Raw genomic sequence first — 72,089 nt, 5'->3', positions numbered from 1 at the left:
AAATAGCAAGGTGGTTGAATTTGAGAAAATCCTTGATCCTTTTAAAGAAACCTCTAGAAGAGGAAGGGTCATGAAAAACATCGAAATTTCACTAAGAACAAAATCCTTCTCCATCTCAAATCAGCGCCAAGGAAGGAGGTTACACATTGTTAGGGATTTTTTCAAAATTCTAAAATCCTTCTCCCTACCTCATTAGCACTCAAGGGTGGATTCCAAGGAATTTGTTCAAATTTCAAAAATCCTTCCCCAAGGAAAATGTGCACCCAAGGGCATGGATTTGCTATCTCCAAGGTATTTTCCTCCAAGTAAAAAATCTTGAGCCATGTCTAGTGTGCACCCATGTTGAAGTGAACATGAAAAAAATGGTAGAGTCTTAGAAAATTCCATGAGAACCCCTCAAATGTGCCCAAGGTAGGAAGTGTGTGATAAGCATAAAAAATAGCCAAGCCTTAATCAAAAGGACATGGAAGAATGTAAAAATGGTTAAGAATAATCCCTTCACATGCGCTAGAGCATTCATAAGCACTAATTCTCTACACCAAAGGATTTTCCTTCTCACTCATAAATCCTTTGTTTATGTCAAGGATTTGTCAACCAAGGGTTACATGCCTAAAATGCACCCAAGGACATGGATTCCCTATGTGCCATGATTGTTTAATTCAAGTGCGCTCTAGAGCGCTAGTTCACTTACTCAAAGGAATTTATTGGAAAATGAAAAATCCTTTGCTACACCTCATGTGTGCTCAAGGAAGAAATTCCAAGTAATGGATGAAATCAAATGTGGCCATGGAAGAGAGGTGAGAATAAAGATAAAAGCAAAGTTCCCAAGGAGATATTTTATTGAAATGTGGTGTCTTGACAAGTTGGGAGGATGAAAGACATTGGTACAAGAAATATCAAGGAAGAAGATATCCATTGTAAGGAATTACAAGGACAAAATGAGAAATCTAGTTAATGGCATTCAAATTCCAAAATTCTAGATTTAGACAATCCGATTCAAGGCATTCAAGGTTCAAGACCTCAAAGATCAAAGTTGAAGCACAAATGTAGAAGGAAGAATGTAACATCTTGAGTTTCCTCTAGAAATCCAAGACTATAGTCAGGCAATTTTGTGTGAAGAGTTCCAAGATGATAGAATCAACGACGAGGGAGTCTAATCCATTTTAAGGTGAATTATAAAGCAAGTACACAGAAGGAAGAAAATAATCAAGGAGAGAGAGATTCAGAAGAGTTAAGGTTAAGACCTTGGTCACAAAAATGATGCAATTAGAAAATAATAAATATTGCCCATGATGAGTTGCCAAAATTATATGGCACCCAACATGCTAACATGACGCCTAATCATCTTCACTGGCCAATCGAAGGTATTCAAGTTGGCATGTCTAGATTCGCTCTTTAGAAAAAGGAATAAAGCATAGGTTGTTCAAGAAAAAAGGGATTTGATAATGAGTATGAGTCTTCCCTCATAAATGGTTGATTTGACCCGCTCTCCTAGTAATGGGTGACCTCTCTTCTCATTGGTTCACGTATACCCTCTACTTTATTACACGGAAGCTATTGTTAGTGAACCCCTAATTAGGGCTTCATCTTGTAATCTTGACCTTTGATTTCAAATCAATCTAACTCATTCATTTGTAGAAAAAGCTCTATAAAGGCTATGACTTCTCATGTAATTCATAGACATATATTTAGCTCAAAGTTAGCTTGTTAGAAGTAAAGAGATCTTGCTCCTTATAGTAGTCGCATAGAAGGAGAATACATTGTTATAAGACTTGGAGAAATAGAAAAATACATTTCATAGAAGATGCGATAGAATCATGTTTATTTCAACTTGTTGCATGATGTTCTTCCAATTTCTCAATTCCTAGATTAAGTGTTTTCATTTCAATGAAGTATCTAATGGTGTTCAATGAATTTCAATGGCCCATACTTTTGGCATCTTGTTGATTATAAGCTATATGGATGCTTAACCTTTGATTATTAAATGCATATTGTTCATTATGATGGTGTACATTATAATATTAAGTAAAACTTGGTAATCTTAGAATTCATCCACTAGAGAACTGTCTATTGATATCATTGTCTTTAGGAATAAAAAATAAGACAAATATCTTTTACCCTTCCTTACTTTCAATGTGTTTTAGTTGTGTCATTCAAGGAAGAAGCATTACAGATTGCAATATTCGATGAACTTCCAACCAGCATTGCAGAAGAGGTGAATTGCGATTCAAACTTAAGTACCTTTTTGTTACCAGCATATCACAATGATCATTGAACTTATCCAAACCTCAAGAGCTAACGGAAAAGAACCTTGGAGTCACATTTATGATTTTCTGCAATGTCAGCATACATGAATTTTGCTCAAGAGAGAATAAGATACCTTGGTATTTTATTCTATACTAGTGTTGCTCACAATACACCCATCAGCAAGCCCCTACCAAAATGAGCTAAGAATCAGTTATCGTTGTCATTAAAATAATACTCTTAGGCAGTTCATGCAACCTGAATGCCTCCTAGAAAAATGGATCAGCTACTAATGTGCTCCAAATTCTGTATATATGGAAAAGAAATGTGCAAATTTAATTAGTCCATCTGCAACCAAAAATAACATTACCGTCATTTACCTATTGCCTATGCTAAATCAATGGATATGATATCCCACTCCTGATTGAAAATAGGTGATGGTTGCAGTAGCACTACAAGAAAAACATTTTCTTCATCGCTCTGTTGAAAAGTTGTACATTCTCTAATGTACATGAGTACATCATTCTCCAGGAAATTCCAAGACAGCTTTCCCATGATTGGCCTAATGTCCTATAAAGACTATCTATGTACAAAATTGGACTACCTACTAGTTTATACCTGTCATCATTCATGATCCCATCTAATATGTTACTAGCAAATGTGTTTTTAGCATATTCCATGACAATAAAAACCTTTCAATAACTTGAAATAAAAGAAACAGAATAGAAAGTGCACATTCTAGAAAGAGCGTCAACAACTAAATTATTTTCAACTTTCATACATCCAATATTAAAATCATAGGCTTGGAGCAAGTCTGCCCAAATATTGCTTGAAAATGCCAAGCATGCATCTCCTTTTCATAAGTGGAAAATCCCCTTACTGAATCTTTCAACTTTTGGCTTTCTAATGCTACGAATTTCCCCCTTTTGCATTAAAACTGCTGTCACTGCACCAACTCCCTCTCCTGAATCATCACAACCTACAATAAAGGGTTGTGCGAATCTAGAATGGCATGTATGGCACATTAGCTCATGATAAGTTTGGGCTTATCAAAAGCTTCTTGTGTTGCATGTGTCCATACAAGAGCTTCTTTCTTTGTCATTCGTTGAAAGAGCTGATAGCTGTTGAAAACTGATTCACAAACCTTCTAGAGTTGTTCCATATGCTAAAGATACCTTTCAACCATGTCAGTGGTGGGTTGTGGCAAATCTAGACTGATCTGAATCTTCTATTGAAAATACCTTGTTTACTGCAAATTGGGAAATGACTAGGGCACCGGTCAAGTCAAATAGCATGACTACAAACTCAAAAGTGTTCATAACAACATCCAAATGCCATCTTGTGCACATCCTCATTGCAAACACAGATTTGATGATAGCCTAATCTCAAATTAATCTTCAAAAGGTAGAGCACCCATGTAACTCATCAATGAGCCCATCAATCTTGGAAATGGGATGTCTATTTTTCATTTTTCTGTTAAAATTTTGTGATCTATGGACATCCTCATGACAATCCTTTTTCACTAGAAAAACTAATTATGCAAAAGGATTGGACTTAAGGCTTTGAGCTTTGTTCAAACCATGTAAGGAAATATCTTTAGAATATTGTGACCTACTCCAGCATATATTTTCTTAGCAAGGTTCTCAATATTTATTATTTATATTTAAATCTCATGAAATTTTCAAAATGCTTTTATCATTTTTTTCACCAATATAAATTATAGGCACTATGTCATTGGTAATGTCATACTAATTTTTTTAAGCATGGAACCTGCAAATTTTTGGTCATTCTACTCTAGAAGTTTTATAAATAGATTATACACCTTTTATGTTGTAAATAGATTATAGTTTTGAAGTCAACAGTTATTACTGGTTTTGAAACCTTGTGAATAAAGAACATGATTGTCACTATTGTAATTAGTGAGTATGACCGTTGCCCTTGATAACAATGAACACTAATGTCATTATTAATATTCATCATAAGTATAATAATTACTGAAAAAAGTATCAAATGACTATGCTATCCTTTGACTTGTTACTATTGTTGCCTAGAAAATGTGTGCTGTCAATTCTAATTGTCAATGGATATTGTTGTCATTATTTCATACCTAAAATGGTTATATGATTGACATAATTATTTAAGAAATTTCATCGTCACAGATCAACCGTTAATAATGTCATTTCCCTTGAGATTGGTACCGTTATTGTCTTTGGTTTAACTCCTTTTGTGAGTAGCAATCGTCATATGATTAATAATGAGTAACATTCTATCATTAGCCTGACCTATACATTCTTGATCAATATAGTGTTCAATAGTATCATTATTAGTACAGTGATCAATAAATATATGCATCCATAATGTACTCAACATTATAGGATATATTGCTGATCAACCCGATTTGAGTAAAAAAATGTTTGAATAGGACATTGCAATACCTATTTGCTTGACTTTGCCACTGTTGTAAGCTTACAATGCATTTGAAGAGGTCAGTGAGACTTTTGTTGTCAACAACTACCATTATGTCTGTGATTTATTCTTTTCCAATTGATAGTTGAAAATGGGGTTGATGAATCATTGTTACAGTTGCATTTTATTGCATTGAAGGTTCATTATCAATGTCTCCTTTGAGTGGAGCTATCAACATTATTGAAGATGTTTAGATAACAAATCTATAAAAATTAATGATTAAAATCGATAGTAAAATTCACGGTATAGTGGTGATGGCTTCAAGTATAAAATGCATCAGCAATTTCTCTCTTCTTCTTTTTATTAGACCTCATTATTCTAGATTCCCAATATTTTTTAGAGGTTCTCCAATAATATCCTAAGAATTATATAATATATTTTACCTTTTGGGATGCCGAGAAGTTCCAGAAAGAGATATTTGCTTCTATGGTTGCAACTCTATAATATGTTGGAATCCTGCACTCAATAGCAACTGTAGGGACATATCATTAAACATCAGACTACGCTTATTCAAAAGAGTTTGGACATCAACACAATAGATTGCCACTTGTTAAAAGATGATAAGATGTGCATGCTCTTATCACCAGCTAACTTGTCCCTTCCAGAATATTAATAGTTCTAGGAAAGATCACCAAGGGAACGCAGCCATTGCACTCATAAAACTCTATTTGCTTCCCATGACACTACAACATAAAAGTCATCACATACCTCATGATCATCAAAGGTAAGGTTTAGCTGTTGCATGATCCCTGCACTTGGAATGAAGAATCCATCTACAACAATGACATTGAAACCCACAAAATCCATTGCCTTCAACCCACTTTTCGGCCAACAAGCTGTCATTAATGAAATTGCGTGTTGCGTGTGCCCCACTATCAGCACTGTTGTCCCCTACCCAAATGACATTTAACTAACTATTAATAAAGGGACACCACAGTGCTCTCAATAGATCTTCAAGAGTGTTATGGATTGCTTTTCAATGAGTAGTTGTGGCCCTAGTTCTTCAGGTTGGTCATGCACCAATAGTATAGTATGCACTTAGCCCTTGCCAAGGCATCTCTTACCAAGTTCTCATGGTCCTAACAAATAAAACACAACATATTTCTCCTGAGTTCATTTCTAGCATTTAACTCATCCTCCTCTTTGAAAATGGTTGAAATGTAATATTTTGTGCCTGCAAACTTGATCCACCTTTATGAAAAATTACCTTCTAGAATTCAACAATGAGCATATTTTACTGTGCTGTAAGTGTCCTCAACACAAATGGCCAAAGTGTCAAGGCCCTCCTGATAGCTTCCTACTGCTAACAGGCAAAGGCTTTAACAAGTCCCTTAAGAGGCTCAAATAAGCCCTCTACAAAGAGGATAATCCCCTTTTTTGCAACATTTGGCCAAGCCTCTAATAAAATTCTTCCTTAATGTTTTGTTAAAAATCTTCAAATGTTTGAAACTCAATGGACGGTGATTTGCATGTAGAAACTGAAGGAAAATTAGGCATCCTAGAAAACCAAAATGAGATTATATATGTGCATTCAGTACCTATTGTTTCTTCGCAAACATATGACAATATGTTGATACAAACAAAACTCCCATGCCATAAAGAAGAATCAGGCACAGTTTATTTCCCACAATTATAATCTTAAAGAAAAGTGCTTGCAAAAGCATTTTCAGCAGCATGCAAACATTAAGATTCAACAATACAGAATCATAAGACAGAAAGAACAAGACATAAGATAGAACACAGAATTTACATGGGCAAAACCCTTCGGCAACAATATACAGTCACAATAATATCTTCAAGCTCTAAGCCTTTACATGGAGATATACATCCTGCTTGAGCTTGGAGAAAATCCAGCAGAACAACCCCTATGAAAATGAATTGTAAGTCTATACGTGCGCAAAATTTGGTCCCATTGAATATCTTTCCAACAACTTCAAAAAAAGACCAGCTAAAAACAATTAAAATTTAATCCACTTGGAACTCCTGAGGTTGAGGCACCTTAATTCCAACATTCTCCGACTTGACGAAGACCTTACAGAAGTCACTAAAAACAGCATGACTACATTGCTAAAGAGTTGCCCAATAAAGAACACATCATCACTACCATCCACGAAACCACATAGATCCCAATGACATCAGAGAACACAAGATACTACCACCACTCCATTGCACTCACGAGTTATACATAAGCATCACCAATATCAACTTCAACGCTCATAGCACCAAATAGCACCACTTGATAAGCCCATGTGATGGAAAATAGCCCCAAAACAAATGCTATTCCATCCAATCACCCATAACTCAAAGGTATACAACATCAGCAAACTCATGTCACCAACATAACCAACCCACTAAATTACAACCTCAAGCTCCATGTGCATACTAATCAATGAAGATCTAACACATACAAGAACTTCCACTGCATGGGTAAAGTTGAATCTGAAAGATCAAAGGCATGCCAAGTCTACCAATCACAATACAGAAAGAGTTACCATATAGTACCAAGGACCATCCACAAGGACCAACTCCATTTTCTCTGTCTTCACCATCCTTCAAACTATGTTGTCCTGAAACTTAAAAAACTGCAAGACTTCCACTCATCAAAGGATCAATCTTTGTCACCCGATTCCTTCATATTCACTCACACTTGCCAAGCTAAGAAATATTCATACAAGAAAAACCTAGAACCTAAAACTAAACAATCTTACATACAAGAAACATGCCAATCTTGGAACAAAGCATTGATACCAAATAAGGGAAACTGGGCATCTCAGAAAACTAATCTGAGATCAGTATGTGCATCCAGTACCTATTGAATCTTCACAAACAAATGACAATATGCTAATACAAACACATATTACTATGCCATAAAGCAGAATCAGGCATAGTTTATTTCCCGCAATTATAACCTTATTACAATAATAGATAAGACGTCTATTATTAGTTAATGGTTATCTTGTAAATATCTTTAGCTTTAGTTTGCTTTCTTTTTTTGCTTTCTCTAGAATAGAATGTTTCTATGCTTTACGATCGTTTCCTAAGGAAACATCGTCTCTTCCTTTTGTATAAATTGACCTTTCGGTCTCTGTTATTAATAAGCAAGTATTTACCAATTACCTCGTAATATGGTATCAGAGCTAAATACTTAAATGTTTTCGGAAAAATTTATAATTTCTTCTTGAAATTATTTGTTTAAATTTTTCCAAAATTATTTCTGTTAAATTCTCCAAAACCCACCTAGGGTTTTCTGCTTGGAGAAATTCCCGAATTACGGTCTACAAATTGCATGAAAATCGTGGTCGTTTTGTACCATTCTTAGCTGGTATCTAAAAATTGCGATTTTTTTTTGCCTAACATCTTCTGCAAATCGCGTTTTTTTATTGGTATTTTTTACCACGGATTGTCTGGTCCTTCAGACTCACGGCTCTGTGTTTGGTGAAAATCATGGCTTCTCTCTTCAGCAAGCTCACGTGGTATCAGTCGCAGCTCTGCGTTTTTTTTACAAACCTTTGCAAATCCGCCATCATTTGGAGGTCACGCTCTGTCTTGCAACGTCTCAGTCTCTAATCATTTGCTGGGAAGCAGATTCGACCATTTTTCATTAAGAAATCTGAAGTTTTTTCAAGCTTTTTTCAGCTAGGGCCATTTTTTTTCGAAACCCTAATTTTTGGGGTCGAAAAAAATTTTGTTTGCAAATTTTTGGTGGGTTTTCGAGAGCTCAACTGGGTTGTTGTCCGTTTTTTCTAGGTGCCTCGATTTTCGAGCCAGCAGATTCAAAAAATGACAGCAAATTCCTTCTGGGTTTTTCGAGCTCTTCTAGGTCATTCTCTAATTCTTCTGGGTCTTCCGTATTTTTGCCTCGAAGAACGTGCCTTCACAGATTTTCACAATTTTTCATTGAAAAACGTGCCATGGCATCTCTGACAAATATTTTGCTCGAGCATAATTCCAAATTCAATGGTCGCAATTATGGAACCTGGAAGCAGCGCATCATCGCAATCTTCGAATATCGAAACACTGATCAACTTGTTCTGGGTGTTACGCAGCGTCCAACTTCTTCGGGTCCTGATCAAAATACATGGGATCTGAATAATCGAGAGGCAATAATGCTTCTCAAACTATCCGTAGTTGATGACCAGCTTTCTCAGATTCCATCCGGCAAGACAGCTGCCGAAATCTGGACACATCTAAAAGGTCTTCATGAGACTTCCGACAAGAGCAAAGCCTTCTTTCTGAAAAACACACTGTTTTCTATTGTCATGGATGAGCGCACCTCGCTCCAGGCAAACCTGAATCGGATTTAGGAAATCCGCGATCAGTTACTTGCCATCAGTCGCAAGATGGAGGAAGAGGATATTGTGGTAATCACTCTTCGGAGTTTACCAAATTCCTATGAGCATTTTATCGAGACTCTCAACATCACATCTACTGGTGTTGATCTAAAGTTCACTGATCTCTGCACCCTACTACTTCAGCAAGATCGATGGAAACAACAGTTCGGTAGCAGCTCCAATTCCACCTCCACTGAGCAAGCCTTTGCTGCGAAATCCTTTCAAAAGGATAAGGGCAAGTTTCAGCAACCATCTCAGCAGAAGTCTTCTGCTCCAGCATCCGATGGTACCAAAAAGAAGAACATTCAATGCAACTATTGCCACAAGTATGGTCACATGAAGGTTGAATGTCGAAAACGCTTAGCTGCCCAGTCTAAGCAATCAGGTTTGTAACCCAAAGCGAACAGTGCAGAGCACACTGAGCAGGCGGAATCTGCCTTTTACGCCTTCATGGCTAAAAGACCCGCAGATCATGTGCAGTCATCTACCTGGTACATTGATTCAGGTGCCTCTCGACATTTCACTCACCGCAGAGACTGGTTTATTGACTACCAGCCTTATTCAGATTCTGTTATCTTTGGTGGTGGAGAAGAGTACACAGTTGTTGGTAAAGGCAACATTCAAATTCAGTCTGTTGGGAGGAAGCTCATATTCCTTGATGTGTACTACGTTCCAAGGATGGAACTAAATCTACTATCGGTCAGTCAGTTGTTGCGACATTCTCCACACTTGGCAGTCACCTTCAGTTCACATCAGTGCACCATCATTGATCGGGCGACTAAGTCTACTATTGCAATTGGTCTTGAGGATCATGGTCTTTTCAAACTTACTGATTTTGGTGATTCTCAGGACATAGCTATGGCTGCTCGGCGATCTTCCATCAGCACACTTTGGCATCAGCGATATGAGCACTTAAATGTGCATTATCTCTCACAACTTGCTCGGGATGAGCTTGTTCTTGGTTTGCCAGAGATTCAAACCCAACACCTTGGAGTTTGTGACGCATGTCAGGGTGGGAAGCAACATCGCATACCTTTCCCCAGTGGCGATTCTTGGCGAGCTTCTCAAGTACTTCAGCTTGTTCATGCTGATATCTGCGGCCCTATGGCCACTCCTTCTGTTATTGGGTACAGGTATTTTCTGTTGTTTGTAGATGATTTCAGTAGAAAAATGTGAGTGTATTTCCTTAAAAAGAAATCCGATGCATTTATTGTATTTCAAAAGTTTAAACCCTTAGTTGAAAAAAAGTTTGGGAAATCTATTATTACTCTTAGATCAGACAATGGGGGGGAATTTTGATCTAATGTTTTCTCCAGCTTCTTGGATACACATGGCATCCAACGCCAGTTCACCACACCCCACACGCCACAACAGAACAGTGTAGTTGAACGTCGGAACAGGACAATCACCGAGATGGCTCGTTCCATGCTCGAACACAGACATGTTCCGAAGCGTTTTTGGGCAGAAGCAGTTAACACTGCAGTTTATCTGTTGAACCGGTCACCCACAGTGGCGGTCAAAGGTAAAACTCCGGAAGAGGCCTGGTCAGGTCGCAAGCCCAAAATCAGTCACCTGAAGGTTTTTGGCTCTCTTGCTTTTGTTTGGATCCCTGATGCTTCACGCACCAAGTTGGATGCCAAGAGTCAGAAACTGATGCTTGTTGGATATAGCAGTCTTCACAAAGCCTACCGCCTTATTGATGTTGAGACATCTCGTCTCATATACAGCCGCGATGTAGTCTTTGATGAGCAACGAGGACCATTCATGCCTGTTTCTCCTGTTCCTGATCCAGCAGACCAGCCTATGCAGGTTCATGATTTGGGAGTTCGGCTTCCATTAGGTCCACCTGATGGGAGGGCTCCAGTAGCTCCTACAGCTCCAGTCCTACCAGTGATACCTGTACAGCCACCTCCGGCTTCTCTTGCAGGATCACCTCGTTTTGAAGATGCTTCACCTGAGTTTGATCCAGATTCTTCTGATCAGGATCCTGCTGATCAAGCATCTCCTAGTACTACTGTTGGTCATTCTCCTCTCCGGCGTAAGTGGTGGGCTAAGACACTTGCTGATCTTCATGATGATGAGCTCATTGATGGGAGAACTAATCGGAAAAAGAGCAAAACTATAGATTCTGTTAACTTTGCTCTTATAGCCAACATTCACAGTGTGTTTGAACCTCAAACATATTCCGAGGCTAAAGGAATTCCAAAGTGGGAACAGGCCATGCAATCTGAACACCAGAGCCTGCTAAAGAACAACACTTGGGTCCTTTCTGATCTTCCCCCAGGGAAGAAACTCATTAGCTGCAAATGGGTCTACAAAATCAAATACAAATCAGATGGTACTTTAGATAAGTACAAAGCTCGTTTAGTGGCAAAGGGCTTTTCTCAGCGTCAAGGCATTGATTATGAGGAGACCTTTGCTCCTACTGCAAAGATGAGCACCATCAGATTAGTCCTAGCCATGGCAGCACAGTTTGGCTGGAAGGTCCATCAGATGGACGTAAAGAGTGCTTTCCTGAATGGTGATCTCCATGAAGAGGTCTACATGACGCAGCCTCCTGGTTTCAAGGTTGCTGGTAAAGACCATCAGGTTCTCAGATTGGTAAAAGCTCTCTATGGTTTGAAGCAGGCCCCTCGGGTATGGTACATCAAGATTGATACGTACCTCAGTGATCAAGGCTTCAAGAGTTCTTCAGACTCAAATCTGTACATCAAGACTACTGACAGTGACATCATCCTTCTGGTTATCTATGTGGATGATCTGATCATCACTGGCAGTTCGGCATCTTTGATTCAGGGAATCAAACAACACTTATGCCAGTCTTTTGATATGACTGACCTTGGGCTCATGCATTATTGCTTAGGTGTTGAAGTTTGGCAACAGTCTTCTGGTATATTCATCTCTCAGTCCAAATATGCCAGGGCCTTGTTAGACAAATTCCGAATGCAGGATTGCAAACTTGTATCTACACCTATGGAGAAAGGTCTCAAGTTATCAGCCAAGTCTGATTCTCCTTTCGTTGATGATACTATGTATAGGCAACTAGTAGGCAGCCTCATCTACCTATCTGCTACTAGGCCTGATATCAGCTTCACAGTCAGCTATATTTCACGCTTTATGACAACTCCTAAGGCTGATCATTGGATGGCAGCAAAGCGTGTGCTTCGTTATGTGAAGGGCACTTCTGATTATGGACTTCTGTATTCTCAGAGTTCTAATCCTAAACTCAGTGGGTTCACAGATTCAGATTGGGCAAGCTCTGTTGATGATAAAAAGTCAACATCTGGATATGTGTTCAGTTTGGGATCCGGTGCAGTCACATGGACCAGCAAGAAGCAACAGGCAGTTTCTCTCTCTTCTACAAAGGCTGAATACAGAGGGACTGTTAAGGCAGGATGTGAAGCTGTTTGGCTTCGTCGGATGCTTGGGGATATGTAGATGTCACCAGCAGGACTGACTACTCTGTTTGTTGATAATGAAGGCGTTATCAAGTTAGCACAGAATCCAGTCTTCCATGAACGAACCAAGCATGTGGATGTTCATTGTCATTACATACGACAGCTGGTTGAAGACAGGACTATAGATCTGCAGTATGTTCCTACCACAGATCAAACTGCAGACATTCTCACCAAGCCTCTTGGTCCTGATAAGTTTGTCAAATTCAGAGGACAACTTGGTGTGTTAGATAGATTAACCATTAAGGGAGGGTATTACAATAATAGATAAGACGTCTATTATTGGTTAATGGTTATCTTGTAAATATCTTTAGCTTTAGTTTTCTTTCGTTTTTTGCTTTCTCTGGAATAGAATCTATCTATTCTTTACGATCGTTTCCTAAGGAAACATCGTCTCTTCCTTTTGTATAAATTGACCTTTCGGTCTTTGTTATTAATAAGCAATTATTTACCAATTACTTCGTAATATCAGGCATAGTTTATTTCCCACAATTATAACCTTAAAGAAAGTGCTTGCAAAAGCAATTTCAGCAACATACAAACATTTAAGATTCAACAATACATTATCATAAAACAGAGAGAAAAACGCATAAGATAGAACATAAAATGTATATGGGAAAACCTCTTTCGCCTAAAAAATCCAACACTCCAGAACCAAAGAGCCATTGAATTATTCAGCAACAATACAATTTTCAATCTCTAAGCCCATAAAGATTCACCTCTTACATCAGCTTGGAGAAAATCCGGTAGCACAACCCTTGTGAAAACGAATTCCTCTCTCTCACATACAACTCTAGCAATACTTGTATTTATAGAGCTTGCAATGCAAAAAATAGCATCTTCTCAAATGCTCCATATTCAATTTATCTCCAACATACAATTAGAAACTTCCTTTTGAATTACCCTTGAGTCTTGCATAAATATTAATTTCTATTATTAAATGTCCAAGTCCATCCATGTGAAAGATTTGGTCCCACTAAATATCTTTCAAAAATCTAAAACAAAGCACCAATTAAAAATAATTAAATTATAATCCACTTGGAAATCCTAAGGTTGAGACATATTAATTGCAACAGAAACTTCATACCACACTCCCTGTTAACAGAAACTGTAAATAAAAATATCTTCAACTATGACATCACATACTAGAATCCAAATTTGAAGGCGTAACCTTAAACAAATTACACAACACTCTTCTCTAGGTACTCAGTGTTCCTTACTCCATGCAGTGGTTCAATTAAGCTGCAGGAGATCTGCTTCAGCCATACAATCAGAATTCCACTAATAACATAATAAGAATGTCTCAGTCTATGACATCACATACTAGAATCCAAATTAACAGGGATAACCTTTGACAAGTTATACAACACTCTTCTGTAGCATATCAAACTTCTCATTCCATTCGGTGTTTTTAATTAAGAGCCTAAGGATTTGCTTTAACCATATCATAAAAATTCTGCTTCTCAAAATAATAAATTTATTAAAACCTTAAAAACATTCAAAAACAAAATATGTTATCTTACTACCCCGCTGTTTTGCATACTTATCTGAAATTTACAGTTGAAAGGAAAAGTACAGCAATAAAGTTTCATGGTGTTCCAATGTTCACCATATATTTATTTGTCAAATACTAATATCAAAACACAGACTCGAAATGCATTAATTTTTGAACTGTATACACTGGTTTTAAAATTTTAATTAATATTCAATGCTCACCTACTATTTATTTCTATAATACTGATACCAAAACATAAACTGAACAGAAACTTTAAAATGATATTTTAAATCAAAGCATGCAATTCATGTTTTCACAAATTAAGTTTTTACAATGAAACATGATAAATCCTTTCAATAGAAAGGCTAGTGATACTTTCAAACTCATACAATACAACTATCACTCTGTCATTTACCATGTAGCCAAAAAGTGAGTTGTCTTGACTGATGAAATATGTGTATAAAAGGGCCATGTCTTTGCTTGTGAATCACTCCGAGAATTATTTATATACATTATGTAAGCATCCAAACTAGATCTGCTAAGGACATTGTTCTAGATAACTTAATCCTTTTAAATAAATGGGAGGACAAACTATAAAGCTCAAACAGATTGTAAGAATTTCTTAACTTTCTCCAAAAACATTATAAAACTTCTCAAACAATACCACAACCTGCACAATTAGCGAAATTATTTCAAGGAAAGAAATCAAACAAATAGATAGAACATACAGTTTGCAATATAAAATTCTAAGTCATGGACGGTCATAGAAGAGTGAGAGAAAAGACAGAATTTAGATTTTATTGAAAAAAATGATACATGTTAACAACTTTAGTAAGTACAAAGAAGTTAGCCTATCTCAAGATCATTCTTCACAAGAAACTTTAATAACAGGATATTAAAATTCTTGATGTAAATGGTGAAAGAACACACCAGTTATCATCATGGAAGATTGTGATGCCCATTTCAGCAGCCTTCGCATGCACAATTATTAGAAGCAAGCAATTAAAATGGACCAAGTTACAAGCCTAACATAAGAAAACTTCGATAATACTTTTAAATGCTGATCTAAAATGTTTACAAATTAGGGAAAGGACATAGAATTAGTCATATTTATTGAGCTTTTAGAGTCGCAATAGCTGTGGAAAGCAAAGTATGGTTCCCCACATGAGTAAGGCCGGCAATAGTAGTGGAAATCAAAGTATGGTTTCCACACGTGAGTGAGGCCAGCTATGGCTCACTTTTACAACTTGGTAGCATCACAAGACAAGAGAACAACAAACAAATTGAGTAATTGCATTAGCGAGTACAGCAGCAATAGTATCCTTGATTGCTCTCAAGAAAACCTAAAACACAAACAAGTCAACCTATCACACCAACCAAGAAGCAATGTTGTGTTTCATAACACTTTTGGAATACCCCAAAACAGAATTTTAAGAGACCTCTATTCAGCAAATATACCTCAATAACAATAGTCAACAGAAGGCTCAGTTCCTTATGAAATATATCGACTGATTTATCCATAAAGAGGACTATACTGATTGAAGAACACAAAATGATCCAGTTTCAATTATAGTCACTAAAATCCAAAGTATGTGCTACAAAAGGCTACAAAAAATAAATACACAAATCCCATGCATTGTTTTGCAGAGAAGAATCTACAAGAGTTGATAACTTTGGATAGAAAAAACAGATCAAATTGCTACTGATCGAATGAAATATTTTTTCAGTAACAAGTTCAATAGTCTGGATGATGATTGATGAGAATAGCAGAATCTAATTGATGTGCTACAGCCTTTCCTTCTGAAATCACCAAGAACGGGGTATACAATATGGAGAGGGAAGTAACAAGTAATCAGTTGCTTCCAAGATCCTATACTTCAAGGTCAGCCAGTTTATCAAAGAGGCCTAATTTGAGAATCAAACTTGGGTTGATTCAAACATTGCTCTTAAGTAACATGCTCTAGAGTCCAAATAAATGCATAAAAAGGGATTGCTGAAGCATATGCCACCCTCATACGTGACAAAAGCAATCAAAGATCGTAATGTCTTCCTTAATTTAGAAAGACAGTATCACTTACAACTATGTACATGAAGCTTCATCTTGCTTGCCCATTCAGCTCATCAACTACCTTTGACTTTTGCAAGGGCACTGAATTCAATGAAACAGTAGCCATGTTTCGAGCAATAACTTCAGAGTTCATGTTGCCTGCAACATCCACATAATTTCTTTAGAAATCATAATAATTTCTTTAGGATCAAAAAATGCTTTGTGCTCTATGTTTTTTCACCTCAAATGAGAAGCAATCCAGCCTTGAAACCACAAAAACCATGATTTTCACTGTTAACAGTTTTGTTCACATTAAGTTAAATGGACTTCAACTTTAGTTTAACCGTTTTCTAAATAAATGCTAGAAAACCGTAGTTAATTATTCTTTTCATTTTGTTAAAGACTGATCTGTCATTTATTTTCTGAATACACATGGAAAATATAACTTGGCAAATAAATGTCTTGACATAATTTTAATCAATTCTCACAATGCTGGCATTTTGGAAACATCTGTGCTCCTTTGTCAAATAAAGATTGCAGTTTGAATAAGACTAACAAATCAGCAACAATACCAAAAAAATGATCTAGTAAAAAAAATTTTAAAAGTTGAATATAACCACATGACTTAGAACTCTTTCCACGCTGATTTTTTGCTAGTATTTTTTGATCCAAGTTATAACAGAAATATTCAAAAGATAGGCTATTAAACAACAATTGTAATAAATAAGAACTGAAAACTTTAAATTTTACGACATTTACTCACAAAGATTGAGGCATATGCTAAAATGTCTTGTATTTACTGATTTTTTTTCAGAAAAGTGTTATGCCTTAAGGTAGGTTTACCAATGATCAAGGATGTATCACAAAAAACTAGGGCAAAAATTATTTCAGCTGTTTAAGTTAACCGATAACTTTATATATCAACACATGCACATTAACAATTATGTACACATTGTGTGAATTAAAGGAAACAAATTTACATCATCCAAAGACTAATATGAAGAAACAAAATTCAATCATTTATAAAGATATCATTATTGAGATTGTTATTAGTACTGTGGTAAAATCTGTAACAACAGCTACAATAACAGCCAAGTAGGACGCTATCTGCTGTCAGATATGTTGATGCTTTAGCGTCTGGAGTAATCTTTTCATGGGTGTCTCTTCATTTCATCTGTAATCTGAAAGGTCAATCTTTGTGTTGTAACTGCCTGACCCTTCATTACCAAGACAATGAAGGATCAAGTCAAGCATAAATACATTGTGATGGATTCATAGAAGTGAGATTATTGCTTCAGCACAGTCCAGTGTTTGACAATACTGTAAATCAGATTTTCTGATCCTTCATTAATATAAAGTAATATTTCATGGGGTGGCTGGGGTTTTCCCTCGAGAAGGAGGATTTCCAAGGGTAAATAGTTGTGCCTTAGAGTTCATTAATTTATTTTCGTTGCTTATTTTCATTTCAGGGATGAAACATTGGCATGGTATCAGAGCGGGTTCATTACTTTGTTTGTGCTGCTTATTTTTGCTCCTCCAGCCTTCTTGAACACTTCTTCAGTCAACTTTAGTCCATAACATCTTCTTCAATCAACTCTAGTACATAACATCTCCAAAACCATATAATCATTCTCCTCCTGTATTTTTTTACTAAGCATTTTTCATTTCCCAGTACTTTACTTATTTAGTTTGTTTGGTAAAGCTGAATTATGTTTATGACATCTGTTGTTTATCAGTCATATATTTCAGACATGAATTGAACTAGATTAGTATACTGAAACACCTAATCTAAAGTATGACTAGTTGATTTTTAACATCCTAAACGCCAAAGAAATAAAATATCATTTACTAACTCAACTATTTACATATCATCGATAGGCCTTCAAGGGACAAACTCTTCTAAAACCTTATGTACATTCCCTAGTTTTTGTATTAACATGCATAAATGCTTATACAATAGATAGCTTTAAAATCATCATGCACTCAACTTTAAAGTCATTATGCACTCAACTGACTACATTTTATTTTATCTGTCTCAAATATGAAACATACCGTTAATGTTTCCCGGAAAAAATATCAGCTTGAACCATCGTTTCGCTTTATCATTTCATAAGTTTTTTTGATATAGTTCCCAAATTTTTTATTGACATGGGGAATACTTATACAAGATGGCCTTAAATTCATTCATGCACTCAACTGTCTACATATGTATGTCTTTAGTATGACATAACAACATTAGAGTATCCCAATTTTTCTATTATCCAGAATCCCTGTTTTGCTAGTGCAAGTTTAGACTTTACTAGAAAATCTCCATGGAAGCAACACTGTTAAGAGTTCCCTGCAACTTCTTTTAGCTAAAACACTAATTCTGCTTATTCAGGCTAAGGGTCACTTCTTTCAGCTTAAACCCTTATTTTGAATATTAAAGATTTTAGTGTACCCACCATCTCTTCTAGCTAAAGCCCTTCTTTTGTTTGTTCAAGGTTAGGGTTCTCCACCATCTGTTTTAGCTAAAGCCCTTATTTTGTTTTATTTGTTCCAGATTAGGGTTTCCCACCATTTCTTTCAGCTAAAACCCTTAGCTTGCTTTTTCTAGCTTAGTGTTTCCCAGAATCTCTTTTAGCTAAAGCCCAAAACTCTTATCTTGATTGTTCAAGTTAAGGTTTTCAGATGTAAAATTTCTTTCAAGCAAAACCATTAGAGTTCTCTACCCCCTTCTTCCTGACATATACCTAACACCTTATTTTCTTATTCAAATTTTGATTTTCCTACAGCATAAATTCCTGAAATTGGTGATAAACCCTTATTTTTACTTTTTCAATCTTAGATTCCTAAGGGTTCTCACAATTTCTTTAAGATGAAACCCTTATTTTACTTTTTCAAGCTTCGGTTTTCACCTGTAATTTTTTCTTTGAAGCGACACATTTTTTCACTTATTCAAAATATATTCCTCAGAAAAAGAAACTCTTATGAGATTCCCTTATATTGGAATAAGCTTTTACATAATTTAGATATTGTTCCTAATCAAAAATAAGATTTTGTAAATCGGATTAGAAAGCATCCAGCAGGAGTAAGAAACATGTGTAGCGTACCCACCATTTTGAATATTAAAGATTTTAGTGTACCCACCATCTCTTCTTGCTAAAGCCCTTCTTTTGTTTGTTCAAGGTTAGGGTTCTCCACCATCTGTTTTAGCTAAAACCCTTATTTTGTTTTATTTGTTCCAGATTAGGCTTTCCCACCATTTCTTTCAGCTAAAACCCTTATCTTGCTTTTTCTAGCTTAGTGTTTCTCAGCATCTCTTTTAGCTAAAGCCTAAAACCCTTATCTTGATTGTTCAAGTTAAGGTTTTCAGATGTAAAATTTCTTTCGAGCAAAACCATTAGAGTTCTCTACCCCCTTCTTCCCCACATATACCTAATACCTTATTTTCTTATTCAAATTTTGATTTTCCTACAGCATAAATTCCTGAAAATGGTGATAAACCCTTATTTTTACTTTTTCAATCTTAGATTCCTAAGGTTTCTGAGTCCTGACCATTTCTTTAAGATGAAACCCTTATTTTACGTTTTCAAGCTTCAGTTTTCACCTGTAATTTTTTCTTTGAAGCGACACATTTTTTCACTGATTCAAAATATACATTTTTTCACTTATTCAAAATATATTCCTTGGAAAAAGAAACTCTTATGAGATTCCCTTATATTGGAATAAGCTTTTACATAAAGTAGAAATTGTTACTAATCAAAAATAAGATTTTGTAAATTGGATTAGAAAGCATCCAGCAGAACTAAGAAACATGTGTAGTGTACCTACCATTTTGAATTTTAAAGATTTTAGTGTACCCACCATCTCTTCTAGCTAAAGCCCTTCTTTTGTTTGTTCAAGGTTAGGTTTCTCCACCATCTGTTTTAGCTAAAGCCCTTATTTTGTTTTATTTGTTCCAGATTAGGGTTTCCTACCATTTCTTTCAGCTAAAACCCTTATCTTGCTTTTTCTAGCTTAGTGTTTCCCAGCATCTCTTTTAGCTAAAGCCTAAAACCCTTATCTTGATTGTTCAAGTTAAGATTTTCAGATGTAAAATTTCTTTCAAGCAAAACCATTAGAGTTCTCCACCCCCTTCTTCCCCACATATACCTAATACCTTATTTTCTTATTCAAATTTTGATTTTGCTACAGCATAAATTCCTGAAAATGGTGATAAACCCTTATTTTTTCTTTTTCAATCTTAGATTCCTAAGAGTTCTCACCATTTCTTTAAGATGAAACCCTTATTTTACTTTTCCAAGCTTGGGTTTTCACCTGTAATTTTTTCTTTGAAGCGACACATTTTTTCACTTATTCAAAATATATTCCTCGGAAAAAGAAACTCTTATGAGATTCCCTTATATTGGAATAAGCTTTTACATAAAGTAGAAATTGTTACTAATCAAAAAAAAGATTTTGTAAATCGGATTAAAAAGCATCCGGCAGGAGCAAGAAACATGTGTAGTAACGGGATACTTCATTTCATGGTTTATCAGAATAGCGTGACTGTGGGAGGTGATACAGTTCCGTCCTAAGTTTTGGGCCCGGGCCATATTTACCTCCTATTATTTATGTATGCTTCTATAAAAAAGAAATTATTAACACAAAACGAACTGCAATTCAATGTATGCATTCAAACAAAAGGAGGTAAAAACAAACCTGGATTGGCAATGGCACCATTCGATTTTGCCAAGCCCCGTCGTAATTTATCGTCTCTCTCATTGGCGAGGGCAAGCGCACGAAGAAGCGCCTCGGTGGCCTCCCTTTTCAACTCTACCGCCTGCTTTGCCCTCCGCTGCGCCTCCGCAGTTGCCTCCCGCGCAACCCTATGCATAACGACGCGCGTGATCCTCGCCGCAGTCAAAACAAGATTAGCATGGAGGAACTCCTGAGGGTTCACGGCACTTACATTGTCTCCCTTAAGCTTCTTCTTGACGGGGCAATTACTGCTCGGGACAGAAAACGGTATAAGGTCTGAGTTAGGGTTGAGGCAGTGCAGACAGCGGAAGGGGTCCGCATTGGGGTTTGACACTGTGGAGTTGCGATAGCAATCTACATGGACGCTACGCGGGCAGGTGGAGCATTTCAACAGGGCGTCGGCATTGGGGCCGCAATCCTCGAGACAATAACGGCAGTACATGTCGCAGTGTGTGATGAGTACGCATGAGCTGCAAAGATGACAGTACTTCCCATCGTGCTTGAGATGGTGCACGCCCGATTTTTCCTTTTCGCAGAGACTGCAGTCCTTTGTTTTCTCCGCCATCACCATTTATATTAACATTTACACTCTAATTTTCATCCTTAGCTCCTCCTTTCGCTCACATCTCCACTCTTGGATTTCTTCTCCTCTGCTGCTACAGTTTTCTGGAACCCTTCTGCTGTGGATTTTGTTTGTTGTTTTCCTTTCCGTACCGAACGGGCTGAGATTCGAACTCGCGGCCTTGGACACCCGGGAATAGTTTTAGATTTGAAACCACAATTTCGTGCTTCCACCCGGTAGGAAAGGAAATCATTGAAATAGGCACGGAAAACAGGATTGGTTTTTAAAGCATAAGGAGCCCCGCTGTGTAATTCAGCGTCGGTCCAAATGAATTTATACCTGCATGCTTGGACGGTTAGAAGCATGGTACCTTTCAAAATATTACTATTCCTATATTAAAGATCTATGCCTTTCTTGATCCATTATATTTTTTTTTAGTAAAAAGATAGGCTGCAGAACTTTAAGTATAGGATAGTTTAGATATTTTTAAAAATGATGTGGAAGATGTGGAAGATGTCATGTTTCAAATATGAAGATAAGAGATTTCTACAGTTCATGAAATGTGGAGAAGTGTTTCTAGGATGAGATGTGTTTCTCGGATGTTAAAAAGATTTCCATCATCTATGAAGTGTGCAGAAGTGTTTTTTTCGATGGAATGTGTTTCTGGTATGTTAAAAGTTTGCAGAGAATCTCATCCAAGAAACATATTTGCACAAGTTCAATATATGTGAGCTATATATGTGCTACATGTGCATAGATCTTTTGCGATATTTATTTATTAACAATATTGTATTTTCACAATCATTACTAATGTAATTTGTTTTTGGATTCCACTGTATACATTTTCTAACATCAACTTAGAATGAGAGAATAGCCTAACAAGAGTGAAGCTAGTCTGGGATGTTAAAAATTTACTGAGAATCTCATCCAAGAAACACATTTGCACGGGTTAAATATATGTCAGCTATATATGTACTACCTATGCATAGATCTTTTAGGATATTTATTTATTAACAATATTGTATTTTCACAATCATTTCTAATGTAATTTGTTTCTGGATTCGACTGTGTACATCAACTTAAAATGAGAGAATAGCCTAACAAGAGTGAAGCTAGTAATCTTTCTCTGAATCATCAAGTGGGAGCATATTTGTAAACCCAAAGAACTTGGGGGTCTAGGGGTCAAAAACCTTCAATGGCAAAATGAAGCTTTGGGTGCAAAACTTATTTGGCGTCTCTACAAAGAATATAATCGAAAATGGGCTAAGATACTCTACAATAAATATCTCATCCCAAAGGATCCGCTTTCAATTTTTAGAATTGTCTCTCCTCCTAAAGGGTCAGAATGTTGGAACTTTATGTTAAGATGTCGTAGTCTAGTTCATAAATTTCTAACATGGGATGTAGGTTCGGGTGATGAAGCCCTGTTCTGGGAGGACTCCTGGGATGGTAAACCACCTCTCGCTATCCAACTCAATGACTCGACCCTCTAGAATAAATTAAAAACTCTCTGGGGCAATAGAGTTAAAGATTACAAAATTCTGGTAGAATCAAAAGGCTCACCAAAATGGTCTTGGAAATCGATCAAAGGGTTAGGTTTTGAAGATGATATTTTTGAAAGCTTTGATAAGCTATTGGAAGGTAGAAATATCAAACTAACAAATAGAGAGGATACCTTAATTTGGGTTGCTGCCAATGATGGACAATACTCTGTCAGTAATGGTTATAGGGCTATTGTCATAGCGAAACAACCAAAGTTTGTGGACATCCCATCACAACTATGTTGGGATCCCTCTTGTCTACCTAAAGCCGGATTTTTTCTTTGGCTAGCTATCCAAAAGAGGATCCTAACTATGGATAGACTATACATGCTTGGATTTCAGGGTCCCTTCAGGTGTACCCTTTGCCAATGTAATGCTGAAAATGCTGACCATCTTTTGTTTAAATGTTCCTTCTCTCAAAGTTGCTAGGAATAGATTAGGTGGATGCTAGGCTGGTCTACACCTCTTCCGAATTCCTTGGCTGACTTGCTTTTTGGCTGGCCCACGAATATGGTCAAGGGAGTCTATAGTAAACTTTGGAACATTTTCCCTTCCATCATTATTTGGGAAATTTGGAAGGAGAGGAATCGACATATTTTCCAAAACTTGGAACTCAATCCGACAGAACTTATTGTCAAAATTGAAGCTAGTATAGTAGAATTGGTCAACTCACACTTAAGTAATTCAAGACTAGAGGAAGGTTCCTTTTCAGATTGGGATGGCCTCATGAAGAAGTGATGGTCAAAATTGATTAACCCCCCCCCCCCCCCCCTTACCTACATTAAGAAAAGTTTAGAGGCTAGAAAAATCTGCAAATGGGAGCCTCCACCGAGTGGATGGGTTAAGCTGAATTTCGATGGAGCTGCGCGTGGTAACCCGAGTATAGCTAGGATTGGATGCATCATTAACAATGAGGCAGGAACTTGGATAGCCAAAAAAGCTATGCCTATCCAACCCACCTCAAATAATATAGCAGAATTGGAGGCTCTTCACCAAGGGATTCAGTTATGCCTTAAGCTCAATTTACCCAAAGTTATCATTGAAGGTGACTCTCAAATTATCTTAAACGCTATTAGGAAAAGATCAACCCCTAACTGGATCCTAAACTCGCATCTAGAAGATATTCTCCTTGTATTGGATAAGTTGGAAGAATATAGGATTTCTCACATTTATAGGGAAGGCAATCATTTGGTAGATCAGCGAGCTAATTTAGGAGCAGATGGAGTCAATTCCCTGCTCATCAACAAGGAATACTCAAACGAGAACTAATAGTTGTCTTAACAGAAGGGTATATTTTAAGTCTCCATAGTTAATGTATGCCAATCAATAGTTCTTAGTTGTCCCCTTCTTTAGTGACCGCACTAAAGAACCTTTTCTGTCATCTCCGCTTTACTAATTTTAATATCTTAGGTAACCTATCTTGGTATCACGAGTATATGAAGTATAGTCTGAATGATATAGGTACCCTTGTCATCATTGTTGTGTAAGTCATAGCAGGGTAAAAGCACAAACCTGTGTCACCTTTTATAAAGGAGAAGTGATATCAGAATTTAAAGTCTTCAACTTTAACGAAATAAAAGTGGCATTTGTGCTTAGAATTTGAAGATGATGTAAACTAATGAAATGTGTAAAATTGGATGAAGTTTATGTCTATAATTTTTTTTAAAAAAAATTGAGTGAAAATTTTATTTATTTTTGAATTTTTAAAGTGTATTTTTTAATTTTTTAAAAATACAAAAAATATAGAGTTTTTTTCCCGTCAAACAAATATATGCAAATCTTCATATTTTGGTTTGATTTTGGAATATGTTAGAGTTAACATGTATACTTGGTGCACCGAAAAATTAAAATTAAAATTCGGCTAATATTTTTGAAGTTATAACTGGTCAAAGTCAAAGTTATCAGAAATAGACAGTTTTTTTCTCTCGTCAAACATTTTTCATCAAATCTACATATTTTTTTTTTTAAATTACATATTCTTGAAGAAGACTCTCTCCTCTAGTGCACCATTAAAAAAAAAAAAAAAATTTAACATGATTTACTATTTTTTTCTTATTTTTGAATAGACATCTTCCTGAATCTTAAGATACCTACTTGTAATATTTTTAAATTATAACATATTATTCATAATCAAAACTTTAAAAAAATTATACAATCATAATCATGACTCCGAGAACTACTAAAGTATATTTTTAGTTTTAAAAAATACTTCAATTTAGTAGGTCAAATTGGCCTTCAAAGTGAGATGTTTACAGAAGTTCTGATTTTTGCTTATTTGGTTGCCACATAGGCTGCCACATAGACAATTACGGCCGGAATGTTTCGGCCGTAACGGTTTCGGTCGGAACAATTACGGCCGAAACCCCTAGTCGGCTTGAGAAACCGCTAGCGGTTAGTGTGACTTTTTGATATTAAAAAATATTGTTTTGTCTTTTTTAAATAATTAAATATACAGGGACAACGAAAATTGAAAGAAGATTAGCAAAAAACAATTAATTTTGAAGCAATTTTCAACAATTGTTTTGCGGATTTAATCAATATTGCAAAAGATTGAATAATTTGAAGGTGCTTTTTTTCTCTTCTAATTATTTTTATTTTTATGTATTATATATTGAACCATTAGCTGATATTTAGTAAAATCTAATTTTTTAAATTTTTTTTCTATAGGTTGAATTATTGAATGGATAGTAAAAGGAAAAGATCAAGGAAATATGATAGAAAAAGAGATGACAAAATGAAAGGCCATACAAAACATGCTCAAAACCAACCTACTGAAATTCCTGAACATGATGAGATTCATGAAGAAAATGAAAGTAATGAAGAGGAAGAAATTGGCAGTTCTATTGATAGAGACAAATTAGAAAGCATAAAAAATTTGATGGATTTGGATGAAGAACTACTTTTTAACCAAATTCCATCTAAAGATATGATAAATGATAACACTATCAAAAAGCATTGTCAGAACATGTGGGATGAATATTTCAAGGATAAAAGTATATTTGGACAGGCACAATTATTTGTCAAGTTGTTTAGGAGAAGAGATATGAGACCTGTCTTAGAGTTGTTGGGTGTTGATAACAGGAAAAGCCATGCTCATAATATTAATAAAACAATAGTTGAAAATTTGCAAAATGCTTATAACAAAATTGACAACACAACTCGAGGAGGTGATTTGAGTAATGCACGTAGAGCATTGATGACTACTATATCTAGTAGAAAATTGACACATAGAAAACAGGTACGTGCAATTTCTGATGTACTACATATATCTAGAAGAACTGTCCAAAGATACATCAAGAGGAGAAATATGCTAGATGATAACATTGAGAATAATTGGGTGACTATTTGTAGAGTTCCTCGAAAAGACAGGATTTCTGAAGAAGTAAAAAGACAAGTTATTGAATTTTGGACCACACATTCTTGTGTTTCTTCCAACAGGCGTGATACTATACAAATTAAAGATCAAGAAATAGGGGACAAAATTGAACATCCAAAACATTTCATAGATATAACTCAAAGTGAACTTTTTGAAGCATTCAAACAAGAATTTTCAAATGTCAAAATATGTCAAAGAATGTTTGAGAGTTTATGTCCTTCCTTTGTACGCATAAATAAGATGCGAGAAACTTGTTGTTGTAGAAATCATGTTGAATTTGGTCTACACTTGCAATCATTTAAAAAATTTATGGCAATACTTGATCCTAATTTGGTCATCCCTAGCAGTACAACACAATTTGTGAGGTCCATATTATGTGATAAATTAGAAGATTTAGATGAATTCAAAGTGCAATGCATCAAAAATCAGTGTGAAGTTTGTGCAGATTTACACAAATTTTCTCAAATTATGCAAGTTGAGAATATTAATGAATCCACACCAGTTTCATGGATGAGATATGAATATGAGACATACCAAAATAATAGAGGGGATGAATCTAGAAAAATTGTATTGAAGGAGAGTGAATTGCATTATGATGAGTTCATGGCCAAGTTCTGTCCATTGATATATCCACATATCCAACATTGTCATGGTGCACGATGGCAAGCTAAACAATTTCGTGATTCCAAAAATTGTTTTCCACCTGGTTGTATACTTTCAATTGTAGATTTTTCTGAGAATTATACATTTGCACCTCATACAGAGCTCCAAAGCCAATATTATCATTTTGAACAAGTTGCAATATTTGTGCAAGTGACCTATAGACATGCACAATTTGAGGTGGATCAGATAGAAATATTGGATGAAAATGAACGCATCATCATCAAAGAGGTTCATTTCTATATTAGCGATGATAAAGTTCATGACAGGAGTTATGTGGCTCATTGTTTTGCAATGTTCTCTGAAGATCTCAGAAATCGTGGAATAAATGTTTCAGAGCACTGGATTTGGTCTGATGGATGTGCAGGTTAGTATACACCAAATAATTACACATTTATTTAACTTTATTTTAACTTGTATTTATTTGGACATGTCTATTTCTATTTAATATATATACTTGGATAATTGTAGATACTTATCATGTTTCACGTTCACAGGACAATTCAAATCTGCAAAAGCATTTAATTGGTTAGCAATGCAACATGCTAGAACCAATGTTAAGTTTTTATGGAATTTCTTTGAAAGTGGACACGGAAAAGGGGAGCATGATGGAGCAGGAGCATGTATAAAACGTGCACTTCGACAACATGAACTTGCAAGTAAATATATGCATTTTTTAAATGTACATGTTTAATACTCTAATAGCATATGTTTTAAATTTTATATATACATGCATATTTTATGTACATACAGGGAATAGGATAGAGAGCGCAAATCATATTGTTGAATGGTGCAAAGTTCATTTTGCTACTCGAGATACTGAATACAATAAGCATTACTTTTGGGAGGTGAAAGGTGAACTAAATTATATTTATTTTTAATGTCTTTTTCAAATCAAGTTGAGTTTTTAATTAAATATTTATTTTGAAATATGACAATTAGTTTTTGTATTTGTAACAGATATAGATCGATCTAATCCTTACAATTGTCAAATGATTCCTGGAATTAGAAGTTTACATCAAGTGATGACTACAGGAAACCATAAACCTCCAGTACTTAAAGTAAGAGAGAAAACATGTTTTTGTGATGATTGCATTAAGGACAATGTAGTGAGTGCATGTGAAAATATTGAGAATGGATATGTTTCACATTGGGATTTGAAGGAGATAGTTAGAAAGCCTCCTTTTGAAGATGTTGACATTGACATTGACATTCATGATCCTGTATATTCAGCTAATTATGAGCGCATTTGTGATTTAGTTGTGGCAGGTTTGTGTGCATATATAAATTAATATACATGTATTTTTTTTTAAAATTAATTTATATTTCTCTTTTTATATACATGCAGGATATATTTTTGCAGTTCAAGCCTTACCAGATAATGCAGAAAATGTGGACTATTATCTTTTAAGATGCACAAAAGCAAAACGCAAGTTGCTAGAAGGAACTATAGATGCTGATGAACAGTCGTATCCAATTGGATCAGTTGTTATTGAAGGAACATATTATCAACAAACAAGGGTAATTGGTAGTGGTATTGAATTTATTGAATACAAGCCTGGAGAAAAGGTTTTACACTATAGCAACCATGTTATAGCAACCAAATTACAATTTGAAGTAGTACAAAGAAAAGGACGTCGTGGAAATCAAAAGTGGAAATTGCCTATTGAAGAACACGAAAAACTTCTAGAGATAATAAAAAGTAGAGAGGATCCTAACAATACATTGTTTGTGGAGCTCTAGTTTACCTATGTACTTATTGTGGAGCTCTGGTTGAGTTATGCCTGTATAGCTCTTATACTTTCATATTTAATATTGATAGGATATTTGTTTTATATAATTTTTTGTACATTGGATCATTTATCTTGCATATGCAAAATTAGACATGTATTGTTATTTTTATTTAAATTCGACATGGATATCTCATTTAAGACTAGGTCTCTTAGGACCTCCCCTTAAGACAACCTTTTTAGTATTTGTATGTATTTGTATGTGTACATATAATCTTTATATGTTCTTATATGATACATTCTTTATGTTTGTATTTAATTGTTATGTTAAGATTACATGTATATGTTATATGAACTATGTTACATATAATTACATGTACATTATATTTTATTAATTAAATGTTGTTAATTATAGTTAATTAAGAATGTATGTCATTAAATATAGTTAATTAAGTTATTAAATAGAGTTAATTAAGTCATTAAATAGAGTTAATTATTAAGACATTAAATATAATTAGATTAAATATAGTTAGTTATAGTTAATTAGGTTAAATATAGTTAATTATAGTTAATTAAGACATGTCATTAAATAGAGTAACTAATTAAGTCATTAAATAGAGTTAATTAGTAAGATATTAAATATAATTAGATTAAATATAGTTAATAGGATTAAATATAGTTAGTTATAGTTAATTAAGTTAAATATAGTTAATTATAGTTAATTAAGGCATGTCATTAAATATAGTTAATACATGATCTACATTAAATATAATTAGACTAAATATAGTTAATTAAGACATGTCATTAAATATATGTTATATTGTTATGTACATTGACCATTAAAATTATATAGTTAATTACACTTAGATTAAGGCATTAAGATGAATAACTATACATATACATGTAAACTTGAATATTGAAAATATGAATAACATATATAGAAACATGTGCATAACACATACATAAGTTACATAAAAGATGAAGACATCAAAAGATCAATAAAATAGACGTCTACATTAAAAGATCAATAACATACATGTGCATATATCTGGAGAATATAATGTACCCATATTAAATGTATAAAAATAGATCATGTAGATCAAATGTCTGGAAATAACATATATAAAACATCAAAATCTCCATACAAGCATGTATCTCGAAATAACATATAAAACATCATTTAGTGTCCATGATATAAACACGTATCTAGAAATAACATATAAAACATCAAAGTGTCCATATAAACCATGTATCTGAAAATAACATATAAGACATCAAAGTGTCTGGATATAAAATGTATGCATATGGAAATAACATATAAAACATCAAACCGTCCATATAAATATGTATCTAGACATAACATGTGTGTAGTAAAATAAAAGGCCAATATGATCTAATCAGCTACATCCCCCCTCCTGATCCTGGGCCTTGTCCCCAAAAGGTTCTATCAGCTGCATCTGAACCCTGTGTCAAATGATAACAAGTGAGCCATTTAATTATGTGTACAGACAAATTATATCAAGATCTACATGTATATAAATAAATAAAAAAATTTTTTAAAAAAAAAAATATATATATATATATATATATATATTGTAATGTATACCTGGGACTCACGACGTGTAGGATCTGTCGGCACAGTCTGCAGATCAACAAAACGTAACATACTATCAGTCAAACCCTATAACACATACACAAACACACACATATACATTAAACATATAGACATATTATTTACTATAATAAAAATAAATCTAAACATATAGAGATATTTACCGTAGCATTATGTAATGCTCTGCCGATCTGACTGATATCTGAATCATGTAATGAAAAAATATTATCAGCATCCAAGTCAATAGTGCGGCCCTGATCTGAAAGCATGGAAGTAAATAGACCAGGCTGTATGGTGCCACTGAGATCCTGAGTAGGGGGGGGTGTTGTAGGGTCCTGAGTAGCTGGGGCTGGTGCTGTAGCCTAGGCCTGTGTAGCAGTAGGAGTAGTAGAAGGTGCAGGAATGTCCTCCTGCCTCTGTGAATCCTCTAGGACTGCTGTACGTGACAAAATATGTCTAATCTGAGAGCTCATGTCACGAAGTGGAATCCTTGAGAGTGTAGATAATGCTCGATATGCATCTAAAAGATCAGATGCTAAATATGATGCCAAACGATGCAATGCATCCACCTCTAAGACTGCAGAAATGTCTACAGGAGAAGGTATGTCTGCAACTCCATAATCATCATCAACAGGTGTGCTAGATGATGTAGCTGTGGGAGTAGTACCTCGAGACCATAGCATATATCGACTACATCGATCAGAAGAAATATCATGTAACTGTGTGGCGACGGTGGCGATGCTCGAAAAAATCTTTGTCCTAATTGTGTCATCAGGAACACTCTCACCTGCAGTAGCCATCTGTGGACCTCTCGGCATAACCAAAAGGTTTGGACCCACCATTGCCCGTTTATTAACGGGCGCAGGAGTGTCTGCAGGTTTAAATCTATCAGAAAGTCTCCCCTGACCCTGCCCAACATGCTGTGGATAATCTGTATAGTCAACATCATAGTGTAAATGAAATTGTTTGCAGAAATATAGGGGGAACTCATCCTTCTGTGGCCATCTATGATGAGTAGCCAACCAACGAGGATACATCAATGGTGCAACGAGTGGATCAGTACACTTCGTTGCAGAGTAGCCTCTGACTTTGTGACGATGTGCATAAGATGGAAACATGGTTTTCACCATGCCGGTGGAAACCTCAGTATCAATCTGTGTGTACTTCACAGTGCCAGTGACACTGCAAGATAAAGAAGAATAAAATGTCTCAATGCTCATATCATCAAAAGGGTTGTATGATTCAACTGTCTGAATCATACGAAATAACTCCTCTCGCATCGCTATAACCTTCTCCCTATTAGGGAGGGTGGTAGAAGAGGAAAGCGAGCTATCCAAAACCTGCATAGCATGAGATAATCTCGCCACTGTATCTCTAAATAACTGCTGTCTATCATGGGTGGAGGTCGCTCTACGTGCTGTACCAGACTTAGCACTCTGACCCCCACCACGAACATTGGCATCCCCTGAGGATGCAAGAGCACGATCCGCAGAACCGGATGCCATAGTGTATATATATGAAAATAAATATGAGAATATGAATGTGAAGCTACAATCTGAGTGATAAATATCTAGAGATCTGCACATGCAATATATATACAAATATAAATATACAAGTCTATTTAAATTAAAATAATTAAAAGTTAAATTTAATTTGAAACACATGTACATATAAATACACAACATTAAATGTATGGTGCTAAATGAACAATCATGTAACATACATATGTATTTTAAAATAAATTATCTTAGAGACCATATCTAATGTACATTGTAACGTGCTCATGCAAATGTGAAAAATAAATATTCGTACATGTACATGTATGTGCAATAAAAATAAAATAAAATTTCTTGATTAAATGATAACTAAGTGCACACATGTACATAAATGCAATAAAAAAATATAATTCTTGACTAAAATCTAAATTTTGATGTAAATGCTTTGATGATTATGGCCCAGAGTGTAGATGACAGTTAGGACATAGGGATAGAAAAATTTGTTACTAGATAAGTAAATGAGTTTAGTTAGCAAATGTTAATTTACAATTTAGAACTCATGACTTAATTTACTAGTTTGAATCAGAGTTAAGAATGTTAATAAAGTAAATGGGATATAGTTTTATTAAGGTTGATAGTAAGGTCAGTCTATTATGTGCTAGTTTAAACATATGTTCATACCTATTACAACCTATAACAGACGTAATGACCTAGTAGGAGTCCCTAGGTCCCCTTAAAACATATATATGGATAAAAATACCTAGAAATGTATCATGAGGTCCTATTACGACTCCTATGTCCCCTTAAGACACACATGTATGGATAACGTATTGAAAAATGCAATTGATGTAAGTGATCTCAAGTAATGTGTTGTTTGGTAATGTAAGACTCATCATTACCTGAGAATACCTATTATGTGCTAGTAAACATATGAATACCTATTACAACCTATAACAGATGTAATGACCTAGTAGGAGTCCCTAGGTTCCCTTAACATATATATGGATAAAAATACCTAAAAATGTATCATGAGGTTGTTATGTGTCATTTTGTAATGTAAGAATCATCATTACCTAATAAGACCTATTATATCCTAATAATACATATTAAGATTTATTATAACCTATAAAACATAGTATGACCTATTACGACTCCTATGTCCCCTTAAGACACACATGTATGGATAAGGTATTGAAAAATGCAGTTGACATAAGTGATCAAGTAATGTGTTGTTTGGTAATGTAAGACTTATTATTACCTGACAATACCTATTATGTGCTCGTAAACATATGAATGTACCTATTAAAACCTATAACAGACGTAATGACCTAGTAGGAGTCCCTAGGTCCCCATAACATATATATGGATAAAAATACCTAAAAATGTATTGAGGTCGTTATGTGTCATATGGTAATGTAAGAATCATCATTACCTAATAAGACCTATTATATCCTAATAATACATATTAAGATTTATTATCTAACCTATAAAAAATAGTATGACCTATTACGACTCCTATGTCCCCTTAAGACACACATGTATGGATAACGTATTGAAAAACACAGTTGACATAAGTGATCAAGTAATGTGTTGTTTGGTAATGTAAGATTCATTATTACCTGACAATACCTATTATGTGCTAGTAAACATATGAATACCTATTACAACCTATAACAGACGTAATGACCTAGTAGGATTCCCTAGGTCCCCATAACATATATATGGATAAAAATACCTAAAAATGTATTGAGGTCGTTATGTGTCATATGGTAATGTAAGAATCATCATTACCTAATAAGACCTATTATATCCTAATAATACATATTAAGATTTATTATCTAACCTATAAAAAATAGTATGACCTATTACGACTCCTATATCCCCTTAAGACACACATGTATGGATAAGGTATTGAAAAACGAAGTTGACATAAGTGATCAAGTAATGTGTTGTTTGGTAATGTAAGACTCATTATTACCTGACAATACCTATTATGTGCTAGTAAACATATGAATACCTATTACAACCTATAACAGACGTAATGACCTAGTAGGAGCCCCTAGGTCCCCTTAACATATATATGGATAAAAATACTTAGAAATGTATCATGAGGTCGTTATGTGTCATTTGGTAATGTAAGAATCATTATTACCTAACAATAACTAGTTGTTAAAATGAACATCATCAATATCTAAGTGTGGTTCATTCGGTTAGTAGAGGGCCTATGTTATGGTTAGAATGTGGTATGGGTTATGATTGTAGTTAATATAAGGTTATGTTAGAAGGTATATTTTTGTATATTTTAACCTAATGTTTTTGTATATTTTAACCTAATATTTTTCTACACTTTTAACTAATGTTTTTCTATATTTTACTCTAATGTTTTTCCTAATATTTTTCTACACTTTTAATTAATGTTTTTCTACGTTTTTATATCATGTTTAACTACATTTTTGCTAACAAATTCATTTAAATACCATTCTTAAATAATCTAAAATAATTAAAATAATTTAAACATATTAAAATATAAATAATTTAAAGCATTCCACTCACAAAATACGTAAAAAACAACTATTTTAAGTACGATTAACATCTACTAATCAAAAAATACGTTTAAAAACTATTAAAAAATAGGGAGCGAAAAGCCACCAACCAGTTATGGCTGAAACCCTTAATCTGCTCTCCAAACATTCATAAATTGCAACAGTAACAATGATAGCCGCTAGAGGTTTGTGCGAAGTTTTATTCCCTTTTTGGGTTTCGGCCGTAACACTTTCGGTGGAACCAGTTTCGGCCGAAACGGTACATGCCACGTAGGCACGCGAAACTGCCACGTGTGTACGGCCGGATCGATTACGGCCGAAATCGTTACGGTCGAAAGTGTTCCAGCCGAAACGGTACAAGATATCACAAAAGGTGACACAGGTTTGTGCTTTTACCCAGCATGCTGGTAGATCACAATCTTGTATTATGATCTCCCCTTAAGCGAAGATTCTGTGTCAAGTACGTTGCATAGGTAAGCTTTGGCTTTTTCATTAAAAGGCTTAAGAGAGTGTATAGCTTATGATCTCGTCTAGAAGTTTCCCTTCGATTATTTATAGGTAATTTTGCCAGTTATTCTCATCCCCAATTCCCTGGTGTAATCATGGAATCCAACATTCACCTGTTTCATGCCTCTAAGAATCAGACTATGGCATTTTGTGGGTTGGTAAAACTAGAAAGGTGGAACCGTCTCTTAAATTCGGTGGATGACATGACACGCTTTGCTATTTGCAGAGCTCTGGGAGAGGGAGTGTTCGATTATCAATAGACCTAGAGGACCAATGGTGACATTATCAGGTCCTTCATTGGATGTTTGGTAAGAGCTAAAATAGAGGCGAACGACATAGTCAGTCTTTGTCGTAATCTGTTTATCCCATCATGGAGAAAGGGTCTAGAAAAAGCAGTATTCAACATAGATGACAAGTTTAGGATCCCCCTCCCCGAAAGATACATGAGTCTTCCTATAGGGCACCCAGACCTTATCACAGCTCCTCGTCGCCAGTCCCTATTTATCCGGGAAAACCTTGCCTTCTATAAAGAATGGCCTAAAATGGAGGCAAGCCTGCATTTTCTTCTACGTTGGCGAGGGATCATCATAGAGGAAAATAAAGACTGGCTCCTCAGCTACCTTCACTATTTCAACTCTTATATCAAGCCAGGGGTGTCTTTTGACAATCTGAATGATCTGGAATTCATCACTCCAAATTCAGAGAAATCAAGCAGGATGAAACACGACTACATATTTCCTCCGAATTTCCAAGTCGAGCATCCAAACGACATGGTGGATGTGATTATGGTGTTTTGGAAGGAAGGAAGGGGTTAGGCTAGATAGGTGCTAGCTTCTGGTTAATTAGTATATTTTAGAAATCCTTAATGTTAATTTTGGTAGCGATTTTGATACTACGCATAATTTAGCCTAGATGCTTGTCCTTCGGAATTAGCCTTTAGTATATAGTCTGTAAATCAACATGGTAATAGTATATATGTTGGTATGTAAGTGATGATCAACAATCTGCTGTAAACTAAAGTGACAACATACAATGAAATATATATAAAGGTTATTAGTACTAAGCATTGTGTATTTCGTACTCTGCTATGTTCTATACTCTCATATGAGTTGACTAAAATTCTACTCCTTTCTTCGGAGAAGGCTTGTGTTTAAAGTTTACATGTGTGGTCGCTCTAAGCCCAATTTACTCTGGTTCATTTTGCTATTACTTTTACAACACCTGTATATGAGAGATCTCTAAGATTAGAATTAAGCATATGAAATTCTCAGACTTTTTAAAATTCACAAGTAACTGATATAGATAAAGTGTTAGCATGCGGAAACTACAAAAAGGATATAATTAATCTAGCGGTGGTTCAAGCTAGAAATGTCTCAGCACAGGTAATTGATAATTACATTGCTTTCATGGATACCCAACAACTCCCAATTTTAGTAAATTTCTAAAGTTAAGCAAATTGGGTGAAATTTCTGTGATTGGTAATCTATACAATCCAGGTTTAATTGGGATAAGACACCTTTACCCTAATTAAGACTAATGAAATAAAAGCGGATGGATTTAGCATGGTTGTTTCATCTGATAATCCTGTTTCTCCATCTTTATGAATACTGATTCCATCAGTTACTTTCGGATGATATCATCAAAGAGGTTCGTTGTCTCTATTCTGATTAAATTATGATTTGCAATTATGGGATAAGTTATGTTTGAAAAGTGGAATCTCGGCTCAGGTCTCCTTTCCCCCTCTTCACGTTGCTTAATCATAAGGAGGATATCCTATTATATAAATGGCGTTATTTTATTTTTAGATTACAACATTATGGTCATTTTGTATGTCGCTAAGTTAATACCTAACTAATAGTATAGAGCGCTGCACTTCTGGCTCCTTTTTTTCTTGAGTTTCCTTATTAGTTAGCTTGTGTTTTATACTTGTTATTTAGCTAATTTGGTTGCTAGGTGTTTAGCCCTCTTCTGATATGTTACTAACCTTAGCTTGAAGTATACAGTATTTTTGATAGTTGAATGCAGGCAGGAAATATGGGAGATTGTAAACCTTTTATGATTCGCCATCCTAGCATCATTGGACAGAGACAAAGGAATTTTGTAAAGTGTAAATTACCAAGGATATAACCCAGGTATAAATGTAATAGTAGGTAATCTATTTCACCGGGGTATGCCCCTTTAAAGTTGTAATAATATAGGACAAATTGTCCCTGGCAAGATTGGAGGTTTTCTTCTCCATTCTTTCCTACCAGTGCCCGTTTGAACGGAGATATGCTGGTGTAATGCCTTTATTTTATAATATAGATCAAGGCTTTGGCCGTTTACCGATAAAAAAAAAAAAAAAAAAACAAACAATTATTTTAGAAGTTATTTTTTATTTTCAATGAGTAAAGAAAGCATTAATTAAAAGCATATTAAAAATATATTAAAATTAACTAAAATGATGTGTATATGAATTAAATGATAGTAAAAATAGTAATTATATATTGTGATAGTAAGATTATCTTACTCTTAGAAAATTAAATCATAGAGTATTTACCTATAATTTTTAAATGGATATAATAGTTAAAAATTAAATAATTAAACAAAATATTAATATTTCTTAATTAAAAGTAATATAACATATGAAAAAGTAGAGAAAGGTTAGCAATGGTGGCTAAGTGGGAATGTAGGCTATTGGCTTTGGATTATTCAAGTACTCAAACGGAGGAAAATGATAGGGATGCTACTAGAAGTTTACAAGCAAGAGAGGGGGAATGGAGCAAGGTTTAGTAGGTGTGTGTGAGGAATCAACTATGGGATCATGAAAATGAAAATAATGATTCTAAACATGTTTGAATGACCTCTCCAAGGAAAGCAAGGATAGAGAGGGAAACTATGTTTCAAACAGGCAAGCCTTTGGAGGCTTTAGAATGAGGAGTGAATAAGGAGGTGGGAGAGGAAGATGGATTTATATCTCATATTTTAAATATATGTGGGTTTGAACCTTTAAATGATTCCAAGTGGTCGAATAGACTAGAAAAGCATGTAAAGGAAAGAGAATCAAAGATAGAGGAGGCACAAGGTATGCCACAAGACCCTTTAAATCTTTTTGGTCTTAATGTATACAATAGTCAAAGACAATATCCTTTTAATTATCAAACTTAGAAATGCAATAGCCCTCCTCCTTAGTGGCCAAATTGCCAATTTCCTTCTCCCTAGTGACAATATGCCTCGAGGAATTAGAAACAACAATCCCACGACAAATTAGAACAATAGAAACAAAATTAATGGTAGCCACCCCACATGATCTGGCAATAGAATTCCCAATGGAGAGGTTACCAACAATGATAATCTCAAGAAGCCTAGACTCAATGAGCTAATTAACCCGGCTATGGTGGCTATTTCTGATAATGCAAGAGAAACGAGCATGAATCTGTTGAACAATGCCCGCAATAGCATGATCGACAACTTCAGATCAATTAAATGGCTTTTCCATGAGCTTGAGGATGTCAGAGATAGGGTTTCCCAAATGGAAAAAATCAAGAGCAAGACAGGTGCTGAAAGCCAAGGCGACCGGAATAGCTGGGAGACTCTGATGGAGAGGAGAGTAAAAAATATTGAGAACTACAATCACAACCTGGCAAGTCAAATGATCTCCCTCCTCGTTTCGATCAACGACAACATCCTCTCTCTCTTGGAAAATCTCAAAGACAGGAACCAGATGGAGGAAGATGATAAACAGAATAGAGACAAAGATAGGCTGGATGTGGATAAAGCCAAGGACAGCACTATGGAGCAGGATTTGACGAACGCCCAGGATCATAAGGCAGAAGAGCAACAAGAGTGCGCCGAAGCTGCCCAGACCATGCTTGAGATGGAGAAGTAGTCTGCTAGGTTGGGTCTCTATCCTTTGGTTTTTGTTTCTCCTGGCTTTGGCTTTTTGTCTGGTCTTTGTTTTTCTGGTTGGTTCTCTGGCCTTTTTAGTGGGCAGTTGTTTCGGGCTGGGCCTTTGGGCTTATTTTCAGCCGTAAGGCTTATGTTTTGGCTGGGCGTTTTTCCGCTTATTTTCAGCCTTTCTTGTTGTTAAACTTATGGGTTTCAGGACCCCTTAAAACCTGTTTACCTTATCAAAAACAATGATAATCTCAACCATAAGAATTCCTGCAACCACCACCTAAACCTCAATAGCTATCATTATTGTCACCTCTTGTAGTAAATATTAATCCTCCTGCAACCACCACCTAAACCTCAATAGCTAGCATTAATGTTGACTTCTCAGTCACAACCCAACCCTAATAACAAGCAAAAATAGGAGCAATATTTACATACTTAGTAGATCCAAACTAATATCCTGCCTATGCATTAGATATAAATGATATACACCTATGGTCTGGAACAAAGCTACCAACCCTATCATCTCTAGTCATAACATAGTTAAAATCTAATGAAATGTGATAATAACCTTACTCTCCTATTCAATAGGATTTACCTAAAGTAATGGACCAACCAAAGCCAATAAAACCTCCATTTCCTCAAAGATTACAGTTTAAAAAAATTAACCCCATGGAAGAAATAGGTTTGATATTCTAGACCAACTTAAGAATATCTATGTGAAGATCACATTATTCTAAGCCATAAAATGTTTAATTATATATGAAAAGGCCATTAAATGATACTACCTTGAGAAACTAGGTAGGAAGAAGCAAGACCCAAAAACTGTTCATGACCTAGGATAACTAGTAGCCATTTTACTAGGAAAGTTGGTCATTCCAAATTGTATTGATCCTAATAGTCCTATAGTAGATGTAATCCCTGTAAAAAATACTCTAATTGATCTATGGGTATCCATTAATTTCATGACCAAGGATATTATACAAATAGTGAGAATTCACAATCCAAGATCTTCTCCAACTTTCTTGTAGGTTGTTGGAAGTTCTACTATCAAGCGTAATGGGATAATAGAATATAATTATGAATCCAGATTCTTGGGAGTATCTTGAAGAATTCATGATCCTTTCTCCAAAATATACATTAGGAGGATATCCTATAATACGTGGGAAGCCATGATTGACTATAAAAAATGCTTATATAGGATGCCAATATGGGGATTTGACAATATTTGATGGTTTAGTTGCAAAGAAATTGGCCCTAGCCTAACCTAGGGGAAGAAGAAGAATAGGTTATTTAGTTGTTCAACTTATGACGCTTCAAAGAGATATTGTGGTGAAGATTTGGGAAGAATGTGAGTTACTTGCAAACATTTTGCAAAATAACTATCAAGTTAGAGAAAGACCTTCTATATGTTCATCATCCTAGTCACGCTTATTGTAGACACTAATTTGTACTCTAAGATATTCAATGATCCTATAGTCACACAATTGTACCATAGGTTACTTCCCTGTGAGATACATATTCCATGCCTAATTAAAGCCTCAATGACAGACCTCACAAAGCAAATAGAATATGCCCTAGGAAATTGTCTCAGTATAAACAATAAACTCACTCAACTATAGAAAACATAGCTAACTAAACTATTATAGGATCTTATGCAAGTATTTGCATGGGATTATGGATATATGAAAGGGTTAGATCCAAAAAAAATTACCTCTAGGATATCAAGGAGGTTAGTATGTTAAAAAGACAACCTCGGTGAAGAGCTAATCCAACACTTATGGAGATAGTTAAAGTTGGGTTGCAAAAGCTATTATGTGTAGGTTTCATATACCCTATATCAATTAGTCAATGTGTTTGCCCCTTATTCGTAGTTCCTAAGAAGGGAGGCAAGTAGAGAGTCTATGTGGACTATAGAGAGCTCAATAATGCACTAAAGATAGGTTATTTTCTATTTCCCTTCATTGATTAGGTGTTGAATTCATTAGCAGGAAAGAAATGTTTTTCATTCCTATATGGATACAATGGATATAATCAGATAAGTATTACTTATAAATATCAAGAGAAAAATACATTTACCTATCCTTGGGGAATATATGCATTTCATGTCTTGTCATCTGGGTTATGTCATGCACCTGTCACTTTCCAACGAGTGGTATTCAATGTTTTTCTAATCTGTCTAATGATTGTATAGAAATATACATGTATGATTTCACCATCTATGGTGTTACCTATGAGGAGGCATTTTATGATTATGTTGGAAGGTGTACGTCTTAGACAATATATATCTCAGGGAGGGATACAAGTTGACCTAGAACAAATGGAGGTAATCTTGAATTTTCCTACACTGACCATGAAAAGGGATGTGAGAAGTTTTCTCAATTATGTCGTTTATTATAGAAGGTTTATCAAGGACTTTAGCAAAAAGGTCGGACCCTTGTATACTTTATTGACAAAATACTTAGAGTTCTATTGGACAACAAAATGTGTCAAAGCTTTCATGTAGTTAAATTCAATCCTTACTCTTGAACACCTATATTGAGAGGACCTAATTGGTCACTCCCCTTTCATATTCACACAGATGCATATGACTATGCTATAGGAGTGGTTGGGAGAGAAAGATGGTTCCATTGAGAATTCCATTTACTCATCAGTAAGAATCTTCAAGGGGCTAAATTAAACTATGCTCTGACTAAAAAGGAACTGGTAGATGTTATCTATGGTTTGAACAAGTTTTGTCACTATATAACAGGATACAAAATCTTTATTCATACTAATCATGGAGAAATAAGGTACTTGGTGAACAAGTTGACCATCACTGGTAGGTTGTTTTGTGGTTTCACAATGCATGCCCCATTTTTCCTAGAAATGGGGACCCCCTACTTTATTTTTTGGTTTTCCAGATTCAAGTCTTTTCTAGGGTTTTGCCTAGTGTCTTTGGTTATATTCGGGTCCCGGTTCAAAAACCCAGATTCCAAAAATCACCATCAAAGAGGATGAGTCATTTTTGCAAAGAAAAATGGTGCACCAAGGAGGTGTGCTAGTGTGCCAAAATTCAAAGGAAAGTACCCAAAGAAGACATTTCTCCTTGGTGATGCATAGCAGTGCAGTTGCGCAACACCAAGGGGTGTGATTCGTCCTAGGTCTATAAAAGCCAGCGACCCCTTACCCCTTCTCACCTACACTTTTTCCTTTTGCACCAAAACAGCTAAATAGGTGCACTGATGCACCTCCACTTGTACTCACACACTAACAACAAACATGTTAAACACCAAAAAAGGTGCGCAACTTTTTCTTTGCATTAAAAACTTTAAAAACATTAAAAACTCTTTAAAGACACCAAAGTAAAGTTGCGTAGTTGCAAACCTTTACACCTTTAGCAAACCCTTTTTGCATACTCTCATATATTAAGGTTTGCCAAAAAGGCGCACCTAGCACACCTCTGAGGTGCACCAGGTGCGCCCTTTTTTGCATATAAAGGTTGAAAATTGGGTTTTTAGATTTTTTGAACGCTTAGGGTTTCTAGGTTTTTTTGTGTCATTATTAGGGTTGGTTTTAATTGATTTTTCTTCGACTCTAGACTAATAGACATTATTTTTGTGCAAATTTGATGGCTTCTTCATTATCCTCCCTTGCTACAATGATGGTTCCCAAACCCATGTTGTTCAAGTTTCAAGGTGTTCCGACAAAATCACGTTTCCAAGATGATTATTGAGAGATCCAGGAAACTAAACTCGATCATACATACTAGAATGCATTCCTAGTATTATGTAACAAGGCTACCAAGAGGTCCCCATTGATATCCACTCTGATTCGATTAGGACTTGTCAACGCAGCATCATATCTAGTATCAGTACAATCCTTGAAGTCGAATATGACACTCGCTGAGAACAATGTTTCTAAAGAAGAATCATAAAGAGCATAACTAGAGAGATTGTCCTAGATCTCTGACCTAAGAACATAGAGAAGATGTTCCATCTTCCAAGGGCAGATCAGTTTATTAGACTAACCTAGCACCAAGTAGAGAGATGGTATAGAGAACATATAGAGGAGGCATATGAAATCATTCATTCCTCATACATTATTGAGAAGACTCCTCTAGGGCATAAAGCAAGTAAAGTAGACATGACAAGAGGCTACATGAAAGAAGATATTGAATATTCTATAATACTCTTCAGTAGAGTCATGGGCTTGTCAGCATCGGGACATTTGAATATATGGATGGTGCACTTTATTAAGACTATCAAGACATCGAAGATGCCAATTGATTGGGCTTTCATTCTTAGTGAGAACTTGAATAAGCAACCAGTGACAGTTAAGAATAGTCATAAGTTCTACATGACATCATATTTGGTGTACCTATTAGCTGCAAGGCCAACGTATTATCCAAGACTCTTCAAAAAGGGAAGTATGCAAGATACAAATGCATGACCCTATATAGTATTTCCCCAGCTGGTAAAGAAGAAGCTTCCAAAGCATAGCAAGGAATACATGATAGTAAATGATGCATTTATATTCACAATAATCTAGTTCATCGAAGGGGATTATGCTAAGAGGATGTCAAAGGAGGCAGTTGCAAAGATTTCAGAGATTAGAGCCTATTACATCCAGTATTGAACATTCACCTATTTGAGGGTAGCACGTACGATGATCAATCCTAAGAAGCTCCCTAGATACCCAAGTGATAGAATTCTACTGTTGGAAATTGCTCAACAACTCTTGTCTACTTACAACGATGTAAGGAAGCAACACAAAATAACTTGGGTATGGCCCATTACTATAGGACCATTTAGTGTGGTTCGAAGACAAAATATTCCATCTTTTGAGCTTGAGTGGGATCAATATCCTTTGGAGGAATATAACTCTCCTCACCCTTATTTTGATAACATTAGGAGAGTGCAATATTTGGCTGGCAAAATGTTTCAACATGAAGATGCAATTGAGGACCACTGGATGAATACAATAGATGACTGCGATATCCGTATAAGGGATTATTGTAGGATGACTCTCTATCTGGCAGGTAGTGCTTTGAAGATAAAGGTTCCTTTGAAGATAGTGCAACAAGATATTGAGGATGTTCTTGATCCATTGATCAATAGGGACAAAATTGCTAATTGACGCATTATGAATGTTGAGATTGATAAGGAAGAAAATTTAGATATTAATCATAGGGCCAGGCATGTCATCAAACTAGCAAAGGATTAGATCAAAAGACCTTTCAAATTAGATCCAATTCCTCAAGCAGTAGTCTTCCACGCTATAGCTCGCCTAGTAAGAGGTCGAGGAGCTAAGGTTACAATGCCTACTTTTATAGCTTAGTCCCCAAAGAGGCCGAAAATAGTGCACCAACTTGATAGAGAATTTGGGTATTATAGGGCTCTGAAAGGTAAAGGAAAGAGGAAGAGAACTTCTCCTCAACAAAATAAGCTAGAAGAGGAAGCAACTCAAGCACCTCCATAGCTAGGGGTAGAAAATGTACAAGGGTCAAAGAATGTTGAAGCTACACAGGCCTAGAACAATCCCTAAGTGCCACCAATTGAACAAGAGCAAGGACGAGCTGAAACAGAAGTGCAAGAAGTGTCTCCACCACAACAAGAAGTACAAGCCTCCCCATCCTCTCCTAAGAGAAGAAAGATCAAGAATCTAGTTAAGAGGAGACAAAAGCTGATTAGGAGAGTTATTCCTTTCCCATCAGTCCCAAAAGTTATCCAAGAAGAAGGAGAGGAAGAATAGGATGATGAGGACAAAGAAGATAACCTTCCTTTGAATTGGAGGACTTGTCTTGCTAGAGCTATAGAGTTGGAACAAAGAAAAAGCTCCACAACTATGCCACCATCTATTCTTGATGCAGGAGCATCTTGCATGAAAAATTATTGGAAAAAAAAAAAAAGTTGAAAAAAATTGAAAAAATTAAAAAAAAAATCTGGAGGAGAGAGAAAGTGGCAAAAATTAAAGGAGAAATAATAAAAAATAAAAAAGGAAAAAGGAGAAAAGAAAGGAAAAGAGTATTTCTATTTTCGAGTTGCATGGGTGGCATAAATAGGAAAATAGTTGTCATTCCATCAATCGAGGTGTGTAGGTGGAAATTCTAGAAGGTTTTGGATAAATCATGTATTTAGTATTTTTTGGGTGCTTAGTTGTATTTGGGTGGGAATTTAATATTTATTTAAAGATAGTTGTATTTACTTTTTATCCCACATTGGTTGTGTTTGTAATGTCTTGGGTTAGAAGTGCCTATTTAAGCAAGGCTTATTATCATTCGTAATCAAGCTTAAGGAGTAGAAACTTGAGAAGTAGAAGTTGTGGAAGGAGAAGCTCAAGGAGAAGCTTGATATCATCTTGTGGGTGTTGTAAGGATCTTCAAGTATAATAAAATTTCTTGTGAAGCATTTTTTTTTTATTGGTCTCCATATTGTTGCTTTCTTGATTGTGAGTGGGTAAGGGTGGTGTGGCCCTCTATCAGTGGTATCAGAGCGGGAGATCCTAAGTGTACAAGCAAATTGCCGAAGCTGAGGCAGTTTGCACCAGGACCTTGGGAGGACATGCAGATGGATTGATGGATGCAGAGATGGAAGACTGAACTTGTAGAGGCATGATCGTATAGAGCTTGTGGATTGCAAATCCGTGGTCCTAGACTTGTGATGTGGTTCCTGATTGTTTGTGCAAGGTGGCAGGTTGCGATCTGACTTGCAAACAATTTGAGGTTGTCACAAGGAGTGTGGGAAGGATTTGTTGTAGAGGGTTTACGAAGATCTTGGAAGATGGCTCCAAGAGGATTGGACCCTAAGAAGATTGCGAAAATCCATGATATATTGGAGAGGAATTTTTCTAAGATGATTTCTCGGTTGGATGCTAGATTGGCTAATCAAGATAAGAAGGTCAAGGTGGAAGAGGATGGTTTTGTTGATCAGATTGTGGAGTCTGATGCAGAACCTGTAGAGCAACTAGAGGTTGTTGCTGAAGATATTCCTAATGTTGTTGATGCTGGGATAAAGGTTGGTTTTCATGATCAGTTGGTTGAGTCTGACATGGAGACTGTAGAGCATTTGGTCATGGATGATCTAGTTGATGTTGGTGGTGACTTGTATGTTGTAGAGCACTCGATCGTGAATGATCTGATTGTTGGAGGTGAGTTATGTATTGCAAAGCATCTTATTGTGAGCAATGAGGTTGCTGGTGTTGAGAGTTTGGCATATGTTGATGGAGATCTACATGTTGATGCTAATGCAGAGCTTGTTATTGCTGGTATGGATTCACTAGTTGTTGATGTGAATGGGAGTTTGGTAATGAAGCATTATGTTCAGTTTGTTTCTGAGGGTGAGCATGCTGATTGGATGGTTGAGATTCAGGTGTTTGATAGAGTAATGTAGATGTGGAAGATTTGCATGGTGGTTTTGTTGTCCTTGTTGAGGTGGAAGCCTTTGGTGAATATGAAGATGGCTGTAGATCTTTCTTTTGGCGTCAAAGTGTGGGACACACTTTTCTATCTACCGGGGGAGTCTGATACAGGAGCATCTTGCATGAAAAATTATTGGAAAAAAAAAAAAAAAAGTTGAAAAAAATTGAAAAAAAAAAAAAAAATCTGGAGGAGAGAGAAAGTGACGAGAATTAAAGGAGAAATAATAAAAAATAAAAAAGGAAAAAGGAGAAAAGAAAGGAAAAGAGTATTTCTATTTTCGAGGTGCATGGGTGGCATAAATAGGAAAATAGTTGTCATTCCATTAATCGAGGTGTGTAGGTGGAAATTCTAGAAGGTTTTGGATAAATCATGTATTTAGTATTTGTTGGGTGCTTAGTTGTATTTGGGTGGGAATTTAATATTTATTTAAAGATAGTTGTATTTACCTTTTATCCCACATTGGTTGTGTTCGTAATGTCTTGGGTTAGAAGTGCCTATTTAAGCAAGGCTTATTATCATTTGTAATCAAGCTTGAGGAGTAGAAACTTGACAAGTAGAAGTTGTGGAAGGAGAAGCTCAAGGAGAAGCTTGATATCATCTTGTAGGTGTTGTAAGGATCTTCAAGTATAATAAAATTTCTTGTGAAGCATTTTTTTTTTTATTGGTCTCCATATTGTTGCTTTCTTGATTGTGAGTGGGTAAGGGTGGTGTGGCCCTCTATCAATTCTCAAGCAGCCTATTCAGTCTACTACATCAGAAGATGAACTGTAGTAATGGATTGATGAGTAGGAGGGTGAAGAGATTGTTGTCTTCAAGATGTCAGATTTTGATTTCATGTCAGTTGGCACTGAATTGGTGGGAGACAAAATAAGGGATACTCCAACTAACCAACCTCAATAGGAGGATTAGAGTCAGTTGCCACCTGAGCCACAAGGACCTAGAGTGGCTCCACCATCACCAGTTCAAGTTACATTATGCATAGATAAAGGTTCGACTACTCCTTTATCTCCAAACAATGAAGAAGGACAAGTCAAATCAGAAGAGGAGGAAGAGTCACAACAAATACCCGTTGATGAAGTGTTAGAGGAAGGGAAAATATGTGAGTACCCTCAATAGGCTTCCCAAGACATAGAGGTGAGGACTGTGGACTCCACAAATATAGAGGCTCCCAATGTGGATCTCTCACAAAAGGAGAGGACTTTGGAGAGGAGTGATGAGGGGAATAGTATAGCAGAGCAAACTCCTTCATCTTCAAAAGGCAAATCTCAGATGGAGCATATCCCAAGATGGTTGAGGAAAGAGGTGATTAGAAACAAGAAGCAACAATTCACTACCGAGTAAGACGATAGGATAGAATTGATTGAAGTTCTCAGGAAACCTGAGTCACTGCCAAAGGATGCACAAGCATTGGCCTTTATCATGAGTGATTAGAACCAAGATTTGTTTGTACATGTTGCTATCCCTCCTCCACATGCAGATGTTGAGGAATTAACTCCAAGATATTATCAAGTAAGGGAGGTTATACTTGGGAAACCCACGTTGGACACTGCTAAGTTGATGGTGACAACTGGAATTAAAGAAGTGTTTAGGCACTTGGAACAGGATGAGGCAGAATTGGTAACACTTCGAAGATAGAATGAGATCTGAAAATGATATCTAAACAAAGTTGTTGGTCCCCTAGACCCTAAAAATCCTGAGGAAACTTTGAATGCGACATTGGAGAAAATGGATAAGGAGACAATACAACTAGACCCATTTTTGAAAGCTTGTCAGTAATGATGAGAAAGTTTTGAAGAGAAAGGAGAACAAATTATATAAGGAAATTTTAATTTGTTACACCATATGTAGGATAATGTGGATAGGTTGGTAGCCATTTTGAATCAGGATTTTGGTTTGATGGATGAAGTACATACCTAGGGCAAGGACCTACAAGCACTACAGTTAATCAAAGGACAAAGGTATCAGATGTTAATGGAGGTATACATAGTGGAGGAGTTAGATAAAATTGATGATTGGATAGAGAAGATTGCAAATGGCAATAAAGTAATGGAAACATTACATGCAGAGATTCATAAGCTCAAGGATCAAACCCAAGAGAAAATTTTGGAGGTAGAGAAATACGTGTTTAGACATTTTTGAAGATGATTCGAGGGACAAATTGATAGCTATAGAGATATTAGTTGAGAAATTTTGGAAGACTTTTGAAGAAGCTTCTAATGATGATGACATTAGACAAACATTCAGAATGGAAGAAGCATTATTAAATTTGGATGTGAAACTCAGAGATTTTGTAGAGACTCGCATTGAGGTGGACAACTATATGTAGAAAGTGAAGGACAAGTATGAAGCCTTAGATTTTCCAAATGCAGCTCAAGTCACTGAGATTTTTAAGAAATTCAAGGGCAAATACCTAGACATTGCTCTAGTATAAAGGGGAACAAAACCCAGAAGCCAAAATTTTAGTTTTGACACTTGGTGAAATTTTGCATTTTTTGAACCTACTTCTGAGGTGTGCAGGTGCACTAGGCACACTACTTTTGAGGTGCACTTTTTTAGAGGTGCGCCAAATTTTTTTTTGAAGAATTCAAAGGTGCATCGACAGTTAACTACCAGTTCTAAATTTAGAGCTTTCCATGCATTAGAAACACATTCTGACGACAATTTAACTCCTATAGACACCTAGTGAACATGGAGCTTCTATTTTTGGCACTTCCAGACACTCCTACATCATCTAATGGCTCTCTTCTTCTTATTTTCTCATGTTTTCTTTGTTTTAAGACATGTAAAGGCTCATGTATCCATTTAATGATATAAATATGGATGGAGTCCTACTAAGCACCAGCTAGAGAGTCAGTTTGTACATAAATATATTTGTTTTATTAGTTTAGAAGCATATGATTGCATAAAGATATCTCCCACTCTCAACACAAATTGAGGAGAAGATTTCTTATAAATTTAGGAATGTAATATGTATTTAGGGCCATTATTTTGATGCAATAATATATGCTTTTGGTGCTTGCATTTGGAGTGTAGTGATTCTTGCCTAAGTTTGTTATATTTTGTGAATGTATGTTTATAAAGTGTAATTGAGCCAACAATTTTATTGCATTATTTTGATTGTACGATCTTTTAATTTTGGTGTTTGCTATGGGTCTACATTCCACTGAAGTACTTAGTTCAAATAGAGATCATTTATATTGTCCCTGCATAGCTTTTTGTCTTGCATGAGCACACTTTCTGTGGCCTTGCAATTTGATGAAAAATGAAACATCTTACGGTTACTGAATTCCCATCAACGATTGCATCAGTGGAATTAAGGAAGCACTGCTCCTACTTTCATTGGTTACCTACTAATCTTTTCAAATGTTTAATTTGCAGACGTGTTATTTCTGTAGTTTATGTCCATTAAGAATTTACTTTTCATGTTATTTGCTTAAACTTCTTGTTACCCTATCTTCGTTATTTGCTTTACTAACCCTTGGTTAATTTAGGAATTTATATAGTTGTATTGTTAGATTGCATTCATTAAAAAATAGAAAAATAGAAAAATATATTTCTTTTTGTGTGTTTTATTCTTTTGAAATAGCAAGCAGATTCTATATCTTATCCAATTTTTTCAAAACCAACAAAGGCCTTCCTGTGAACAAATACATTTATCTTCAACCGAGTAGATTCTAGTAGGTCGCAAGATTGCCTGAAACCTTGGAGTTGATCCCAAATCAACTTTTCAAGAGAGGAGTTTCAAAGGATTCTTGTCGTTAAGCATCGTACAAAATGATAGCTCAACAGGTTGGAAAGATGGTTATTACTGATGTAGGAATTTAATATTACCATTGTTGGTAAGCTAGAGAAAGAAAATGTAGTTGTTGATTTCTTATCTAGGTTGCAAACAACAAATGATTCTAAAATTATTGTTGACATCTTCCGTGATGAATATTTTTTTTCTATCTCTATTAAAAATCCATGGCACAGAGACATATCTAATTGTCTTGCTACTAATAAGATACCATATCACTTCTCTCCAAAAGAAAAGAGACAACTTATTGAAAAGAGCTTTAACTTTTCATGGATTGTCAATTGTTTGTTCTATATTGGACCTAATAAAGTTATGAGAAGGTGTGTTCGAGAAGATGGCACATATGACATCTTACATGCACATCATGGTGAGCCATGTCAAGGTCACTTTTCATTCAAGAGAACAAACTTGAAGTTTTAAACAATTGGTTACTACTGGCCTACACTACATAAGAATGCAACCAAATATATAAGGAAATGTGATCTAGGTGTTAGTAGAGGGGAAGACCTACAAAAGTATATGAGATGCATGTCCATCTACAAGTGGTGATTACTCCATTTGATAAATGGGGTATAGATTTTATTGGGCCAATAGATCTACTAGTGTCTAATGGTGATTCCTACGACTTGGTTTTTATAGACTATATCAAAAAATGGGTTCAAGAAAAAGCCATGAAGCATGCACAAGGTAACAAGGTAGGATTATTTTCATATGAGGAAATTTTCACTAGATATAGTTTATCAAGAGATTTGGTCATAGATCAAGGTGCTTAGTTCACCTCAAATCTCATAACGACCCTCATGGAAGAATATAATATCAAAAAAGAAAAACCTTTATCATCCATAAGATAATGGGAATGTAGAGATCAACAATAGAGAAATTGATTCCATATTAACTAATGTTATCTAAATGCACAAAAAATATTGGAGTAGACGACTTCATAAAACCACATGGGCATACACAAAACAACGTAGAAAATAAAAACATAATTCACTCCCTTTGAGATACTCTATGGAAAAGTGGCTATGATGCCAATTGAATTTGAACATAGGATTCTTAAAACTTCATTAAAACTAGATATTAATTTTCCCACAAGACATCAAGCCAAATTCCTACAGCTTAATGATATAGATTAGATGAGGAAGTTCGCCTTACACCTTACTGAATTAGTGCAAACCAAAGGAAATAATGACATCACATATATGTCAAAAGTAAAAAGTTTTCACGATGTGAGGCCCTTATTATATTACTCCCATTATTAAGATAAAAATGTAAGTTAACGACATGGTGGTTGAGACCATATAAATTATAGTTGTCTATGATAATGGTTTTGTTTAATTAGTCATTATTGATCACGTGAGACTTAAACTATTGGTTAATGGGCACTACCTACGCTTATTTCATAAACCAACCACAAAGGAGTTCATATAATAGTTTTGTGCTCTTTATCTTTGAAGGATCCTACGACCAAAGGCTACAACCTTCATTTTGTCTCCACTCTAATGTTATGCCATGCAAATTGTAATAAATGTTTCCTTATCTCTAGGAAACACCTCTATTTATATCATAACACTTCATCCCAAATGCCTTCGATTCACTCACCCATCCATCTCACAATTTCTATTAACTTGTACTTCAAGACACTTAAGTAGAAAATAAATGATGTACATTTAGTTCACACTACTTCACTTCTATTAGGTATACAACATTATTTATTTCATTAATATGATTTATTACTCATTACATTTAACAAATAGCTAGTGGATTTTTATTGTATCAATTATTTGTTAAGCCAAATACTTAGTTTCATGCGTGGACACTTGATACAAATTTTTTTTTCCACTTTTGTTTTTCCTTGTATTATCTAGATAATGCCAATGTCCACATGCATAGTCCTCTTTTGCTTCATAAAAGATTTGTATATACTTTCATCTTCTTTTTTTGCTAAATAGTAAGTTGATGTGACTAAAGGAATGTGAACACCTTTATAAATTCATAATCCATCCTCGGTGTTTCATTTAATGATTCTCTCAAACCATGTGTTCTTATCATCATTGTCTCTATGTCCGTTGATTGTTTAAATGTTAAAATTGGAATTTTTTTTTGAAATTTCATTGAAATCTCTCTCAAAAGCTAGGAATTTCCAATAAATAAAGAAATGGGTAGTGTAGTTTTTTGGGTATTATTCAAGACTATTAGTAATGGGAGGTCCTCCTATTTTTCACAAGTTTATACATAATTGTGTTTCGACTAGGAATGCTTGTAAAGGTTTGTTGTAAGTTGGTATCTTAGTTACTTTCTTAAGTTGAATGGTTATATAAAAAGATTTCCCTTGATTTTTTTTACCACATTTAGAGAGGGAAAAGCTATGGTAAATAGACTATAAGTAGATACTTTAGAGGTTAAGATTGCACAAGTTTATAGTTTTCCTACTGACGTAGGGAGGACAAATAAATAACCAGGCCCAAAGGCACACCCAACTATCCAAGTCACCTGCAAGAGTAAACACATCGAAAAACAACATGAACAACAACCACCAAAGGAGATAGAAGAAAACAAAGCTTTATAGATTGAACAAATTGTCAATATACATGCCCAATTGTACAACCTTCTAGGTTACAACCAACATATATTAATCCTCAATGATAAAACTTTGCATTACAACTCTACTTTGACCTTCTTGATCTCGCTACCTCTTCTGCTACTACAAATGATGCAAAACTCTACTAAAGACCTTCTTAAATACATGCATGGCCACAAGTTGACATGTTGCAAATACCAACTAATTAAACCCTTATATTAAATGCCAAAACAAGCCACAAGTTGGCTCTCAGCAAATACCTATCACTAAATTAAATGCAAAGGTTGGCTTCAACAATAAACTGCATACAGAGAACTCGACAAACGAAGACTCCAACAAAATGTTGCAACTCAACAAACTCAACATCACTCAACAACCAAAGGATAACTCATAAACCAAAGAGAGCTCAACAATTGAAGAAATCTCAGCAACCAAAGGATGATTCAAGAACCAATAAAAGCTTAGCAACCAAAGGATGATTCAAGAACCAATAAAAGCTCAACAACCAAAGGACTCAACAACCAAAGGGAGCTCGACAACCAAAGAAGGACTCAATAGTAACTAACAAGAAAAAAAGGAAAACATGTAGGAAAGCAATGCAACCCAAGACGCTCCTACATGACCTACCATGGGATAACCCTACCCTTATGCACATAATGTGAGGGATACATGAGTAAAATTTACAAGTAGGGGAGATTGGGCTCTCAAGATAGATAAATGAGGTGCAAGGATAATATCTCTTCCACCCTTATATATAACATGCAATACATTGTAATGTTTTGGGCTATTTAAGTCACCATAGCCAAGTCAATGTGCCCAATTTTGTATATTATTTTCTAATGTTAAGTTTAGAAGAGACTAGGAAGGGTAAAGAATGCCTAGTGACTAGTCATGGGTTAATTAAGCTTCTAGTTTAGCATGCCCTTGGGGATGTTTTGTCCATGAGTTGAGAATAATTTGTGTTAGCAAGAAGGATCTAGGTAGAAAATGTAGAACACAGAGGGAAAAATTCTATGGAAATAGTTGATACCTCTAGGGTACTATCAAGAGAACATTACAACTCTTCTTTTCACCTATTTCTCATAAGATTAAAAATGTGAAGGGTGAAATTATTGACACTCAAGTAGTTTTAGCTAAAAATTCACCAACTTAGTCACAAGCCACTCCTCAAACTAGGGCCTCATGAGGAAAGGAAAATGTGAAGACAAAAAGTATACGAAGATATAACCCAAGAGCATAAAGTCGATCAAACCATACAGTATAAAGTTCCCAATCCTTATAAGAAGAAGCCCATGAAAGAAACTTTTCCATTATTTGAGGGTCCTATTAAGAAAGGGTCATCGAAGAAATAACATAAAAAGGACCCTACAACTAAGAAGGAAACTCAATTCAAAAATATATAGAGGTAGCAATGGAGAGCTCTATGATGCAAGTAAAGAGAAAAAACTACTAAATTTGTATATTCACTATTGAATAGAGACACAATCTATGATTCTTTTAAATGAAACACATGCTCAACTGATTATTTAATCCTTTTCTTGTAGTCGTTCTTCTATTAAAACTTTATTATTTAGAGCACAAGTAACCATTACATGAATCAATACAAAATGACCGAGATGAATCATCATTTCAAAGTTCTAACTTTTGTTGATAAAAGATTGATACAAGTATGAGAATGTGTTTTAATCATTGTTTTGTCACTGATGTCAAACCTGCTACCTGTTGGTAAGATAATTGCTTATTTGATTTGAGTACTATCATTTGTTTGATTGATGAAGAGGATTTGATCAAATGTGATAACAAGAGAACCTAAAGGAAAGGTTGAGTTATGTTATGCAAAAGAAGTACAAAGATCAATTAAGACAATGATAATATAGTGTATTATTTATCTACTTAAGGCTACAAAGAATGGATACACTGGTTAATTCTAGAAGAACAAGAAAAAAGAATTGTGTCTGCTAAGCTTGATCGAGTGCGTAATTGGTGTCGAGCAATGTCAGTGCAAGTTGAGAAAAAAATTGGTTGGAGCCAAGCAAAGTGAAACTTCAGTGTATACCAAGTAAATTGTAGACAGTGCCAAGTAAAGTGAACATAATGTAAGCCAAGTAAGTTTAGTTGATGCCGAGCATTAGTAAAATTTAGTATGTACTAAGTGAATTGCTAGTGGATGTTGAGCAACACAATATGTGTCAAGCATAAGAAATTAGTTAATGTCGAGTGACAACATTATGAGTTAGATCATGAATTCAATGAATCGAAGCTGACAAGGTTGATTTCTTGGATTGTGTGAACCATGTGGAAAATAAGCCTAATGAGCTGGTGGCACAGAATTAAAGGTTAACCATTTTGAGGCAAATTTAAAGAAGATTGAGAAGGAAGTTTCTAGAGGAAGCAAAATAGAAAGATGGTTAAATTCAATGAATCCTACCTAACCATAGAATGGATGATTGTGATTAAGTGGCAAAAGATCCAAAATATCTTTATAAGGGAATAAAAGGCATGAAGTAATAGTTGGCTAGTTGGCATGTGCGAAAACCTAAGGAAGACAAATAAGTCCAGGGTATTGCTTCATATGGAGGCCAAACTATAGAGTCTACAATTGGCATGCAAAGCAAGAAGGCTTAAGGGTATGAATGCTTGAAGGGTGAACAAGCAATTAGAGCTGAAGTGAATGAAGCCAAGTAGAATGGAGGACTGAAACAGAGATCTATAATCTGCAAGTGAGTTGTGCTTTGTTATCAGATCAAGCCTTACTATTACTCTCTAATAATTTTATTAGTTTAGGGTAAATCCTTTGGATTAAGGTTGACCTAATAGTCATTTGTAAATCCTTTAGTTGGGTTGCATTATAATGGTATGACCTAAAGCCCTCTAACAAGGCTCAATCTTAACAAGGTGATTGAAATCCTTTAGTTGGGTGGCATTATAATGGTATGACCTAAAGATCTCTAACAAGGCTCAATCCTAACAAGGTGATTGAAATCCTTTAACCAGGTCACATTTAATAGTGTGTATTGTAACTTTTAATAGAGTTGGCCTTTCACAAGGTATCACTTCAGAAGAGTGAGAATTAGTAGCATGTTACTGGTGTTTTTTTTTCCCAAATTGGGTTTCCACATAAAATCCTTGTGTCATATTTATGAATGATTTTGATATGTTTCATGTTTACATTTTTGCAAAGTGATCTTGACCTAGGATAGTAACCTACAAGTTTAAGTTTTAAATAATATGATGGATGCATGCAAGATACATTATAAGGGAATATATGTATGAGTTTTGTTAAGCACCAAAGAGTTTAATTGAGAGTTTTGGACCTTGGATAATTGATTCACACCCCCCCCCCCCCCCCCCCCACTCTCAGTTATTCTAAATTATTCCAACAATTGGTATTAGAACATTGGTTGCTTGTGAGAGATAGTTTCAAGGTACTATAAGTCAAAGATCAAAATGCCTAAGAGAGAGGCACCTAAGCTTAACAAGGAGAACTTTCCTGTATGGAAAAGTTTGATGAAGCTACACCTAGGTGGAATTGGTGATCATGCACAAATTATTATTACTGTTGAACATGTTGACCCTACTAGAGCCCTAACTATTAAAGATCTAAAGAAGAAGAAAGAGCACAATCAGGCAATGTTGTAGATTGCATTTGCCCTAAGTTATTCTAAATTTGATGACATCAAGAGTTGTGATATTGCAAAGAAGATGTGGTATACGCTTTAAACCATCTATGGATAAGACACAAATGTTTTGAGAGCCAAATCTAAAAGTCTTAGAGGTAAGTTCAATGATATGAAAATGGAAGAAGGTGAGAATGTTGTTTAGTATTGTTCTAGAATAAAAGATGTTGTTAATGCTATTAGAGGAGCTAATGGTGAGATTAATGATGATATTATATTGAGAAAATTATTGAGGACACTTCTACCCATATATGTTATTAGAGTTTCTACCAAAGAAGAGTTGAGATGTATACTTGATACTAACCTAATCCTTGAAGGATTGGTAGGTAGGCTAATTGTCTTTGAACTCTCTAAATTTGATAACTTCAAATCTGAGAATGTTGAATATACTTTTAAAGCTAAGTTGTCACTGAAAGAACTAGTAGAAAAGAAAAAGAAAAAGGTAAAATATGTTTCTAGTGGCAGTGATACAAATGATGAAGATGTTGAACAACTTGAAGCATTCCTGGCTAGGATATTTCATAGAGGCAAAGGAAAATATAAAGGTAAGATGCCTATCACATGTTTCAATTGTAATGAGGTTGGTCATATTGTTGCTAGATGTCCAAAGAAGAAGAACAATAGAAGTAGAGACAAATTCAAAAGCAAAAGAGATGAGAACAACAAAGACTACAAGGACAAAGGAAAGAAGTCCTGCAACATTGCTGAAGAGGAATTCAATGAAGGATTTGATGAACATGAGGATGAAGTTGTCTATGTTTCAATGAAGGATGAATTTGATGAAGATGAGGCAACTGCACTTGTATCTTATGTGAATAAGAGTGACAGATGGATTGTTGATAGTGGTTGTTCAAATCACATGACTGGAGATAAAAGTAAGCTCAATTCCCTTGTGCATTGTGATGGAAATAGTGTTAGATTTGGGAATGATGCACCATGTCTTATTAAAGGAAAAGGATCAATTAAGTTGATAGATAAGATCATTTGTGATAATGCTTATTATGTAGAAGGGTTGAATTACAATTTGCTAAGTGTTTCACAATTAAATAGTGTTGGCTGTAAGGTTGGATTTGAGAATAGAAAAGCCAAGATTTATGATGCCAATGGAGATTTAAATGGCAATAATGATCAGACTATAGGTAATATTTTCTATCTTGACATGAATGATGCTACTTATCTATTTGTACAATTTGATGATTTGTGGCTATGGCACAAAAGACTATGTCATGTTAATTTTGATAATTTGTCAGTATTAGTAAGATGAAGAGAGTCAAAGAATGTAATCTATAAACAATGTTAGTTAGGCAAGATGACTAAATCAAGTTTTAAAAGTAAGACTCACACTTCAAAAGGAATTCTTGAATTAGTTTGTACTGATTTATGTGGACCAATTAATGTGCAAAAATATAAAGGTGACAAGTACATTATCCTATTTATTGATTATTATTCTAGGATGATGACAATTATATTTCTAAAGCAAAAATTTGATGCATCTCAAATGTTTAAGATCTGACAGAGGTGGAGAGTTTACATCAAACGAGTTTGAGATGTTCTGTAATGATAGAGGAATCAAAAGATAGACCTCTGCACCTAGAAACCCTTTACAAAATGGGATTATTGAAAGGAGAAACAAATATGTGACAAACTGTGCTAGAACACTCATGATGGAGAAGAAATTTGTTTTGAAATATTGGAGAGAAGTTGTAAGTACAACTATCTATACCTTGAACCGTGTACAAGTCAAGAAAGGTACTCATTCTACACCTTTTGAATTATGGTATGGATATTCACCCAATGTAAGATATTTTAAGGTATTTGGAAGCAAGTGTTATATTCTCAAGGATAATAGGAATGGAAAATTTTATGCTAAAAGAGAAGAAGGTATATTCCTAGGCTATTCCACAAGGAGAAAAGCTTATAAGTGTTTAAATACTAACATTGACAAAGTTGTGGAAAGTGCAAATGTGAAATTTGATGAGTATACAGAAGTACATGAAGCTGAACCTACAAAAGAATTTGAAGATTTCAAATATTTTGTGTATTTCCATGATGACATGATTGATAATGATGTTGTGAATCAAGTTGCAAATCAATAACAACAACATGTTTCAATGACTATCTATTCATAGACAATGAATGTTAAGTTGCATTCAGGAATCGAGTTACAATCAGGAGCCAAGTTGCAAAATGAATCTGAGATACATTTGGATAATGATATCAATGCACATGAAAGAGATGTTGAATTATTTGATAGAGAAGCACACAATGATTCTAAAATTGAAAGACCTATTCAAGAAAATAGAGCAGAACCAAGATTGTCAAAGTATGTTAAGAGACATCACCTTACTACAGGAGATAAAGAAGCTAGACCTATGACAAGAAACAAGTTAAGAAGTGATACATGTTTTTTGAGCATGCATGAACCTAAATCAGTGAAGGATGCATTGGTGAATGATGAATAGAATCAAGCCATGAGAGAAGAGATTGAGAAAATTAAAAAGAACAAAACCTGGTCACTTGTACCTAGACCAGAGGACAAGAATGTTATAGAAACAAAATGGGTGTATAGGAACAAGTTAGATGAAAATGGTGAAGTCATAAGAAATAAAGAAAGATTAGTTTTCAAGGGATATGCTCAAGAAGAAGGAATAGACTATGGAGAAACATTTGCCCCATTTGTGAGATTGGAAGGAGTAAGAACTTTTCTTGCTTACTCTCCATACAAAGGTTTCAAAGTTTACCAAATGGATGTGAAATCTGCATTTCTGAATGGTATATTAGAGGAAGAGGTTTAGATTGAACAACCTAAAGGATTTGTTGATGCTAACAACAAGAACATGGAATGTAGATTACACAAATATTTATATGGTTTAAAGCAAACACCTAGAGCATGGTATGAGAGACTTCATACTTATCTTGTGAAGGTTGGTTTTGAGAGAACTGACAACAACAATAATTTATGCTTGAAAACCGAAGGTGGTAAAGGTGTTTTACTAGCTGAAATTTTTGTTGATGATATCATATTTAAAGGACAAAATGTACTTTTCAAGACATTTTTTGATCAAATGAAATGAGAATTTGAGATGTCCACGTTTGAAGAAATCAAATTCTTTGTTGGCTTGCAAGTGTATCAAATGCAATATGGTATTTATATCACCTAGTCTAAGTATGTGAAGGAAATATTGAAAACTTCTGGATTGGAAAATTCAAAGCCTGTTAGCACACCTATGGTGACAAGATATAAACTATCAAAGAATGATGATTCCATAGATATGAACCAGACTTTGTACAGGTCTATGATTGAAAAATTACAATATGTAGTTCATAGCAGACCTAGCATTGCATTAGTTGTTGGGATTGTTGCAAGATTTTCAGCAAATCCCAAGGAGAATCATTTGATGGTTGTTAAGAGAATTATGAGATGTCTAAAAGGATAAAGAACTTTGGTCTATACTACAAGAAAAATGAGAAATTTGAATTAAGAGCTTATATAGATGTTGATTTAGTTGGAAATGTTGATGATAGAAAAAGTACAAGTGGTGGAGCATTTTTCTTGGGAAAGAGACTAGTTACATGGACTAGTAAGAAACAAAATTGCATACATCAATCTACTACTGAGGCTAAATATGTTGTTGCTACAGTAAATTGTACCAATATTGTATGGATCAAATAGTTACTCAAAGGAATGACGGAGGAAATTACTAAACCTGTTATACTTTATTGCAATAACACAAGTGCTATAAACATATCCAAGAACCCTGTGATGCGCACAAAGACAAAATATATAGCTATCAAGTATCATTACTTGAGAGAGTTGGTTCAAGACAAATAAGTAAAGATGGAATATGTGAATACTAAAGAACAAATAGCTATTATATTCACAAAAGCTTTACCTAAGGATGCTCATGAGTATCTAAGAGGTAAACTAGGGGTGATACCCCTATCTAAAGTTGTTTAAGAAGCATGAATTGTGCCCTGCATCAACTGAGATGAAAGATATATGATACACATTGATGCAGTGGATCTTATTTTAGTAGCTACCTAAGGTAATGAAAGATCTAGAATAGAAGATCAGTCACAAATTATGTGACAGAGGGAGAACCTGTAATTGCTACATTTGCATGTTGAGATGATAAGTTTTTGGAATTATTGTCAAAGAGGGACAAATATGAATACCAACTCTAAAAGAGAGATAGAATACTACCATTAAGAAAAGAGGGAGATAACAAGCAAAGAAGGAAGATAAAGAGCACCAACTAGATATCAGACTAAGATAGAGATACAAAAAATAAAAAACAACTCAGAAGGAGTTATACTCTTAAAGGAGAAATAAGTACAAACATAAAGACATACACCTAAATATTAGAAAGAGGGAGTGATCTAAGAAAGTCAGAAAGTCGGAAAGAGAAGCCCTACAAGATGAAATATCAAGGGAGTTAAGAGATTATGTTTGCTAACCAAGACAGAGTCATAAGTACGAGTGAATTGATTTCTGTTGATCAGAACATAATTTTGTAGCTTATACAGAAGATGAAACTTGCTAATAGAGGGAGAGATTTCAATACAAGGTATTATTTTATTTTTAGTATTATTGCTGGTATTGGTTTGCCATCAATGCCAAAGAGGGAGATTGTTGATAAAAGATTGATACAAGTGTGGGAATGTGTTTCAATCATTGTTTTGTCACTGACGTCAAATCTACTACCTGTTGGTAAGACAATTGCTTATTTGAATTGAGTACTATCATTTGTTTGATTGATGAAGAGGATTTGATCAAATGTGATAACAAGAGAACCTAGAGGAAAGGATGAGTTATGTTATGTAAAAGAAGTACAAAGTTTAGTTAAGATAGTGATAATATAGTGTATTATTTATTGACTTAAGGCTGTAAAGAGTGGATACACTGATTAAGTCTAGAAGAACAAGAAAGAAGAATTGTGTCTACTAAGCTTGACCGAGCACACAATTGGTGTCAAGCAATGTTAGTGCAAGCCAAGAAAAAAATTAGTTGGAGCTGAGCAAAGTGAAACTTCAGTATATGTCAAGTGAATTATAGACTGTGCCAAGCAAAGCGAACATAGTGTAACCCGAGTAAAGTTTAGTTGATGCTGAGCATCAATAAACTTTAGTATGTGCTGAGTGAACTACTAATGGATGCCGAGAAACACAATATGTGTCGAACATCAAAAGTTAGTTAATGTTGAGTGACAACATTATGAGTTAGATCGTGAATTTGATGAATCTAAGCCAACAAGGTTGATTTCTTGGATTGCGTGAACTATGTGGAAAATGAGATTGATGAGCTGACAGCACAGAATTCAAGGTAAACCTTTTTGAGGCAAATTTAAAGAAGGTTGAGAAGGAAGTTTCTATAGGAAGCAAAATAGAAAGATGGTTAGATTCAATGAATCCTACCTAACCATAGAATGGACGATTGTGATTAAGCAACAAAAGATCCAAATTCTCTTTATAAGGGAATACAAGGTATGAAACAATAGTTGGTTAGTTAGCATATGCGAAAACCCAAGGAAGACAAGGAAGTCTAGGGTATTGCTTCATATGGAGGCCAAACTATAGAGTCTGCAATTGCAATGCAAAGCAAGAAGGCTTAAGGGGATAAATGCTTAAAGGGTGAACAAGTTATCAGAGCTGAAGTGAATGAAGCCAAGTAGAATGGAGGACTAAAATAGAGATCTATAATATGTAAGTGAGTTGTGATTTATTATCAGATAAGCCTTATTGTTACTCTCTTATAATTATATCAATTTAGGGTAAATCCTTTGGATTAAGGTTGACCTAACAATCATTTGTAAATCCTTTAATCAGATGACATTCTAATGGAATGGCCTAAAGTCCTCTAAAAAGGCTCAATCCTAACAGGGTGATTGAAATCCTTTAACCGGATCACATTTAACAATGTGTATTGTAACCTTTAATAAGGTTGGCCTTTCACAGGGCATCATTTTAGAAGAGTGACAATTAGTAGTATGTTACTAGCGGTTTTCCCAAATTGGGTTTCCACGTAAAATCCTCGTGTCATATGTGTGAATGATTATGTTATGTTTCATGTTTATATTTTTGCAAAGTGATCTTGACCTAGGATAATAACCTACAAGTTTAATTTTTGAATGATATGATGGATGCATGACAGATACATGATAAGGAGATATATGTATGAGTTTTGTTAAGCATTGAAAAGTTTAATTGGGAGTTTTTGACCTTGGATAAGTGATTCATCATCCTCTCATTTATTCTAAATTATTCCAACAACTGTGCAACAAAATCTTCATCCAACTACAACATTCATATCCTAAACTAGCACAGTCTAAATTCAATTCATCTCATGAAGATTTAAAGTCTAAACTTTGAATAAGGGAACCTGATACTAAGAATAAACAAATTGATTTGAAATTGATTTAATTCATATTCCTTGAACTAAAACTTGATGCCCTAGCATTAATGAAATGGTTTCATAAAAACCATAAAGGATTAATAATGTAATCTATCCATTTAACATATTGACCAGTTTTGAACTTGGGTTGTCATTGCCCCATTTGACCAAAAGAATTTGTTACTAGCAATGACCAATTATTACCATGCAGACAAAGTAAAAATTCATACCCACAACTAAAACTGAAAATGAAGGAATCAATTCATATCAAATTCTTAGCTAATATTCAATTATTACGATATTTTCATTACTCAAAGGAAGACCGACTTGAATACATACAGACTTGATTCTTCCAACTCACTTTTCATTTACATTTCACAGCCAATTCACATTTGTATATGATAATCAACTATTGGTTAACAATTTATCCCTCTTGCTAACTTGGCTTTACCTTGACTTTAGGTGCCTAGAATGTGAGGAAACAAAAGGATGTCACCAACAAATGGATTAGTGTATGTGTTATATCACTAACCCTCTAATTTTTAAGGTACAACTCCCTTATATGCAAGATATGCAATGAACTATGTTTTTAATAGATCATTGGGATGGGGGTATGCTCTTAACCTTAGAGTAGAAGAGGATAAACTAGGATGCTCATAACTACAAACACCCCCAGTAGAAATAGATTTGGAAAACCTACAACACCTGGTGGAATGGATATCACAAGCTACCTTGAAGCCCTTCTAATACTAATCCTACTCTAATTGAAATGCAGATGAGTTCTAATGAAATGTAATCTAGGGAAAGAGCAGAGATGCATATGAAAGATGAAATGGAATCCACCTTGACTGATAACCTTTTACCAGAATGGAATCTGACAAGGAGTTAACAGTTCCAAATGCATTTATCCTACAATCCCATAGAAATTACTCTAAAATGCAAGGTTAGTTCAGCTAAAGGAGACAATGAAAGAAACCTAAGCATGCTAGTCCTAAATGGAATCAGAACATCACATTACCTAACTGCAAATTTCATACAAATCCTTCATTCCATCTAACTCTTTGATTCTCACTCAACATTTGACAATGCAGGGGGAAAAGTTGGATATAATTGTTGATCTTTTCTATTAACTTACAAAATTACATATATAGGCCCCCTCTTAGGGTTCTTGGCTAGTTACAGATTCATCAATTACATTAACAAAGCTCTTGAATCTCTCAAAAAATCCAATAGTCATTGGTTACAATTCAATACATTAGAGAAAGAAAAGAAAATTTGAATAGAAACCCTTAAAATGGTTCATATTCCTCTCTAATCTATAACAGTCGCCTTAGCGCCAAAAATCGTATTTCATATCCTAATAGACATAGTGAGTTTGAATTCTTGTCGTCGATCTCGAATCAACGATCACGATAAAAAACTAACAATCCTCTTTATTTTCCCTTGTCGCTTCTTTGCAACTGTCATTCATACAACACACTTAACTCATGTGATGATGAGATGATTGGCTCTCATAGCTTCACAAGCTTAACTCAAGGTTGCTTTTGACCACTTGTGAACATGTGAATACATCATGTCACTCCTTTGCAACCTTAACCTTAGATTACTCTTAACCACTTGCGATGGTGTGTGGGCTCAAAATTTGAATGTCCTAGATTACTTTTCATAGCAATGCTACTTAAAATATTTTAACTCCATTACTGCATGTGATGTTGCAATCACCTTTAACTTAACCACCCAAATCACCTTTTGCAACTTTGAAACCCAAATTCGAAGGTAATCTTAAACATCTACGATGTTACGATGACTGTTTTAATGTTTAACTATTATCACTTTTGCTAAGTCGCAAGTTAAAATATCTTGAATGCATTTTAGCCTATGATCATGCAATCACTTCTTTCACTCTTCCACAACCTTCTTTGAGAGTTAACATTAACACCTTATGATGCTACAAATATACGCTTTCACTCTGTCGCAACACTAGCCTTAGGTCAATTTTAATCACCAATGACAATGCAATCATTATCTTTTACTGCTTCGTCACATTAACTCCAAGTTACCTTTAACCTCCTATAAACATGTGATAATTGTTTGACTTAAACACTATTGTCTCTCGCACCTTTGCAACTTACAAGCTGGAGTTTATCTGATCACATGCGATGCTGTGACCATTAACTTTGATTGTCACTTTATGCTCTTCACACCATCACATCTTAAGTTTCTTTAAGAGCATGAATTTTTAACTAATGATGTGTAGATTCAAATGCAATTTATGTTGTAACTTCAACTTCAACATTGGTCTTCACCACCTTTGACTGCATTCTCCATCATATTTGCATCTTTCAGTGTTCACTCTACCTTGAATTCAACTAATCTTGCTTCTGGCTTGTTCTCACAACTTGCACCATGTTCCCTAGCCTTAATCCTTGTATTCCTTGCTGCCATTTTCTATGAATATGCCCATGATCTCTCCATTCTACTTGTATCATGTCTTCAATGGAACACTTGATCATAGAGTTAGGATTTTCTAAAGATATAACTCTCTCTCTCTCTCTCTCTCTCTCTCTCTCTCTCTCTCTCTCTCTCTCTCTCTCTCTCTCTCTCTCTCTCTCTCATCTAGGGAAGGTCCATCCTATTCACCTAACATGATTGAAAAACCTTTAGATTGCTCTTTTATCCCCATCTACATAATTTAGAGGGAAATATGAGAGAGGAAACCCTAATTGCAACCTAGACCAAAACACAGACATAAAACATTGACTTAGCACTTGACCTAGAAGTTCAAGCATGGAGGACTGAAAATGTGGCAACAATTGGCTTTGATTGGGGAATCAAGCATGTTAGTGCCTAGGCAGGAACCTAGAAATCTCCGAGTCTCACCAAAGGAATTGACAAACACACACACACACACACACCAATGAAGAACTACCTTACTCCTTTATTATAGAAAAACACCTTGAAAAGATCAGTGCCTAGTCCATTAGGTTGCAAAGTCTTAAACAACATAAGGATATGCTATGTATTTGGGTGGTGGGGAAGTAGGGTAGCCAACACAGTAGGAAAGAAAATACACAGAAAGTAGGAAAGTAAGGAAAGACAACCTAAAAGCTAACTATATACAAAGGTGACCTTATGAAATCAGTAATAAGAGTACTTGCGTGAAGCCATTGACTGGTTGGGAAAAATAGGAGCCTTTCCTCTATAGCTGACATTAGTTTCTTAATGTTGCTCCTATGAATAATAGTAGCAGGACTCCACACAATTCTTTGATTGTATGTAATAGTTGGCTATATGTCCATTCAGGTCCAAATAACCATGCCTCATTGTAAACCACTTCATCTTCCTTGGGACTTTTAATAGTGTCCTACAGATGATGGTCTTCAATACTAGAAGGAAGATAGTGATGACTACCTTCAACAGAATTGACTTGCCTCTTATGGCCAGAAAGGTCTTGGTCCTCATTTTTCTCCTCATGGATGCTAGCTTCGTAGTTTAAGGCAAAGATTGACATATGCTCAAGCATAGGGCCAACTATTGGATGGTTATCAACTGCACTATTTTGGAGAATGAGGTCATCCTCATATACACTATTATTTTCATCCTTTCCATCTTCTAGTGTATCATCATTGTTTCTAGAATTTAAACAAGTCACATAGCACAAAGAAGTAGATTCACAAACTAACAACCCTTCTTTAGATTTTAGTTCCATACCTGGGTCATTCTAAAAAGACTCATCTATTATGAGGGATGACAAGAATTCACAAAAAATCTCTTCCTCCTCATCATAAAGAAGGGTTGTGTTTGCCCTTAGAGTTGATTCTTCCATAGGCTGATAGTCTATAACTTGAGGACACCTTTCTTTAATTAAAATTGGATCACGAGAGAGATCCTTACTAGGGAACAATGTTACATTTTCTTCCTGAAGTTCTTCCTCACACTAGTAGAATTCCTTCATGGGTTTCTCCTCTTTGCTTACCATTTTTTATTACCATTGACATCTCAACTCTTGGATGAGATGGATGCTTTGGAATAAAATGATAACTATCTTTTCTTGAACTAAGATTTTCTTCATTAGATGAATCTAATGAAGACTTATTGTCTCCTTCTTTAGCATCAAGAGGGTTCATCAGTTTGTTGTTGATTGGGACAGACACAGGTGACTTCACTGGCAATTCGTCATGCTTAACTACCATTGGTTGCTTCGGCCTTAACATCTTACTCTCACACTCTTGCAAGTCCTTTAATTTATGAAAATGATTGCAGAGGTGATTCCATATCTTCCTTGCTTTGGAGTCATTTCCTTTGTTGAGGCTCTCTATAAAGTTGAACAAGATCTTTCGAAACACCTTATCATCTGTTGTATGGAGTTCTTCAAGAGTAGGCTTAGGCCTTGGCCTTTTCTCAATTTTCACATTAGGCATAACCATTTCTTGATTTGTCTAGGTCCAAGATGAGACTTCTCCTTCTAGGTGCATGCTAGAACATTCATCATCTTTTTCACAAAGAGGAGTAGGCTCTCCTTCTTCTATAGGAGCATAGGTACACACAAGTAGAGGGGCATAAGATATAGTTTCCAGTTCTCTCTTTATTTCCTCCATCTCTCGAATCAATTCCTACGTCTTGTAGTGAGCCTAGTCTTCTATCTCATGATATTTGGCACAAACCTGGTTCTAAAGCCTCTGACTGTCAATGTAAAAGGTGCACTTCTGATATTCATTATAAAGTTGATGGAGCAAAGAATCACCCCATTTATTGAGATCTTCAAGAGTAGGGTCAGGTCTAGAACTGACCATCTTCTTACCATTAGGCATGTTTATTATATAGAGTCACCAATCCTGAACATATAGGATAATTTAAAATACAAAGGGATATTAGTCTTGAGATACCATAGATCTTACTAGAATTTATCCTCAATAGAATCATTTGATAACCAGAGATTCATTCAGGTATCCCCAATAGAGTCACCAAAAACTATTGGTTAATAGTTCATCCCTCTTGCTAACTTGGCTTTACCTTGACTCTAGGTGTTCAAAATGTGAGGAAACAAAAGGATCTCACCACTGTATGTGTTATATCACTGTCCTCTGAATTATAAGGTATAATTCCCCTTATATGCAAGATATGCAATGAATTGTGTTTTTAATAGATCATTAGGATGGGGGTATGATCTTAAATTGAGACCAGAAGAGGATAAACTAGGATGCTCATAACTACAAACACCTTGGGCAGAAATAGATTTGGGCAACCTATAACACCCAGTGGAATGGATATAACAAACTACCTTGAAGCCCTTCTAATGCTACTCCTACTCTAATCTAAATGCAGATTATTTCTAATGAAATGTAATCCAGGGAAAGAGCAGAGATGCATATGAAAGATGAAATGGAATCCACCTTGACTAATAACCTTTTACCAGAATGGAATCTGACAAGGAGTTAAAAGTTCCAAATGCATTTGTCCTACAATTCCATAGAAATTACTTTGAAATGCATGGTTAGGTTAGTTTAAGGAGACAATGAAAGAAACCTAGGCATGCTAGCCCTAAATGAAATCATAACATCACATTACCTAACTACAAACATCATACAAATCCTTCATTCCATCTAACTCTTCAATTATCACTCAACATCTAGAAATGCAAGGGGAAAAGTTGGACAAAATTCTCGATCCTTTCTTTTAACTTAGAAAATTACATATATAGGCCCCCTCTTAGGGTTCTTGGCCAGTTACAGGTTCATCACTTACATTAACAGAGCATTTGAATCACTCAGAAATCCAACAGTCATTGGTTACAATTCAATTCATTAGAGAAAGAAAAGAAAAAATGAATAGAAACCCTCAAAATGGTTCATATTCCTCTCTGATTTGTAACAGTCATCTTGGTGCCAAAACTTGTATTTCATATCCAAACAAACATAGTGAGTTTGAATTCTCATCATCAATCTTGAATCAACAATCACAATTAAAACCTAATAATCCTCTTTATTTTCCCTTGTTGCTTCTTCGCAATTGTCATTCATACGACACTCTTAACCCATGCGATGATGAAATGATTAGCTCTCGTTGCTTCACAACCTTAACTTAAGGCTACTTTTAACCACCTGTGAACATGCAAATACATCTCGTCACTCCTTCATAGCCTTAACCTTAGATTACTCTTAACCACTTGCAATGGTGTGATGGTTCAAATTTTAAATGTCCTAGGTTACTTTTCACAGCTTCGCTACTTAAAATCTTTTAACTACATTATTGCATGTGATGTTGTGATCACCTTTCACAACTTTGCAACCCAAATTCGAAGGTTAGATTAAACATCTGTGACACTCGATGATTGTTTTAATGTTAAACTATTATCACTTTCGCTAGGTCATAACTTAAAATATCTTGAATGCCTTTTAGCTTGCAATCATGCGATCACTTCTATTGCTCTTTCACAACCTTCTTGAGAGTTAACATTAACATCTTGTGACACTGCAGATATATGCTTTCACTCTATCACAACACTAACCTTAAGTCAATTTTAACCGCCCATGACCATGCGATCCTTATCGTTTGTTGCTTCATCGCATTAACTCCAAGTTACCTTTAATTGCTTGTGAACATGCAATAATTTTTTGACTTAACCGCTGTTGTCTCTTGCACCTTTGCAACTTACAAGATGGAATTTATTTGATCACATGTGATGTTGTGACCATTAACTTTGACTTCCACTTTGTGTTCTTCGCATTATCATAACTTAAGTTTCTTTAAGTGTGTGACTTTTCAACTAATGACATGGAGATTCAGATGCATTTTGTGTCATGACTTCAACTTCAACACTGGTCTTCACCACCTTTGACTACATTCTCCATTAGCTCTACATCTTTTAGCGCTCACTTTGCCTTGAATTCAACTAATCTTGCTTCTAGCTTGTTTGCACAACCTGCACCATGTTCCTTAGCCTCGATCCTTGTATTCTTTGCTGCCATTTTCTTTGAATATGCCCATGATCTCTCCATTCTACCTGCATAACGTCTTCAATGGAACACCTGATCATACAGTTAGGATTTTTTGAAGATAGAACTCTCTCTCTCTCTCTCTCTCTCTCTCTCTCACACACACACACACACACACACACACACACATCTAGGGAATCCATCCTAATCACCTAACATGATTGAAAAACCTTTACATTGCTCTTTTATCCCCACCTAGGCAATTTAGAGGGAAAGATGAGAGAGGAAACCCTAACGACAACCTAGACCAAAACATAGACATGAAACATTTACTTAGCACTTGACCTAGAAGTTCAGGCATGGAGGACTAAAAATGTGGCAACATCAACAAAAAAATGAAGTCCTAAATTTATATAGATACCCAATACTATGTTGTAGAAATTGGGTTCTCTTCCATCTCATATGAATAGACAAACATGCATAATTGATACTGAGTAATGCAAATAAATCATGGCTCACATTTTATAATTGTCTAGAATTACTATTAATACAAGTCCAATTTGTGATTTCTCCAAAATGATACTATCCAAAATATATGTTAAATAATTCTCAAAACAGTCAAACATTGCAACTCGATAATAATGAATTGAGAATAACCAAATTAGATAACAATGAAAGATGATGATTTAAAACTCAATCTACATTTAAATATGCAAATGATTCTTACACTTTAAATTTTGTAAAACAAATGGTCTTGGCTAACAGCTAGAGGACCCATATAATTTCCCTTTTAATTTTTCCTCTACCCGTCTCACTTCAATCAATTTGAAGCCTTTTTTATAACTGTGTTTAGGATTACAATGACTCTTTGGTTCCACTCTCATGATTTTTCATAATTTTATTTTTGGTGCAACATTGCAAAATGGGAATTTTGCAATATTGCACATTTACTATTACATTTAATGGTCCATTTGAACCATGTCTTAATACATTGATTTTATAATGTCAAGGTGCATATTCATCACTTTACTAGGATTTTAGTAGTGCATGGTAAAGAAGAGGGATAATTTGGAGGAGACGATGTTGACAGGGAGTTTTTTGGGCTTCTTATTTGATTACTTCAAGATAGACTAAGATGAACTCTTAATTGAGAATATGAGCCATTAATGGGCTCTCTCAATGAGAAGCTCTCTTGTTGAGTAGCTTTGTCTAAATAGATATGATGTATGCTCAAGCTTTATGCTTCAAAAAGGGCTTCAAATGGAGTTGGAATTTGGGTGTGAGTGTATGGTTTTGATGTAAGATGGCTTCTTAAAATGGCATTATGACTTTACTTCATGGATTGTGTTATTTTGCAAAGGGGAAGGATCCAATTTATAGGCAAGAGGCTTGAGGGATTGAGGGCTAAGATGCAAGGATGAGAAAAAGCTCATGGAGGGTCAGATTGCATGAGAAGAGAGCACATGGATTGTGCTTCCTTACAACCAATCAAAGAGTGACACATGTCACATGGTGAGAGGATGGAGGAAAGGGGAAGGATGAGTCAACAAAGGAGGCTCAAGGGATAAAATCTTCATAAAGACCCTCATAATGACTTGTAAGAGCAATAAAAGGGCTTGGAAGAGTCATTTATGGCCTAGTGGGCTTCATAAAGTTTTATGGTTGAGATATTTTGAGGGAGATGAGAGCAATTTCGACTTGGGCTTGATTAGAAGGGTTTTAAGCTTGCTTAGGCTTGTGTAAATGATTAGAGGATCGATTAGGATGGTTTAGGATTAGCTTAGGGATAGGCAAGTGGATGGCATTTAATGAGGGTGGGTGAAGGAGGAGATATTTGTTAACTTTGGCTTGGGTTAATAAGTTTTAACTCATGTTTAGGGAATGTGACAAGGTTAGGAGGGGATTAGGATTAGTTTTAAAGACATCTTCTAGAAGAGTCTAGACTTTGGATGAGGATAAAGACTTTCTAGAATACTCTAGAATTTTCTAGGATGAGGATGAAGACTTTCTAGAAGAGTCTAGAACTTCTTAGGATGAGGATAAATTAGATTTTTAGGAAATAAATAAAGTTTTATTTATTTCAAGGGTTTGGGTTGAGGAGATATTTATTAAATTTTTTTTAATAAACATGAGGATTAATATTTAATCTTAATTAAATATTTTGAGTTGGGATTAGGGGTAGGAAATGATGGGATTAGCCTTTAATCAAATTTAAAGAAGGATTAGAAGATTTTGGAAGAGGTTAGTGGTCTTAAGGAAATTGGCTAAGTTTTGGGCAAAAAATAATTTTTTTATTTATTTAGGATTTTTTGGTCAATTTATTAATTAAATAATTAATAAATAAGGAAATAATGTTTAAATAAGATTTAAACATTTTTGGGAGGGATTCCTTAATTAAATATTTTAAATTAAGATAAAGGGATTTAATGGCATAAAAATAAATAAATAAATTAAATAATTAATTAATTAATAAATGATGATGTCATCAGGACTTTTTCAAAAAATAAAAATACTTTATTTTCTAAAGGTTTTTAGGTGTCTACACTACCCTCTCCAGTTATGTGGGTATTAGTGTGTACAAGAATTGGTAGAAAAGGGGTTCATAAAAGTTGAACAAGAGATACCTACAAAATCACAAGGAATCTCTAAA

The 72,089-nt window shown here is 35.1% G+C and overlaps 1 protein-coding gene across 1 annotated transcript; it reads right to left on the bottom strand.

Annotated features, from left to right (window-relative positions):
- Positions 1 to 15,529: 15,529 nt before the first annotated feature.
- LOC149561432 (uncharacterized) lies at positions 15,530 to 21,626 on the bottom strand. Its single transcript, XM_089825145.1, has 2 exons — positions 20,722 to 21,626; positions 15,530 to 16,197 (listed from the first exon to the last, which is right to left on the bottom strand). Exons 1-2 carry the CDS (start codon positions 21,329 to 21,331, stop codon positions 16,088 to 16,090), a joined length of 720 nt encoding a protein of 239 aa, XP_089681271.1. The 5' UTR covers positions 21,332 to 21,626; the 3' UTR covers positions 15,530 to 16,087.
- Positions 21,627 to 72,089: the final 50,463 nt, after the last annotated feature.

The sequence above is a fragment of the Cupressus sempervirens genome, chromosome 4, assembly GCF_028749045.1.
Source record: "Cupressus sempervirens isolate cs-2001-9-10 chromosome 4, ASM2874904v1, whole genome shotgun sequence".
Taxonomy (NCBI): Eukaryota; Viridiplantae; Streptophyta; class Pinopsida; order Cupressales; family Cupressaceae; genus Cupressus; species Cupressus sempervirens.
The sequence above is the reverse complement of the archived record's forward strand: the minus strand, read 5'-3'. Positions and strand labels throughout refer to the sequence as shown.

Coding starts and splice junctions, on each gene's coding strand:
- LOC149561432 (XM_089825145.1), bottom strand. CDS start 21,331: ATGGTGATGGCGGAGAAAACAAAGGACTGCAGTCTCTGCGAAAAGGAA. Junction 16,198..20,721: donor TGGTGCCATTGCCAATCCAG/GTTTGTTTTTAC, acceptor TGGATGTTGCAG/GCAACATGAACTCTGAAGTT.